Genomic DNA, 72089 nt, shown 5'->3' on the forward strand with positions numbered 1-72089 from the left:
CACAACTCATGTATTTAGGTGTTTTTTTTAATAAAATGGGAAGGTGGCACAACTTATTAAAGAGAAAGTTATTATCTAAACACCTTATAAACTAAAGTGTTCTATAATTCCATTTGCCTTTTTTTTTTTTTTGCCTTCTAGCTTAGAATCAATACTATGTATTAATTATAAGGTAGAAGACCCTAAAGACTAAGGGGCTAAGTGACTTGCTTAGGGTCACCCAACTAGGAAGTCTATGAGGCCAGATTTGAACTTAGGACCTCCCATCTCCAAGTCTGGCTCTCTATCCCCTGAGCCATCTTGCTGCTCTCCTTCTGGGTGTCTTTTTTAAGTATCTGCTCATATCACAAGATCATTGGTTCTTAGAGCTAGAACTAGAAAGGAGTCTAAACATCATCTGATATGTGGCAAGAATAAAATCTCCAAAGATCCATGCCATGTAGGCTAGGCTCGTTGTTTTCCTGAAAGACAAAGAAACCATCCTCAATATTTGATTGGTCCAGAGAAATTAGGTTCAAATCACTGACATAGCTTCCTCATCTCCTAAGTACAAAAGACCAGCACAGGAAGAGTTGGAGCATCTCAGACTAGACATACATTTCTCTCTAGGTGTGCCAACATGGCAAATGTGAAGGCAGAAGAGGAGAGACAAATTTAACCAAAGCTGTATCCTTGCTGCACATTCTTTGCTCACTGTTATGTAAAGTTCTTTCTGTTAAATATTTGCTAGTCTAATGTGAATCTCATTTCATACCAATCCTGATTCTGAAGCACCCACATCAATCTTGACCTAGAATATTTGGTATTAGTTGGAATTACCTTATGGTTGAAATGGAGGAATGTCAATGAGGAGAAAGCAGGGTCCTGAATGACCGGATTCTCTAATTAAAGAATCTTGCTCCCTCTGCTACTATGCTTCTGATATCCTGGCCTTATTCTTTAAGGGGACCAGCACTGACTAAGGAAACTGGAAGATTAATTATGGACATTCAGGAACTAAGAAAATGGTCTTTAAGAACTATGCCCCAGGGGCAATAATTGTTTGTTGAATTTTCATTTTCTTGTATTTGGTGTTGATAGTGATCTGTAGGCCAATATCCATCATGAAGATGGCATAAATGTAAAAATGATGGGACATAGGGCTCAACAATTGGGTGACCAGACTTCCTATATTAGATAGGATATTTCTGGATTTTGACTTCCTCCCTCTTGTAACTTCCTCATTAGAAAACAAGGTCCTTGACACTGGGGATGTTTTTATGTAAGCATTTAGAACATTTTCAAGCACACAATAAGCATTTAATGAATGCCTTTTAACTGGGCCCAACTCCTACCACTGGGGTCCCTCATGAATTCATTTTTGTTCTTCACTATCTAGGCTCCTACTTTTTCTTCCTCTTATCGTCTTTCCCCCCATTTACTTAATAATAGCAAAAATTTTAAGTTCCAAGTCATACCATTAACATTTTCCAAATTCTTCTTCCTAGAATTGTGCCCTATTTACCATTTTGAAACTAATTTTCTCCTTTCCTTTTCCCAGATTATTCTTTTTTTTTAAAACCCTTAACTTCTGTGTATTGGCTCCTAGGTGGAAGAGTGGTAAGGGTGGGCAATGGGGGGTCAAGTGACTTGCCCAGGGTCACACAGCTTGGAAGTGTCTGAGGCCGGATTTGAACCTAGGACCTCCCGTCTCTAGGCCTGGCTCTCAATCCACTGAGCTACCCAGCTGCCCCCTTCCCAGATTATTCTACCTTCCTGTCTCTTATCTCCCTTCCCTCAGTTCCAGTACCACAAATCTCAATGGCCTTATTTTCCACATTAACCATAGGAAATTAAGATTGTGACTTGAGGAAGCCTATGACCAACTCCTACTCAACCTGCATTGGGATGTGGCTCATTTTTTATTTTTTTATTTTTTTTTAAACTCAATTAAATGTCAGGGGTATAATAATGCATCAACTTTTCATAATATTAAGTGAAAAAAACTGACACACTGTACATGCTATGGAAGTAATTTTAGTAAGCTCATGAGTCATTCTTTTCATCAATAACCCAGATCAATCAAATAACCCACTTACCTGGGGTTTCTTTGAGGTTTGGTGATGTGGATTCCAACTGTATATCCTTAACCCCATTTTAGTATAATGGGGAAATTCTTGATCTCCCAGGAGTCCTCTGAAGTCATAGGTCCAGAAATCTAATCTGGGAAATCCTTGCTCCTATGCCTTTAACAAGGAATCCCAATAGACTACCGAGAGGTAAGGGAGTAGGATGGGGATTCCCTGACACTTCTGAAGGGCTTTTAAAAAGTCCTTTAGAAGCATCTAACCACATGATCAGCTTCATTGACTGCCTTGTCCCATTGAACCAGAGCAACCTTAAAGTGCTATACTTCCCCACAAGGAGCTTCCACTCATCTTGGACTGAGGAAATCATAAGTAGGGGTCCCTTCCTCAATTGAAAATGCTCTTAACATAGAATGAGAAGACAGACCTTACTAGCAGTCATCTCTCCTTAAAAACATTTCAATAAACCTCTAGACAAATATCAGGAGTAAAGGTTTTCCAGTTGTTGACAAAATTCCCAAATAAATTAGTGAAAGAAGAATCTCCTGTACAAACAGAACCAATGAATCCAAGATTAGAAGGGAAACAACAAACTGTGGAAATAATTTTTATAACAAGGTCTCATTTCTTAAATATGTAAAAAACTATATCAAATTTATAAGAATATAATTTATTCTCCAGTTGACAAATAGTCAAAGGATATGAATAAGTAGTTTTCAGATAAAAGGAATCAAAGCTATCAATAATCATATGAAAAATGTTCCAAATCTCTCTTGATTATAGAAATGCAAATTAAAACAATTCTGAGGTAATACCTCACACCTATCAAACTGGCCAATATGACAGTAAAAGAAAATGTTGAAGGGGATGTGGCAAAATTGAGACACTAGTGCATTACTGTGAACTGATCCGATCATTCTGAAGGGCAATTTGGAATTATGTCCAAAAAGTCATAAAACAATGCATGCCCTTTAATACAGTAATATTACTACTAGGTCTGTATTCCAAAAAGATTGAGAAAAGACCTATTTATACAAAAATATTTGTAGCTGCTTTTTTTTGTGGTGGCAAAGAATTGGAAATTGAAGGGATGTCCCTCAATTGGGGAATGGATGAACAAATTGTGGTATATGATGGTGATGGAATACTATTGTGCTGTAAAGAATGAACAGGATGATTTCAGAAAGAGCTGGAAAGACCTACGTGAATTGATGCAGAGTGAAATAAGCAGAACCAGGAAAATATTGCACACAGTAACAACAACATTGTGGAATGATCAAATGTGATAGACTTAGCTATTTTCAATAATATAATGATCCAGGACAATTCTGAGAGATTTATGACAAAGAATGCTATCCACCTCCAGCAAAACAATTGTTAGAGCCAGAATACAGATGAAAGCACATAATTTTTCCATTGTTTATTTGGGTTTTGGTTTTATAAGATTACCCACAAAAATGAACAATATGGAAAAATGTTTTACATGATAATACATGTATAACCCAGATCTAACTGCCTGCCAGACCTGGGAGAGGGAAGGGAAGGCAGGGAGGGAGATGAGTTGGATCATATAACAGGGAAATTTGTGTGGAAATTTGTTATTACATGTAATTAGCAAATATTAAAAAAAAAGTAAATATATAATATATATTTAATTTTTTAAAAAGGAAGAATCTCTTGTTACTTTCACAACTGAGTTCTAACACATCTTGCCACACTAATTTCCCATTACTTCTTCTCATTAACTGGATTTAAAAAAAAAATTGTATATACTTATCTATGTTACATTCAGAAGAATATACACTTTAATTTTTTGCATCCCTTGTACTTACCAAAATGTTGGGCATATAATAGGCACTCCAATGCCTGTTGAATTAAATGAAAGAAGGGTTATTCCGTGTTCAGAGCCAGTTCTGAATACATTATTTAAAAAAAAAAGTGTGATAATTTGGAATTACTGGGGATTGTTTTGTTCTAGCTAGCTAAACCTACAGTTTACTGACGCTAGCTAAAGCAGCTAGATGACTCAATGCATAAAGTGCTAGGATTAGAGTCAGGAAGAAGGCCTGAGTTCAAAAATCTATCCCTGGATACTTATTAATGTGTGGTCTTGGGCAAGTAATTTAACTCTGCCTAGGAGGCAGGTAGGTAGCTCAGTGGATAGAGCACTCAGCTGGGAGTCAGGAAGATATGTTCAAATCTAGCCTCAGACACTTACTAGCTATCTGACCCTCAACGAGTCACTTAACCCTGTTTGCATTAATTTTTTCTTCCATAAAATGAGCTAGAGAAGGAAATGGCAAACCACTCCAGTATCTTTTCTAAGAAAACCTCCAATAGAATGATGAAGAGCTGGACATGACTGAAATGGTTGAATAACAACAACAATTTATTTATTTATTTATTTATTTTTATAATTTTATTCAAAGATATTTTATTTTCTCAATTACATGTAATAACAATTTTTAACATATATTTTCTTTGAAAATTTTGATTTAATTAATTAATTTAGAATCTTTTCCCATGGTTACATGATTCATGTTCTTTCCCTACTCTCCAATCCCCTCACCCCCCGAGCCAACATGCAATTCCACTAAGTTTTACATTTAACATATATTTTCAAAAATTATAAGACCCAAATGATCTCCTTACATCCCTCCCTTCCCTTTCCCTTTTTGGAGATGGTAAGCAATTTGATCTGGGTAAATATGTATCATCATGAAAAACATATTTTCATATAACCATGACTATTTATTACTAAAGCCCAAGTGCTCCATTTGTACTCTCCAAATGTAGAAGAGACCCAGAAAAAGACTTTCAATATTTTGGGTGAATTCTCAGTGAAATAATGGAGATAAGAATGTAGGAAAGGATCTACAGAAGAAAAAAGACCCGAATTATACAAGAGAAGAAGGAATCAATTGATGAGTTTGATGATGTACTATCAGAAGGAATATCCACATTGATCCAATCACAAATCCATCGAAATAGGGGCTACTAATGTTGAAAAAATATGATAAAATACTTTAACATTGAAATAATGCCAAATAAAAATTTCTTCTTTCTTTGATGATTCAGAAAGCACTTGAGGATTTTTTCCAGTGTCTTAGGTCATTTTGAATATAAATTATCATTACAAAGTGTGGATGGAAAAATATAGTAACAATGGTTTCTGATTGTCTGGATCTGAGAATTTATTCTTTTTTTTTTTTTTTTTAATCTTCTGTGTATTGGCTCCTAGGTGAAAGAGTGGTAAGGGTGGGCAATGGGGGTTAAGTGACTTGCTCAGGATCACACAGCTGGGAAGTGTCTGAGGCTGGATTCGAACCTAGGACCTCCCATCTCTAGGCCTGACTCTCAATCCACTGAGCTACCCAGCTGCCCCCTGAGAATTGATTCTTAAACTGAACTGAGTTCTCTAATCTTACTAGGGTAGTTGACTTCTTTTTCAGGTTTATGTACATAGTACATACTCCATGGTGTTACACAAGATCCTCAGAGGGGTTCTTAATTTTTTTCATGTCATGGACCCCTTGGATAATCTCTCTCCTTCTCTCTCTCTGTCTCTGTCACTTTCTCCAAACATATATATATATATTTTAAAGTTATTATTTTTTTAAAACCCTTACCTTCCATCTTACCAGAAGAGTGGTAAGGGCTAGGCAATGGGGGTCAAGTGACCTGCCCAAGGTCACACAGCTAGGAACTATCTGAGGCCAGATTTGAACCTAGGACCTCCCATCTCTAGGTCTGGCTCTCAATCCACTGAGCCACCCAGTCTGCCCCCTAAAAGTTATTTTTTTTTAAGTGTTGTTGCTTTGACTTTTTCAATCTGACTCTCCATGACTCCATTTTGAGTATTCCTTGCAAGAGATTTGGTTTGCCATTTCCTTCCCCAGCTCATTTTATAGATGAGAAAACTGAGGCAAACAGCATAAAGGGACTTGCCCAGGTTCACACAGAGAGTAAGATGAGTCTTCTTGACTTCAGTCCTTGCATTCTATCTTTTCCTACTATAGTTGTTATGGACAGACCACCTTTTCTCATCTGAGGTCTATGAATATTTAAATATTTGATTTAATTGCCCTAAAATCTTCATGGGTAGCCATCTGTGGAAGGTGCCATGAAGAAGCATTCACTACTAGAATTTCATGGTGAATATATTAAAAAAGGGGGAAAGAGTTGTGAGGAGAGGGTTCTGCATTATTAGTTGCCTAGAAATGTCATATTATAAATAGCTTTGCCTTTTCTAATTCATTCAGTGCTTTGTCCCATACTTTCAATAAAAACACATATCTTTTAAGAAGTCAAGATGGCTTAGAATTGAAGAATTTCAAAGCTGACGGGATCATAGAGAACACTGAATCCAACTTCCTCATTTCCAAGATGATAAGTAAATACCAATCTATAGATAAAGGGCAGCTCAGTGGCTCAGTGGATGGAGTCGAAAGGTCCTGGACTCAAATCTGACCTCAAACATGTCCTACCCATGTGATCCTGGGCAGGTCACTTAGCCCCAGTTGCCTTACCCTTACCATTCTTCTGCCTCGGACAGATACTTAGGATCAATTCCAAGATAGAAAATAAGGGTTTAAAAAAAAAATAGACATGTGTGACTTGCCCAAAGTCACAGGACTAGTCTCCTGACTCCCAATGCATCCTTCCTTCTACTTTGCCACACTGAGACAATTGAAAAGGATGTACGCTAATAAGAGAAGGGAACAACCCCAAACACACTTGCATCAGTCACAAGCTGCGGGACGAGACATAGAAACACAATTCTACTGTGCAGTGTATGTTCTTACCAGTGAGAGCAGTGGAGAAGAGAGAATGGTTATGCTATTGTTAACTTTGACTCTGCTGTAAAGTGCTAGTGCACCATGGTCCAGTGCTTGGCACATGGCAGAAAATTAATAAATGCTTTTAGATTGACTGATTGCCATCGCATTTTTCCATGGCATACCAATGGGCAACCCCCAGGAGGCAGGCATGAAGTCCAACCAACGACAATCCAACTTCCCTCATCTGAAAAATGGCAAAGATGATAAAGTAAATCCCTTCTGACTATAATAATGTCTAGGTAACTATGGAAATAAATAAAGGGCAGCCAGGCAGGGCATTTAGAGAAATGGGCTCCCAAATTCAATGTAGCATCTTTACCAAACCACAGAAAAAGTTGTAATTAGAAAAGGGGTTTGAGTCTCTAATTATTTACAGTATTTCTATTTTTCACTGTAGATTGGGAGGGTGAATGGGGTGATGGGTAGTACTTAGGAGATGCAGATCCTCTTTAGCCTTTAGCTCCATCTACTGGCAAATATGGAATTTACAAATCCAATTTTAAAGTTTACATATACAGGTAGCCCTTCTATATTGTAACCTGCCCCATCATTATTTGGGTATATCATAGGTCTGCATAAGAAATGAAATGGGAATTTGGGGGAAGTTTTGAGTAGGCAGACAATACACAAAAAGTTTAGAAACTCAGAAATGCATCAAGTAAATGCATAGCATTCTATAATATCAATATATTTTATTTTTTAATAGATTATTATTTGTTATATTTATTTTTATATAAATTCATTTATATTAGATTTATTATATTATGATATATTATATCACATAAATATATTCTTTTGCTGTAATATTCCATAAAAGAAAAAGAAAAAATCTAGACATTGCTACGAAGAGAAGGCCAAAATACTTTTATGAGGACTTTCCATATTTGGGGGTGCCACACCATTAGCACCTGTGATACAGAAGGGATATCTGTAGATTCTGAGCAGTTCACTTGCAATTCATTACTCCAACTTTATAATCATGATTTGTTGATCAATTCTTGTCAATTTATGCTAATATAAGTTATTTATTTATAGTCTGAATTCACAAGAAACAAAATCTGAAGGAATTTAATGCAAATTATTAAAGTGTTCTTCACAAAGGTCTAAATATGTATATGTTTTATATATAATTACTCCCCACCAGCACCACACACACATGCATGGATACACTTCTCAAGTTTTACTTATATAAAACCTGAATGTGGCCTAAAGTTATTTTTTTTTTCCATATGTAACTATGAATGACTTTTTCTTTAAAAAAAAAAAACCCTCATCTTCAGGTTGTGACTTCTATTCAAAAACAGTAAAGTAGTGCAGTGGATAGTATTGACTTCAAGTTGGGAAGACCTGAGTTCAAATTCTGCCACAGATACCTACCAATTCTATAATTTAATAATTATTTTTAAAAATATATGAATAAACTTTTATTGAATTATAAACAATTAGAAAAAATTAAAAAAATACAAGAGAAGTTTCTCTCTACAGAATGTCCGATACAGCTTCCTAAACAGCTGACAGTGCCTCTTTTACCTTGTCAGAGAATATAACTTTTCTTAGCCCCAGTTTCCTCATCTATAAAATGGGAATAATAAAATCTATCTCAGAGAGCTATTGTTTTTATTTTTTTAAACAAAACCCTTACCCTCTGTCTTGGAGTCAATACTGTTTATTGGTTCCAAGGCAAAAGAGTGGTAAGGGTAGGCAATGGGGGTCAAATGACTTGCCCAGGGTCACACAGCTGGGAAGTGTCTTAGGTCAGATTCGAATGGAGGATTTACCATCTCTAGGTCTGGCTCTCAATCCACTGAGCTACCCAGCTGCCCCCCTCAGGGGGTTATTGTGATGGTAAAATGGTCTAAGTAAAACCCTCTACAAACATTAAAGTACTATGTAAATGTAAGTTATTTTTATTTTTTAATGGGAATTTTGATTCAGTTACTATCAAAATTATTTCCCTAGTGTAGCCCCAACTGGTGTCATTGTAGCAGAACCTTCCACCATGGATTCTATCTTCTGAGCAGGTGCTTCTAAGTCACCTCAAAGTGGTTCTTATGTAGCATTCTGTTTGGTTTGAGAGGATTCTCAGAGTGCTTCCAGCTTTGGCTGCTACTAAACTGCCATTTTGGTTCTGCCCCTTAGCTTTCTGTTTGGGATAAAGACAAATTAAATCCTGTATCTAGAGAATAATTCATTCATTTGAACTTTCTGTTTATTTAAATCTGGATACATTTTCTTCTGTATTACTGATTAAAAAAAACAAACAAACCTACAAACCTCTTGGATGTATTAGGACAGCTGAATTCTGTATAGAAACCCCTGCCTGGAGTTTAATAACCTTCCTAGCCGGACCCTTTGCTGCCATTCCAGTCTGCTTACACTTCACTTGACTATGTTCCAGCTGACTGTGCCAGATGACAATCTTTCTCCAGACTCTGTTCATTTTATTGGCTGTCCACCATTCCTGGACTGCTCTCACTTTTCATCTCTGATTCCTCCATTTCCTGTCTTCTTTCAACTCTTCTAAAATCCCAAGAAGCCTTCTGAATCCCCCTTAATGGTAAAATCTTCCCTCTGAAATTACCTCTAAGTTATTATGTAAATGATCTGTACTGTTTGCATGGGAATTCTCCCCAAAAAAATGTGGGATCCTTGAGGTCAGGAAGTGCTCTGGCCCAGGACCTAGTAGTTCTTTTATAAATAGATGTTGACTTCTTTCAGCTCCTCATTCTTTGTACATAATGAATCTTAACTCCTATCTCTAGTGACTCTGTATAGGATCAAAAGAACTTAAGGTCTTTAATCTAAGACCTAATTTTGCCTTTCTTTGTGTCTCTGGTGCTAAAAACAGTTCCTAAAACATATTAAGCATTTAATAAATTCTTAAGTGATTGACCACCTTCATGATTTATTTGACTTACTATCCTGTAGTATTTCTTTGATGACTCTCCTCCTATCCACTCTGTCACTATTGATTGGGTGAGATAAGGCTGTGGTCTCTTCCAGGTCTGATATTCTAAGCTTCTATTATTTGCTTTACTTTCTTGTCCTGCTGCCCAGTCATTTTTTCCCATATAGCACCTACCTTCTTCTCCAGATCATCTGTCCATTTTCATCCATTAACGAATATATCCTCTCACCTCCTACTCCTTCAAGTATTTATATTTCCAGGTGTATTTGTTTATGTCTGTATCTATGTATATATCTTTGTTTTACCTTGTGTGGGTTTGTATGTTTATCTATTTCTATGTATTTAGGTCTAAGAACTTGTGTGCATCTACGTGTATGAGGGTGGATAGGAAGAGATTATGTGTGGGAAGACAGTCCACATGTGGGAATGAATCTATTTTTAGATAGACTAGTGTACCTGCAAATGTATGTTGCAGAAAGATGAAGAAGAGCAGAGAGGATGTTCCATGTGGTTGGAACTACAAGAACAGTGAGACTCATCATGGCTTTTTCTGAAACAATGAAAAAACTGGGCTGTAGGGGTCCATGTTTGTGGTAAAATTGGGTGGGTAAGATGAAACCAGATCTTAGTTTCTTATATATCAGAAGAAAGAAACTGGACTTGATCCCATAGGAATTAAGGAGCATTGGCACAATTAGGCAATATTTTTAAATGATAGCCCTTTTGGATTATTTTATATATATATACATATATATATATGTATATATATATATGAAGCTTTGAGCCTTAACTATAACAGAGAGAACTGAATATACTGTAAAATCATTACCAATGGGCAATGGAGAACAGAATCTTCTGGAACATTTATTTTAAAAATATTTTTCCATGGTTATATGATTCATTTTCTTTCCCTCCCCTCCTCCCACACCTCTCCTGTAGCCAACGAGCAATTCCACTGGGTTTTACATGTGTCATTGATCAAGACCATATTATTAGTATTTGCACTAAGGTGATCATTTAGAGTCTACATCCCCGATCATATCCCCATGTGATCAAACCGTTGTTTTTCTTTTGCGTTTCTACTCCCACAGTTCTTCCTCTGGATGTGGATAGTGTTCTTTCTCATAAGTCTCTCAGTATTGTCCTGGATCATTGCATTGCTGCTAGTAGAGAAGTCTGTTATGTTCGATTGTGCCAGAGTATATCAGTCTCTGTGTACAATGTTCTCCTGGTTCTTCTCCTTTCACTCCGCATTGATTCCTGGAGGTTGTTCTGGTTCACATGGAATTTTCTGGAACATTTATAAAAAATTCTTTCAAATGTTTCTTCTTTTACTAATTAATCCATTCCGATGTACTTAAAGCAATTACCTTCTTTGCCTACCTCTCATCCTGACTTTGATCAGGCCCATGTCTGAGTATTCCTAAACAAAGAAGAGAATTGTGTAATTTGTGCACTAGATTTTTGGATCAATTTGCCCTACCTATATCTCCAAAAAAGAAAAAAAAATGACAGTAGTTGAATTATGATGGACAAGTCATTTTACCTTATTGTTCCTCAGTTTCTTCATTTGTAATTGGGGAGGAAGTATTGATTCTGTGTCCTTTGAGAATCAGTGTGACCTCATTAAGGACAAGAGGCAGCATGGTATAGGAAAAATAACACCCACTCTGAAGTTGGGGAACCTGGGCTTAAAATCCAACTATCCAACTCTAATGCTTAGTGGCTGTGGGGCTTTAGGTAGGTAACTTAAGCTACCTGGGCTGCTGTTTCCTCAACTATTTTTTTTAAACCCTTACCTTCCTTCTTGGAGTCAATACTGTGTATTGGCTCCAAGGCAGAAGAGTGGGTAAGGGCTAGGCAATGGGGGTCAAGTGACTTGCTCAGGGTCACACAGCTGGGAAGTGTCCAAAGCCAGATTTGAACCTAGGACTTCCCGTCTCTAGCCTTGGCTCTCAATCCACTGAGCCACCCAGCTGCCCCCTTCCTCAACTATTAAATGAGGGGACTGGTCTAAAGGCTTCTGAGCTCTGGGTCTATGAACTTATGCTGTGGAAGATGTTTCAAAGGAAGAATTGATAAGACTTGATGACATACTGGGAAAGAAAGATAAAGGGGAGAAGAAGCATTAAAGATAATGGCAGAATTTAGAGCTTCAGTAGCTAAAAACATGGTGACATAGATAAAAGTAAGTAAATTGTAAACAGGTTAAGAGGGAGAGATGCCAAGTTCAGTTTGAAGCAGTTGAGTTTGCATTGGTATTAGGGGATCTTGTGTCTTCCATTCTTGCTTTAAATAAGTATGGATCACTGCTGACTTAAAAGAGAAAATAAGCACTTACATAGATCTTTTAGCCTCCTAAAGCTACATCCTTTTCGCTTTTCCTTTTGTTGCCAAGCTTTTTGACCCCAAAGTATTGTTCATTACCAGTTAATTCCTCAGTAATCTGGCTTCTTTCCATCTATTCTCTTGAAAGTCATTAATGATGTCCTTATTGAGTCCAAAGGACTCAATAAATTCCTGAAGGTCTTTATTGTCTTTGGAGGCAAATACAAAATACAAAATTCTCTATTTGACATTCAACACCCTTCACAAAATAGCCTTCCACCTCTTACCTTGCCAGGTTTCTTAAGTCTTACTCCCTACCATTTTTTTTTTTTCATTCTATCAACATCAGCCTAATTGCTATTCCAGGAATGACATTCTCTCTCAGCTCAGGGTATTTTTTCTGTCTTCCATACCTGGAATGCTCTCCCTCCTTATCTCTGCCTTTTGATTTCCCTAGCTTCCTTAAAGAACCAACTAAAATCCCATCTTCTTCAGGAAGCCTCTCCTAATCCCTTTTCATTACAGTGCCTTTTCTCTTTTAATTAACTCTTATGTATCCTTTATATTGCCTGTTGATACATATTTGCTTGCTGCTTGTCTCCCCAAATAGATTATGAGCTCCTCGGAGACAAGGACAGTCTTTAGCCTTTTTTTGATAATCCCAGGGCTTATCAGAGTGACTGGCACAGGACAGGTACTTAATAAATATTTATGGATAGACTGACAACTATGATGGCTCATGTTGATGAGATCACAAATCCATCAAAATGTCAAGATAGAAGGCATCTAGGTGACTCCTTGGATAGGGAGCCAGGGCTGGAGATGGGAAGTGCTGGGTTCAAATTTGACCTCAGACACAGCAAGTTACTTAACTCCCATTGCCTAGCCCTTACTACTCTTTTGCCTTAAACCTAATATAAAGTGTTGATTCTAAGATGAAAGGTAAGGGTTTAAAAAAACCAACATAATATATCTTATATCGGTTTTACTCCTTATAATATAATCACAATATATGCCACTTAGTGGGAGAAATGTTATTTTTTGCCTTTATTTTATTTTTTGGTCATTGAAAATGACCAAAGATACCACAACTCACTTTGTAAGTTGCTTCACAACTTTCATTTCCCTCTTTATTTACATAAACTAGTATTGAATAGCTCCAATTCATCAAATTTTCACTTTCAAAATCTAACTTTGATTTTTTAAATGCACTGCCCTTTGTTTTAAGTGCCTCAAAATTTTCTCAGCACCATCAAACTACTATTCTGAACTCAGCAACATAACAGTTACAGTATATCAGAGTCATCAGAAGTATACACAGTATGCTAGAAATATAAGATCTTCAGCTAGAAGGGATCTTGAAAGTTACAGGAACAAAGATGGAGAGCCAAAAGGAACCTCAAAGGTCACCGAGTCAATACTTCCCCTTCAATTACAAAAGAAGAAAGTGAGGAACAATAAGGTAAAATGACTTGCCTATCACCATTCAACTACTAAGTGTCTTAATTGGGATTTGAATCCAGAGTCTTCTGACTCCAAGTTCAGTGCCCTATCCATGACACCATTGATACCTCTAGCCTACACCTTTAATTTATAGATAATAGAATTGTTATTTTAATACTTTAAGAACCATATTTTCTATAAAAATTGTCTTTCTGTAGTTACCTTGTTCATCTCAGCCTTTCTGTAGTTCCATCTGTAGGATGGGACAATGGGGTTATGAATCCAGAGAGAACTCGAGTTGAATTTGAATAACATACTTTGGTAGTGGACCTAGTCAGTTCAGTTGTATGATATCCCTTAGCTCTAGAGGAACCAAAAAAAAAAAAAAAAAGGCACATAATGTTCACTCAGGTTTTGGGGTTGATTACATTGGTAGGACACGGGTAAAAGGCAGTTGGGAGTATAGAACAGCATAGTGTTGAAGTGGGTAAGTATAGAACGAAGGCTGAGAAGGGGACAAGTAAAGTTAAAACAAGACTTATGGCCTGGGAGGGTACTGAGGGATGGAGGAAATAGAGGTTCTCATAAAGACAGAAAATAAGTTTATAAGAAGGATGGCGTAAGAGAGATTTGGAGGGACAGAAGATTAAGAAGTAGCAGATGAATTTTGGAGTGATTGATTGTGGAATTGAAACACGCACGAATGATCAGATCCAGGCACAACTGAGGTAAGGGAGGAAAGGCTTAAAGTCAGGGAAGTTGAGGAGATGAAGAAACTAGGAGGATAGGAGTAATATAAAGACAAGAGTTGAGGTGGAAGGGAAGACTTATGAGTCAGATACTGAACTCAGAAAGGAAGGAAAATGGCCTGGAGTAGAGGGTAGGGGCAGTTGATAAGTGACTAGGATCTGGATTAAATTATAAACTTGGTCTACCTTAAGGAGGAGTGAGGGTGGCAAAGGAGAAAAAAGCAGAAGGTGGGAAAGGATTTTTATTTTACAGAGGAAGAAATTGATATCCACAGAGGTTCAGCTCAGTATCACATAGGTGTTGATCAGTCATGTCTGACTCTTTGTGACCCCATCTGGGATTTTCTTGGCAAAGATACTGATGTGCTTTACCATTTCCTTCTCCAGTTCATTATACAGATGAGGAAACTGAAGTAAACAGGGTTAAATGACTTGCCCAGAGCACATAGCTAGTAAGTATCGGAGGTCAAATTTGAACTCAGGTCTTCCTGATTCCAAAGCCAGCACTCTATCTTCTATACCACCTAGCTGCTCATCACATAGGTAAGGAGTGGCAAACCCAGGTCCTTTGATTCCAAATCCAGTGTATATTCTATTGTAATCCTACCTGCAAATTACATAGTTGCCTTTCTTATGCTTTTGAAATATGGCATTTGAACTAGGTTCCAAAATTTTATTTTTAACCCAATAATACTTAAAGCTCACAAAAAATATAGTAAAAAAACAAGTAAAGAAACATAAAAAATGGCCACTGGTTATGTTACATTTTGTTGAGGCAAAGTATTTATTAGATAGGTAGATACCTCAAGGCCAGAAGTCAGGAAGACCTGAGTTCAAATTTGGCCTCAGACACTTAATAGATGTATAACTCTGGGAAAATCTCTTAACTCTGTTTGTCTCAGTTTCCTCATCTGTAAAATGAACAGAAGAAGGAAATAGTAAAACACTTCATTATCTTTGCCAAGAAAACTCCAGGAGACAGCTGGGTAGCTCAGTGGATTGAAAGCCAGGTCTAGAGATGAGAGGTCCTCGGTTCAAATTTGACCTCAGACACTTTCTAGCTGTGTGACCCTGGGCAAGTCACTTAACCCCCATTGCCTAGCCCTTACCACTCTTCTGCCTAGGAACCAAACACAGTATTGATTCTAAGACAGAAGGTAAGGGTTTAATTTTTTAAAAAAGAAGACTCCAGATGGGGTCACAAAGAATGACACACAACTGAAACTTCTGAATGACAAAAAATGTATATTATTGGGTGCATTTAAATAATTGGTTCTAAACCACAAAAGAAGACAACTTCTAGTCACAAGATGAATTTCTTTAGCTTTCCCTAGAGGTCTCCATCAAATGAACACACTCAATGCATGTAAGAGACAATGATAATTCAAATCTGACCTTAGGCACTTCCTAGCTGTGTGACCCTGGACAAATCACTTAATCCTGTTTGCCTAGCTCTTGCCTTCTATCTTAGAAATTTTTTACTAATTCAGAAGGTAAGGGTTTAGGAGAAACACACACACACACACACACACACACACACACACACAGAAAGACAGAGAGACAGAGAGACAAAGAGAGACATACAGAGAGAGACAGAGAGAGAGGGGAGAGAAAGAGAGAGAAAGTCAGAGAATCAGAGACAGAGAGAAAGACAGACAGAGACACAGACAGAGAGACAGATAGAAACAGAGGCAGAGAGAGAGAAATGGACAGAGTCCCAGAGACAGAGACAGAGACAGAGAGACAGAGGCAGAGAGAGAGATAGACAGAGGCAGAGAGATAGAGACAGACAAAGGGACACACAGAGAGAAAGTGACAGTAAAACACTTTTGCTGGGTATACTTGCTTGCCTGCCATCACAGATCCTTATATCAAGTATTCCTTCATGGAACCCCCAGGTTCCACAGAACATTGTTTGAAAAATGTTGATCTAGATCAATTTCCCTCAAGTTACAGATAAGGAAACTAAAAGCCAGGTAGGGTTAAGTACTATGGCCAAAGTTATACAACTAACAGGTCCTAAGATTTTGAACCCCTTACTCTCATTCCTGAGCTCTACTTTATGAACACCATGTCATCTAACCTGTTGATTTAAACCAGTGATTCCCAAAGTGGGCGCCCCCGCCCCCTGGTGGGCACTGCAGCAATCCGGGGGGGGGGGGGGGCAGTGATAGCCACAGGTGCATTTATTTTTCCTATTAATTATTATTAAATTTTTTTAAAAAATTAATTTCAAGGGGCACTAAGTAATATTTTTCTGGAAAGGGGGCTGTAGACCAAAAAAGTTTGGGAACCACTGATTTAAACAGTCTAAACGCCTTCCTTTGGTCTTGAGTTGTCTGTCTTTCTAGCTGTCCATAATACTTTTGATTAAGAAAGCTTAGTTTTATTTTTGTTTTGGGGTGTGAGTATGTGTTTGTGTGTGTGTGTGTGTGTGTGTGTGTGTGTGTCTGTGGGTGAGGACGTGGATGTGGGTGTATGTGTGTATTTCCCCCCAAAATGGCTTCAACAGTCTTGCTATTAGATATAGTCATCTGAGGGGAATACCTCAGGGTTCCCATTAGTATTCTAGAACTGAACTGGCAAAAGCATTTACGGGTAATCAGCTTACAGGATGAAGCCTTATTAAAACCAAAAACAAAGTTGCCCATGGGAAAACTTTTAGCCACTTTAGCACAACTCCTTATTTGTGTCAGCCAAAAGTTACACTGACATTTAACCAAAGACAAGAGTGTCGTGTCATAGTTACCAGTTTCACAATCTGTACCCTGAAAGGTTTTTCTTTTTTTCTTTTTTTTTTTTTTTTTTTTACTGAAAGGCTGAATTTAAGTAAAAAATTTAACCCCCAAAGGGAGCAGCTTTTCATGTAGCACAGTCAGCTGACCTATTTGTTTCATTTTTAATGAAACCAGTTCTTGCTCTGAATTCTTCCTCCCTTTTTTTTTTTCTCCCCCGCTATAACTCACCTCCAGCAAAATCTTACTTAAGGACATTTGATCAGTCAAAGGAAAAGTTGATACATAGTCTTCCTGTTTCAAATGGGATGACAGGAAGTTTGGTGATTTTAACCCCTTTCATTAAACTCTATTTCTACTTTGACAGGAAGTAATAGCCTCTACATCTCCAATGTAGCACAAACTCCCTAGGACTTCTGAATTGTTTTGTTGTCCTGGAATATTGTTGTAGTGAAAACATCACAGTTCAAGTGGAGATCTCAACCCCACTAAATACAAAAAAGAAGCTTTATTAAAAAGCGCTGAGTTTAATAAAAAATAGCACCTTAAAACAATATAGCATTTAAAATGTTTCAAAGTACTCAAAAAAAGATCAAAACCCTTACTTTCTGTCTTAGTATTGACACTAAGAATCAGTTTTAAGATAAAATAGTAGTAAAGGGTAAACAAATGGGGTTAAGTGACTTGCCTAGGGTCACAGAGCCAGGAAGTATCTGAGGACTAACCCAGGTCCTCTGGACTCCAGGCCTGGTTCTCTATTCACTAAGACACCTAGCTGTCCCTTAAAGTACTCTTTATAATTGTATCTTCTAGCTTGTTGGATTTTTGTGAAATGGGTAACATAGTTATTATTGCCCTTTGACATATAAGGAAACTGTGGCTCAGAAAAATTAACAATTCAGAATCCTTTCAAATATATGATAATAATAGCTAATATTTATATAGTACTTTAATGGTTTATAAAGTACTTTACGAATATAATCTCTTTTAATCTTCAGAAAAGCCTTGGGAGCTAGATGCTATTATTATCCCCATATTACAAGTGAGGAAACTGAGGTAGACGGAGGTTATGTGAATTTCTCTGATCAAACAGGTTGTAAATAAACATCTAAGGCCTACTTTGAGCTCAGGACTTGTAGGCTCCTAAAATACATTTATTGAACTGGAAATCAATGAATTCAAAGTTATGTTTATAATAAGTACATTTCTCTTAAACCAACCAAACTTTCAAATTCCTTTCATTCCTTTTATACTTACTATCCATTGAATAGGGGTGAATTTTCTAAAATAGCAATTGCTTTTGAACTCAGTTTTAAAATTCAATAAAAAGGTATTTTTTTAACATTTATTAATATACATTTTTAACATGGTTGCCTGATTCATACTCCTCTTATCCCCTTCACCCCACCCACCCCCGCACTCCCCCCACCCATGGCCGATGAGCATTTCCACTAGTTTTGTCATGTGTCCTTGATCAAGACCAATTTCCAAATTGTTGGTAGTTGCATTGGTGTGGTAGTTTCGAGTCCACACCCTCAATCACGTCCACCCCAACCCATGAGTTCAAGCAGTTGCTTTTCTTATATGTTTCCTCTCCTGCAGTCCTTCCTCTGAATGTGGGTAGCTTCTTTACCATAAATCCCTCGGAATTGTCCTGGGTCATTGTATTGCTGCTGGTACAGAGGTCCATTACATTCAATTTTACCACAGTATATCAGTCTCTGTGTACAGTGTTCTTCTGGCTCTGCTCCTTTCGCTCTGCATCAGTTATTTTAAAAGTAACTTGATTGAATTTCAAGCCCAGAATTCAGCTTCTATCTTCACTTAAACAAGTCCCATTTCTCAAGAGTCAGACTCATTTGCAACTGGGATAATAACAGATAACATATATTTTACTTTTAAAAAAACATTTATTATGAAAAATTAACTTAACAAGTATCAAAAATATCAAAAAACTTGAACAGTTCTGAATCCAAAGAAGAAAAGTAGTGTTATATATTAAATCAGTCACCTTTGTTACATACAGTTGTTTTTTTTTAAAAGAAGAAAGATTGACAAAGAAAAAAAAAGAAAGACAAAGAGAAAGAGAGGAGAGGAGAGGAGAGGAGAGGAGAGGAGAGGAGAGGAGAGGAGAGGAGAGGAGAGGAGAGAAGAAGAGAGGAGAGGAAAGACAGAAAAAGACAGACATAGAGACAGAGATAAGAGAGGAGAAAGAGAAGGGGAAAGAAAGAGATAGTGAAACCAAAGAGATTCATTCTATCCTAGAATCTACTCTCTAGCAGATCCTCTCATAGAAATGGGAATATATCCCTTTTCTGAAACAAAGCTTGCTGTCTCAAACATCCTCTGACCTTTTTGTTTTATTCCTCCTATCAGTAAGTCATAACCCAAGAGAGGTCAGCACATAAATTAAATTCACTAAGTTCTATCACTACCCTGCTTATCTATGTCTCTCCCTATGTCCTCTTTTTGCTCTCCTCTGCTGGAGTTTTCTCAGTGTTTCACTAAGGATGTTTATTTTCTTCACCCCCACCCCACCATTAATTCTTTCTACCCTCTCTCCTAACATATACAATATGCCTCATGACATTGCCTCAAGTACATGGTGAAAAGAATATATCTGCTGATGAAATCACAGATCCTTTTTGTATTTCTTTCACATTTCATATTTTAGATCAGTTTGCACTTTTGAACAATAATTGAAGAACTCAACTAGAAAGAACATTTATTTTATGACAGTCCCAGCTAGGCAAAATTATCAAGTAGGTCATAGATTTGGAGCTAAAAGACTTAGAGTCCATCTAAGTCTAACACAATCTTCTCATTTTATAGATGAAGAAAAAACATAGCTAGCGTCAATATGGAATATAGAAACTTCCCAAACATATAGCCTTATGAGGTCTGATAACCCCCCAGTTTAGTTAGCTTGAAGGTGAAGACCTCAAGTTTGACCTTGTCACATGAGTTTCCTCCAGAGGGAAAAGCCCAACTTCATAAATTCAGATTAACAATAGATTTTACAATCATTTAGGTGGAGTCAGCTAATCCCATCAGATGTTAAGTATCTTTTTTGTCCCAGAGGTTTCTCCCCTCGGACCAAAGTCCTTTACCTTCAAGGTAGCCCAGCCCTTGACTTGATTGGTCCATTGTAAAGCATCAGTCTCCCCCCCCCCCCATAATCCTGTCTAGGACTCTACATTTTCTTTGTTGCCGTTGTAAAGCCAATCAATTATACTCTCAACCTCAGTCCCCAGTTTCCCTAAAAAGGTATGTAAGCTTCCCAATTTTCATGGCTTTTCAGAGTTGTCATCTAGTGTGGTGGCACTCCCAGGGGTCCAGAGCAACCAGAGTCTCGGGGCTCTGTGTGAGTTTGTAGCATGCAGCTGTGTGGAGGCCTGAGAGGAACTTGCAAGGAAGATGTGTTCAAATTTTCCCTCAGCCACTTACTAGTGTTAAACTAGAAAAATCACAGAACTATTAAATAGTCAGAAAAATCACTTCTTTAATTAAGGAAAAGGGGTTCTTCCTTTGGAACATTTTTCATCATGAATCCTTTGGAGTTAACTTGGATCATTGTTTTGCTGATAATAACTAAGTTATTCACAATTGATCATTGAACAGTATTGCTGTTTTGCTGGGTATATGTTCACCTGGTTCTGCTCGTTTTACTTTACCTCAATTCATGTAAGACTTTCCAGATTTTTCTGAAATAAACCTGCTCATCATTTCTTATGGAATAATAATATTCCATTAAAATTATATGCCACAACTTGTTCAACCTTTCCCCAATTGATAGACATCCCTTCAATTTCCAGTTCTTTGCCACTACAAAGAGTTGCAATAAAGATTTTTATACAAATAGTTCCTTTCCCCTTTTGGGGGATCTCTTTGGGATGCAGACCTAGTAATGGTATTGCTGAGTCAAAAGGTATGAATAATTTTATAACCCTTTGGGTAAAGTTCCAAGTTCCTCTCTAGAATGGTTTAATCTGTTTACAACTCCACCAACAGTGCATTAGTGTCACAATTTTCCCTTATCACCTGCAACAAGCAGATTACCATTCTCCTTTTCTAGCATATTACCCTTATGACAGTTTATGTGATTTTCCTAGACTCAACTGAAGATCAACTCTACAAAGTCTTCAGGGTCATTCATTTCTAATGTCTCTCCTGACTTTAGCTAGGGTCCTTTTATTAGAATTTACTTTGGTCTTTGATGGCATAGCAAGTGCCTATACCTGACCCCAGTGGACAATAAGATGGCTTAATGGATCTGGAGAAATAAAGATGTGTTCAAATTTTGCCTTAGCCAATTACTAGCTATGTTATACATATTCTTTCTTCCTCATAAAATGAAGAGATTATGTTTGATGGACTCTAAGTTGTCTTCTAGCACCAAATCTATGACCTACTTGATGATTTTGCCTAGATGGGACTGTCATAATATTAGCCAATCTGCTAGGTGTGAGGTAGTACTTCAGAGTTGTTTTAATTTGCATTTCTCTAATCAAAGTGATTTAGGGCATTTTTTATATGACTAGAGATATCTTCGATTTCTTGTTCTTCTGAAAACTATCTATTCATATCCTTTGACCATTTATCAATTGGGGAATGACTTGTATTTTTATAAATTTGACTCAGCTCTCTATATTTAGAGAAATGATGCCATTATCAGCCCAGGTTTATTTCTGTTTATCATGAACCCAGTCTGATCCTGGATGTTACTGGGTCAGCCTCTATACTACCCACTCTTAGAGCCTATCTTTCCTATGTAAACAGCTTCTTCCACATAATAAATAGTGCCTTCATGCTTCCCTTTCCCAAGCCAGAGACCTCATGGCAAGTGTGGAGAAATTCAATGTCTTACCTGAAGTCATACTGATAGTATTGGCAGAGCGAGGACTAACTCTAAGCTTCTAATATAGCATTCTTTGCTACTTACAAGTGGTCCTCAATTTTTTTTTGTCCTAGGACTCCTTTATACTCAATGATTGAAGACTACAAAGAGCTTTTCTTAAAATGTTTTACATTGGGGAGGTGCTGGCAAGTGTTGAACAACCAGCTCTCAAAAAAATAAAAGTATGCACTATTGTTGAGTTGTGTCCAACTCTTTTTTGACTCCATTTGGAGTTTTCTTCTGAAAGACATTGGAGTGGCTTTGCCACTTCTTTCTCCAGTGGATTAAGACAAACAGGCTTAAGTGACTTGCAAGGAATAGACAGCTTTTTTCCAGGAGTTTGGAGGAGAGATAAAGGATGATTGCTTGAGGGAGCTGGTGGTATCAAGTAAAACTGTTAAGAATGGCAGAAGGCATTAAAATTATGATTGTACCCATTTTGAAGATTAGGAAACTGAAGCTCAGATTTTATTAAGTGACTTGCTCAAGGTCACACAGCCAGGAAGTACTTGAACCAAGATTTGAGAGTAGAGAGAACATAGAATGAGAGGTATTATAGAGGGAGAATTGACAACATTTGGCAAGTGGTTGGAAGTGTGAGGTGAGAAAAACGTCAAAGATGACTTGAAAATTGTAAACATAGAAAACTGTAAGAATGGTTGTACCCTCAATAGAATCAGAGGAATTAAGAAGAGGGAAGGAGGGAGGGGGGGAGGTATTCTCACCTTGGGTCTAATAAGTTCTGCTCTGGACATGAATTTGAAATAAGTATTTCAGGTCACTTAGAAATGTCTAACAGGCAGCTGTTGAGTGAGTAGGACTATATCTATAGATCAGAGAATCATAAGATGAATAATTTAACCCAGGGGAATACATGAGATCATCAAGAGAAAGAGTGAAAAGAGGGTCCAAGACAACACATTGATTAAGAGGTGGAACACTGATAATGTCCTTACCAAAGGAGTTTCAGAATGAAATGAGCAGTCAACTAAGTAGGAAGAGAACTTAGAACAGAGAAACAAAAATCCAGGCAAGAAAGAGTATCCAGGAGGAAAGAGTGGTCAATAGTGTCTGGTGAGAAGTAAAGAAGGATTAGAGCTGAGGAAAGTCCACAGGTTTTGGCAATCATTGGATTACTAGGAACCTTCAAGCAATTTCAGCTGAGTAGTGAGGGCTGAAACCAGTTTGAACGTGAGAGAGAAGGAATTGAGTGCAAGGAATAGACAGCTTTTTTCCAGGAGTTTGGAGGAGAGATAAAGGATGATTGCTTGAAGGAGCTGGTGGTATCAAGTAAAACTGTTAAGAATGAAAGAGAATTGAAATGTTCATAGTTAGTAAAGAAGGAAGCAGTTGAAAGGGAGTGATTGAAAATTAGATATAAACTATCCAAGGAGATAGCAAGGGACTAGGTGATAGATTCAAAAACTCAAGAAGAGGGGTTGGTCTTAGCAAGGAGAAAGACTACATCTTCATCAAAGACTGACAAAGAAAAAGAAGAGAATGGAAGGTAATGTGAAGGAGTTTAAATTCTAGAGAAGGGGAAAAGACAGAACACACAGCAAAGGTCTTACATTTTCTCACTGGATTTGAGGCAAAGTCTCCCGTTGAGTGGCTTGGCTGAGGAGTAGTTTGAGAGGCTTGAGATGAAAAGGGAGGGTTTGGAATAGATATGGTAGTGAATGGAATAGAAACTTTTCTAGGAAAGAATGAAAAGATTTCCTTGCTGCAGTGAGGACCCAGTTGATATTATATAACATACATTTTTATTGGACTCAATTAACATAGTTGTATGGTTTCCAATAAAATGTAAGCTCCTTGAGGGCAGGAACAATTTTGTTTTTTCTTGGTATCCACAATGCTGGGTATATAGGAGGCATTTAATTTTTTAATTTTTTTTTTTTCCCATCTGCTTCTCTAAAACAACCTCAGCAGCCAGGAGGCTGCCAGATGAGTCAGTGGTTCCTGCCCAGAGATGGAGAGATCATATTCAGCTCCTTGCTTCACTTGCTCTATTGATTCTTTTAAAACTAGGATACTGGAAAGAATGAACTTTTGTCAGAGAGAGAGGAGTGGCTTTCCAAAGCCCTACTCCAATCTGCAGAAGGCACTTAAAAAATGCTTGTTGATTCATTGATTCCCCTAGCACAATTTAACAGAACATAAATTAATGCATGTCCTTGTCCCAAGACAATGGGACAAAGTAACTTCCACTATTGTAGAGGACACTCAGGGGTACGCTGGACCTAGCTCAGACAGGCTCATAACCATAAAGTGTTATTATTTTCTTTTTCTTTCTTTTTTAAAAACCCTTACCTTCATCTTAGATTCAATACTCTATTAATTCCAAGGCAGAAGAGGGTGAGGACTACACAATGGGAATTAATTAACTTGCTCAGGGTCACACAGGTCAGATTTGAATTCAGGACCTCCCAGCTCTAGACTTGGCTCTTAATTCATTGAGCTATCTAGATTCCCCTGTTACTATTTTTAGAATGAGCATTTCTACCTTGGAAATTGGCAAAGATTACAAATCACAACATGATTGAATGTTTTATTTATTGTCTATATTTAAAAAATCAATTAAAGGGGTAGCTGGGTAGCTCAGTGGATTGAGAGCCAGGCCTAGAGATGGGAGGTCCTAGGTTCAAATCTGGCCTCAGACACTTCCCAGCTGTGTGACCCTGGGCAAGTCACTTGACCCCCATTGCCTACCCTTACCACTCTTCCACCTATAAGTCAATACACAGAAGTTAAGGGTTTAAAATAAAAAAAAAATCTATTAAGAAGAAAGGAAGGAAACAAACATTTATCAAGCACCAACTATATTCTAGGCGTTGTATTAAATGCTTTATAAATATTTTCTTATTTAATCCTCTCATCAATAGCTATTATTATCCTCATTTTAGGGTTACTAAATACGAGGTAGAAGTTATATGACTTGCTCAAGGTCACACATCTAGTGTCTAAGGCTAAATTCAAACTTGGGTCTTCCCAACTCCAGGCCCAGCTTTCTATCCACTGTACCACTAGCTGTTTCTAAAAAGTGTTGATAGGGAATAATAATGCAGATTAAACATGACTATTGTTATAAAGAAATGGGGGGCTACTCCTACTACTCCTAGGGGATAGAGATATTAGTGAGGAGGTTGGAGCCCTATATCTCTGTATTCTTCCTAGGAGCTGGTGATGGGAGAACACCCACCCCAATCATCCTTGCTGGATGTTGTAATTCCCCTTCTAAATAACAGTGCCTAGGAAGGACCCCAATGGTCAAGTGGATGGGTAACCCTTTCAGGTCCCACCTGGGTTGGATCAGTTATTAATATTGGGCTCTGATTAGCCTTGGATCCCTTCCTCCTGTTCACCACCCGGGGCCCAGAGACCTAAAGAGCTATGATGATTCAGATGCCTAAAGATCTAGGGAGATTCAGAGAGAACCAATGACCAATGGTCAAAGATCCAAAGATCAATGGTCCAGGACCAACCCCTACCAGATGGCTGTTAGGGGTATTTATACTCCCAGGCCAACTGACTTTTGTCCCTGGCTCACAGCATCTGGGAACTTTCCACTGTCTCCAACTGTCTCCCCTGTCAATCAAGGTGAGACCAACATTTCTCAGGGATTGAATATAACACTATGTGTCATGATTATTTTTTATGAGAGCTAGCTATTAAAAATGCATTAGCACATATAATTGAACTTGTTAAATATAAAGGTGATATTAGGAAGAGAGGAAATGGAAGTCAGATCAAGAATGTTGAGGGATAGATGGGCTGGAGGACATATTAAGAATAGAGTGTAAATTTAAAAGATATGAGAGATGGTGGAATAAGGTCTGAAGCTTTCTTGTTCTCCTAAAATCCCCCATAAAAAAAAAACAAAAAAACAAAAAAAACAAAAAAAAATATTCATAAAATCAACACTAAAGTGGTAAAAATAGAAAGGAGTCTGGAGTGAAGCTGAACAGCTAAGGAAAACTTAGGGAGGAAGGTTTCAGACTTTCCTAGCCCCAACACTTAAACATGGGGTCAGGAACAGAACAAACACAGGGAATCCACAAAGTAGCCCCATAGGACAAGATTAGCAATCTCAACCTTGTTTGCTGAGGGAGCCTGAGTCCCTGAGCACAGCAGTAGAAGCTGAATCCACCAGCAGAGAGAGGGGCTTTGGATCAGCTGTGTTTGCACCTGGAGGTTCAGGTTGGCCTACAGATGCAGACTGAAGGAGTGTAGTCCTTTCAGAGTCAGAGCTGAGCTCTAAGGGCAAGAACTCAAGCATCATTGCTAACAAGTAAGGGATTTTGGAGGCCCCCCCCAAACTTGGATCGGACACCTGCTCTATCACCTGGATGCAGCAGTTGGAGAGGAGTGAGGAAGGAGTATGCTGGTGAATGGCTTTGCCAAGGGCCTGAGGCCCAGTCAGCTTTGATTACTCTCAGGAGAGTGGAGTCCCTGGTTATTGTCACAGTGGAGGCAAGGCAGACTGGCTGCCTTCAGTTGCAATAGCAGAACTTCTCACAGGTTTTGATTGAAGCACCTGAGGTCAATCATGTATTGGAGCTTGACTTAGGGACTGGGAGTATATCTGACTCTGGACTGAAAAAAAACCACAAGGACTAAATAGGACCCAGGTAAAAACAAACACACACCCCCAAATCATGAAAACTGAGATAACATGTATCAACATAATAGGAGTACAAAAAAGCCAATAATTAAGTCTATTGGCCTGGTTGCTACAATGTAAAAAATAAATAAATAAAAATCAACAAACAAAGGAGAAAGACTCCAACTATTGATTGCTATTATGGGGGCAGAGAATATCATTGCTTAAATTCAGAAGACAGTGAAGTAAAAATATCTGCTTCGAAAAAAATCAAATATAATAAATGGCCACAAGATCAAAAAGGACTTTTAGAAGAAGAAAACTAAATGAGAGATTGAGGAAAAATTAGAAAAAAAAAGAATTGCAAGAAAATCAAGAAAATCATGGGGAAAAAAATCACTAAAATGAAAAAAGAGATCCAGAATATTAAAGAAAATATTGTATTAAGAACTAGAGTTGGATAAAGGGAAGCTAATTAGATTTCCTAAGACAAAAAAAACTAATAAAGCAAGAATAAAAAGAATGAAATAATAAAAGAGAATATGAAACATCACAAAAACAACAGATCTAGAAAATAGATCAAGGAGAGACAACATAAGATTAGTTGGACTCCCAAAAAGTTATGTTCAAAAAAGAATTTAGACACCATAATCCAATAAATCATCCAGGAAAAAATGCCCAGAAATTCTAGTAACAGAGGATAAATTGAAATTTAAATAATCTGCCAATCAGTTCAAAGAGACCAAAGAAGAAAATACAAAGGAACATTATTGCCAAGTTCCGTAGAACCCAGATTAAGGGGAAAATACTACAAGCATTAGGGGGGAAAAATAAACAACTTAAATACTGTGGAACTACAGTCAGAATAACACAACTTAGCAGCCATAATATTGAAAAAACATAGAACAAATGTAGCATTTCACAGAGCAAAAGAACTGAGCTTACAACCAAGAATAATATATCCAGCTATGATAGATATAATTATAAAAGGGAAAAAATGAATATTTAATGAAATAGAGGAATTTCAACTATTCCTGGAGAAAAACCCAGGATTCAGCAAAAAGTATGATTGATAAAAATATACAAAGGTAATGAAAGACTAAACAACCAAAAATGTCAAATTGTTTGATTCTGGTGTGGGAAAATGCATCTATGACCCCTGGAAATGGCACCATTGCACCATTGCCTGAGTATTTGAAGGTGTGGATATGGATAGAAGAAACAAGGTTGAGGTGCTGTATTGGAATGAGGCAAAATGATAGTGGAATAGATCAGGAGGAGGCAGGATGGAATGACTTTCTCATATGGAAGAGGAATGAGTGGAGGAACTGCTTCAGAGTAGGAGATGAGAGGGTGGAAGACTGGGAGTAACAGAACCCAACCCTTATCAGATCTGGGATAAGAAGAGAACATACAAAATTAAAAGGGTAAAAAATTTCTTAATTTTCAGAGAAACAAGAGGGAAGGGGAAAGGGAAAAAGGAGGGACTGAAAGTTCCCTTGGGGGCCTGAGGGAATTAAAAAAAAAGAAGGGTGGGTTAAGAGAAAGATGAGCAGATGGGTAAGGGGAAAAGAAAATGGAGGGAAGGGAGAGATATTTAGAGGGGTTACATATCAAAAGGTAGGGGATTAAGGTGAGGGAATAAGGGAATCTAGAAGGAAGAGGGCACAGTTGGGAGATTTTGGGAAGGGTGGACAAAATAAGAATTAAAAGATAAGGGAGAAGGGAGTGAACTTTGGAAAGGGGGCTAATTTGAAACTAGGAAGGAAAGGAGAGAGGATAAAGGAGGATTTAGGGGAAGGGATGTGAAGAGGAGAGGTATCAGTCAAAGAAAATTGGATATTCAAGTAGGGATATTACCAAAAGAAAAGAAGAGGGGAATAAACAGCAAGGCAGAATGGAGTAGATGGGAATGCACAACTAGTAACTATGACAGTGAGTATATTGGAATAAATTTACACATGGGAAAAAAATTGATAGCAGAAAAGATTAAAAAAAAAAAAAAAAAGACCTGACAACTGTGTTGTCCACAAGAAACAAAATGAAAATGAGAGACAAACAGAGTGAAAGTGAGAGGCTGGAGCAGAATATATTATGCCTCATTTGATCTAGAGAAGGCAGGAGTAGCAGTCATGGTCCCTGACAGAGTTGGGGCTGAAACAGATATAACTGAAAGGGATGAACAGGGTAACTATATTATGTTGGTGGGGGAGAGGGGAGGTCCTATGAATAATGAAGCATTATCATTATTGGACTTGTCAGCAGCAAATGTTATAGTGCCCAGATTTTTAAAGGAAAAACGAAATGAGATACAGATAGAAATAGATAGCAAAATAATAATAGCAGGAGACCTTAATTTCCCTCTTTCACAACTAGATATATCTAACCAAAAAAATAAATAAGAAAGAAGTTGAGGAAATGAATAGAACCTTAGATAAATTAAATAAGACAGATATCTGGAAAGTACCTACATACCTGCATAAGGTTAGTAGCAGATCTAAGCCTGAGCATATACATAATCCAAACATAGTTTCTGCTGGGACAACAATGACTTAGAAAGCATAAATATTCTGCAAAAGTCTTACCTCAAAACTCATACTATGGAAATAATCTTATATCCCTGAGGTGTTGTGGCAGTGGAACAAAAGTTCTACTGGGTATGACCAAGCTGGAAAGACTTGTATTGGAAATAGATTTTCTGCTGCCTATGTGCTAGCATCGTACATGCATAAAGAAGCAAATCATAGCTCTGACATCATGGATCTATGAACATCCTCTGCTGATGTCCTCATGGTATTCTCTCTTGTTCTTTTCTAGTCATTATGTCTCTGCCATATGTTAGATATGTTGCCTCTGTTAGATTTTAGCTCTTCTGGATCATTGGTTCCCTCTGCTAAAATGAAGTAACTGAAAAAGTTTTCCCTAATAAGGTTATACTAATATCTCTTTAGTCCATAGACTAAAGACTTACAGTCTTTTGACTGTAAGTCACCACACCAATCAAAGGGCAGATGAGGGAAATGAGGGAAATGATGCATCAACACTATAAACAAATAAATATGTAAAGGAAAAACTGGAGATAATCAACAAAGGAAAGTACTAGTATTGTTAAGGGAGATATGGAAAGGCTTCTCATAAAAAATATAATAGTAGTAAAGAAAGTTAGGAAGCCAAGAGATAGAGATTGTATGGGGTAATTATTTACAGGACTTGGATACTGCACGCACTAGTGGCAAGACATAGGAGTCACAGAGTCACCTGGCATGTTTAACAGTCTGATACGTGGGTCTCCTGGTGCCCCAGCATCAATGTGCCAGATTCAGTGAAATATCACCACATAGGGAGGAGCTAGAGGTTTTTAAAAATTAACATGGGAAGCTGAAAGGGGTCTCTTTGCTTCTATACCTTCTCTGGGCTGGAGTTTTTTTTTTTTTCTGAGCTCTTACCTTATCTCAAGAATTCTGGCAAGCTCTGAATGGGCTGCAATGGAGTATTGATTCTTTCCCTAAAATTAGAAAGGCTGAAAACCCTCTTTCTATCTCTTTATTTACTAATAAATGCTTATAAATCTGGTAATAAGCCTCCAGATTAATTTTTATTTATAACAAGATTAAAAGAAAAAATAATCTAGAAATGAGAAAGTCAGTGAAAATGTCCAGCATCTGGAGATAGAGTCTCTTGTTGAGCAATAGCAAGGGAGCTAGTGCCACTGCATCATAGAGTATGGTGGTAGGTAGGTGACTCAGTCAATGGAGAGATAGGTTTAGAGACAGACAGTCCTGGGTTCAAATCTGGCTTCAGATACTTCCTAGCTATTGTTATAATCATTAATCTGGGATAAGATGGATACCAGCTTGACTGACAGGGATGGCAGTTGAGAGATTCAGAATGTTCCCAGGTGCTGTGAGCCAGGGGCAAACACTGGTTAGTCCCACCCTATATATACCCGCTGACAGCTACAGTGGAGAAGTCTCTGGCTTGAGAGGCTCGGAACTGGAGATCTCAGATCCCTGAGTTGAGATTTGAGCAAACCTCTGTGGATCAAACTGGGCAAAAGGTGGTTAAAAGGTGGTTGAAGGGTAGTTAAAAAAGAAGATGGTAGGCCAAAGCCTGAGCCTATTTCCTTGTTTGACTGTGAGAGCTAGTGAAACATTAATACTATTGGTAGAAGAGCTGAGAGAATACACAGACCATCAATATCTATCTATATCAATAGCCTTCCCTATTCTCTGGCTTGGCTGTGGCCAGGACTGGTCAGAGATAGAGAGAGGGTGAAGACCTCAAGCCTCTACCAGCCTAGCAGCCTCCAGTCCTAATTATCAATTAGTTTAATAATCAAATAGAGCAATAGGGTTTCCAATCCCCAATCCTGTACCTTGTTATACTTTCCATATCAATAGATAAACAGTGTTTAATAGCAAGTACCTTCCTGAGTGGTCATTCCATCACAGCCCTTAGGAAAGGAGATCAATTACACATTCAGATCCTAAGCATTATCCAAAGCTAATCAATAGCCCATTGCCAATCAATCCAACCCCAGGTTGGGCCTAGAGAGGTTAACCATCCACCCAACCTCTCAAAGGGTCCTCACTTGGGCAGCTGTTAAACGAATAACTGACAGGTTAATCAACCAAACCTATCAGGGAGAAGAGGGATAATTTACAGTAGCAGCCAGAGTGAGAGGAGTAGGTGTTCCTCCCCACCAACTTCAGTTGAGGAGATATAGAAAGAGAGAAACAAAAATCTGATCACAAAGCAAGGGATCAGATCATACATATACATTAATTCATTATCATTATACACATATATCTCTCTACCTCCAATCTTTTAACACTATGTGACCCTGGGCAAGTCACTTAACCCCCATTGCCTAGCCCTTACCACTCTTCTCTCTTGGAACCAATACACAGTGATTGATTCTAAGACAGAAGGTAAGGATTGTTTTTGGTTTTTTTTAAGGAATAAGTTATGAGAGGACAGAAAATGGAAGGCAAGTTTGATGTGGGCAAGGTTGATTGGAGTCTCATCCAAAGAATTGATTGATGGTTCAGATTAACTCTATCGCAAGGGAACAATCTTTATTATAAGATAACATAGTCATAGTGTGGTTAATAGTTAACTAGCTAATTTAATAAGTAAGGTAAGTAAAGGTAAAAGTGGTTAGGGATTTTCAGGAAAGCTTTTTATCTTGATTAGTTACTAAGAAAGGGGTCATTTGTTTGGGAAGCTGTTGGCTTTTGTTCCCAAGAAACTGATGACACTTTCCCCATGTTCTACCCTGCTTGCCTACTTGGGGAAGGAAGGAGAGCAAACTGCAATGTAAATGGAATGCTAATGATACATTAAATTCTCCAGGGCAACTTTCAGTCAAATTTAGCTCTTTTCTGCAGACTCTAAAAAAGGCAGTGATGGTAGAAATTGAACATTGTTTGTACTTAGTCTTGTGAAACTGGGAAACTGAACCACCTGTACTTGCTGTCCAGAGACCTCCAACCAAGGACTTAGGTTATGTCTAAAGACTGATGGGAGAAGTTTTCTCATAATTGTAAATCTAAGCAATTCCTATGTCTGATAACTATTAGTTATTGTTTGTGTTCTTTTGATTGTCTACAACTACTTGGCAGGGCTTGTGGGATATTTAAGCCCACATCAGGTTGTAAAGAACTTTGAATGCCAAAAAGAGGATTTTTAAATGACCCGGAAGATAACAAAGAACCTCTGGAGTTTATTGAATAAGGAGGTGACATGGATAGATGTACAATTTATGAAGATTAATTCGAAAGTTGAGTGGAAGATGAACCAGAGTAGGTAGAAACTTGTGGCAAACATATCAACCATTAGGCTATTGCATTAGCCCAGGTATGAGATGATGAGGGACTGTACCAGGTAGTGGCATAGTTAGAGGAGACAAGGTGGTCTATGTGAGAGATGTTGTGAAGATCTAATGGATAGAACTTGGCAATAGATGGAATGTGGGGAGTGTTTGAGAAAGTCAGGAGTGGAGGATGACAACTAGGCTGTGAGCTTAGGTGACTAAAAGGATGGTGTAACTGTCAATAGTAATAGGGAATTTTGAAAGTGGGGAAAGTTTGGAGTTAGAGGAAAATAATGTCTGTGCTTTTGACTATCTGTGTAGCTGATTTAGGCTTAGACCCTTACTTGTAATACTTAGTTAAACCATTATGGGAATCATGTCTCCAAAACCTATTTTAGGTATTCTAGAAGAAAAAAAAGATTTATATGTATTGTGTAAAGTTCACTTTTCTTCCCCAAATCTTCTTTGTCAAGTAAACATAGCAGGAATAAAAGCTAAGTAAAGAAGATAAAGTAATTTCCCTCTTCCTTCATGGCCCACATACAAATGATCAAAGAGTACATCTAGATTGGACCTCATGGGGCCAATAAGTCCATTTTTTTCAATTTCAAAATAAGACAACTGAGGCACAGAGAGAAGTTAAGTGACTTTCCCAGGGTCCTAAAACTAGTAAGTGTCTGCTGCAAGACAAATTCAGGTCTTTCTGATTCCTACCTTTATCATATCTATCAATAACAATAATAAGAAGATCAAGGAAGGTCTGAGCTCCTGCACTAAATTCTAAAATCACAAAATTTCAATGTCTAACTTTAACAGTGATATTATTGTCACATTTCTTACAGTTTTATTTTTATTTTTCCCCTTAAAATATTAAATATTCATTTATTTCAGGGTTTTTAGTTTTCTTGTAAAGAAAAAAAATTAATTCAGCCATAACTCAACATTATATTTTGTCAACCTGTTACTTTTATAACATAATCTTGGATAGTGAAATCTAGTGCATGTTGTCTTAATTTCTTTTGCATGGGAAGGGAGAGATCATCAAGAAAATCTTCAACCATTCTGTGGAAAGCCTTGAGAACCCATGCTTTCCCCTCAAGGTTCAATCTTTTATCCACTCCTCAATCCATTTCATTATCTGATCTAAATCACTCTCTAGTTCTTCTGGTACATTGCTGGGCCCCTGGTGTACTATTTCAGGCTTGTAGGAGGCCATGGCTTCTTCATAAAGCATTTGGAAAATTTCACACTGAACATTGTTCTGTAGTTTCTTTACACTCTATCCCCTCTTTTCAAGTGTTGCACATAATACAGAATTATCTGTTTGAAGCACAAAAATGATATGAGACCATCGTTTAGGGAAGAAGTCACAGCTGCAGTAATCAACGATAACTCCACCTTCTTTCATTTTATTTTCTAACTCATCAACTACTCTGTCTTCATCCAAAATGGAACATTCATATTTTTCATCAAAGAATAACTGTCCTTCTTGTGCTAAATCACCCATGTTAATGTATATCTGTTCTTGATGCAAGTTCTTTACCGAATGTCTTTCCAACCCCTGGTGTACCCATGAGCAGGATGTTGGGCAGCCTCACGGTCATGGTGGTGCCAACACCACCCTGGCCACCCGCTCCTTCCAGTTTTTCTTCCTTTTAGACTCTTACCATCTGTCATAGAATCAATACTGCGCATTGTTTCCAAGGTAGAAAAGCAGTAAGGGCTAGACAATGGGGGTAAAGTGACTTGTCCAGATAGGTAGTATCTGAGGTCAAATTTGAATCCAGGACCTCCTGTCTCTAGGTCTGGCTATCATTCCACTGAGCCATCTAATTCTTCCCCATACTGCTCTTCTTGAAGTCCAAGATAAAGAAGGAAGTACATCTGAAATGAATAAGAAAGATTTTCACGATGATGTTAGTACCCTAACTCATCATTTCAGAGCTTCCTAATCTTTTGTCCTAGGATCTTTGCCTGTGACCATCGTATTAATAGATCCTATGGCTACAGGACCGCATGAAGTTTAAATGATAAAAATGTAGAGTTATTCATGGAACAAAGCAAGAACTCAGATGAAATCTGAGGAAGAGTTGGATATGACCAGCTACAATTTCTTTTCTTTTTCAACTAATCAAAATAGAGCATGAAATATGCTGTGGAGGCGTAATTTTAGTACAACTTGTAGGAACTGAAGGGAAACCCTCAGTCAAAAAATCCAAAAACTGGGAGCAGCTGAGTGACTCAGTGGTTTGAGAGCCAGACCCAGAGATGAGAAGTCCTCAGTTCAAATCTGACTTCAGACACTTCTGAGTTGTGGGACCCTGAGCTTGTTACTTCACCCTGATTGCATGTGATTAGACACAAACTGTTTAACCTTAGTACCTCAATTAAATCTAAGTCTTATAAAACTCTAGGATTTATAAAACTCTAACTAGAAGTTATAAAACTCCCTATCTTACCTGTGATAGTCAAAGTCCAAATGTCTTGCCTATGTTGATATAATCAACCAAAAGGCTATGTAGTAACGTGGTCAAAGCCTCATTCAGCTCAATCTGAAATGTCTCATCTTCTGATTTATAAGTTAGTTAGGTTTTTTTCCATTAAATTCAATCTAGCTAAAAGCACGTGAAAGGATGTGGTTTTCAAGAATTAGAGCAAAACCAAAGAAATTAAAAAAAATAAATGTGTTCTGGTCTCAACTCATCTATTAAACTACGGCTGTCTTGGCCTTTTTTACTTCTCTCAGTTCTTAGCATGTAATAGGTACTCAATAAATAGATAATGAATGAAGGTTCATGATGAATTTAAAAGAGCCCTAGATTTGGAATCAGGAATATCTAGGCAGGCTCAAATCCCCCCGTAGATACTAATTATCTTTTACATTGGGAAAATAATTTAAACTCTCTAGGTCAGTGATGGGCAAACTTTTTAAAGAGGGGGCCAAAGGAAAGGAAATGCTCATCTGTCAGTCAAAAAAGTTGGCGCTTTGAACTTGGTGTTGAAGGATCTCTGGTGAGATCTCAGACTGCTTCCCTTTGAATTATCACGTGGGTAAGTCAGGCTGACTCTCTTTCTCTTCCCTTGGAGTTTCTGGAGGATCTAGCCTTAAGGAGGCCTCTGTTTTTGGAGGAGGCCTTGTGGCTAGAAGCCTTGTTTAATTAACCTCTGTGCCCCTCTGCTGGGGCCTCTAAATTCTTACCTGGTTCGGGCCAGAGTTTCTCTCTCTCAATTTCCCTACCTTCAACCTTTCTAATTGTAAATAAATCACCATAAAGTCATCCTGACTTGGGTCTATTTTATTTTGAAATTGAGTTAATTGATTTCTGGTGACCATACCTTAAATATCTAGTTTTTCCCCCTCTTAACAGTTTAGCAACTCTTTCCAAGTTGCATTGTATTGTATCCTACTCATTGTATTCGTCAGATTAAGAATAATGTCCCACAGCTTGATAGAACATTTCAGGGGACCGCAGTTTGCCCATCACTGCTTTAGGTAATAGTTTCCTCATCTATAAATTGAAAGGATTGGACTCTGTGATTTTTATCTGTTTCTTCCATGTCTAAATTCCTAACCTATGAAATGAATAAACGAATGAATGCCATTTACCAGCTATATGTCTTTGGCTAAGTTATTTCATCTCCTGGTGCCTCAGTTCCACCAACTACAAAATAAGTAGGCTGTGATGAGTGATCTTTAAGATCCTTTCCTGAGCTAGCAATCTATGACACTTATAGGACTACGGTTCCTTTGAAGAGCATATTTAAAGGCATTCTACTGCCTTTTGTGATAAAATACTGCCATCTTGTGGCAAGTTAAACATTAATCAAACTAACGAAAAATTGCTAAAGGGTTGGAAAAACAACAGACCCTGGGACCAGAGGTTCCATGCCATCTGAAGGAGGGGCCTTATTTTTCATGTAGACTTTCCTGCTAAAGTCCCAGATCCTGCAGTCAAGAGCATATTAAGAGTTAATCCTCAGAGCTTCTAAAGAAAATATAGCCTTCCCACATATAGTTCATATATTCTACTTGTGACAACAGAACAAAAGTAATATTGGATTCGAATTACCTTAAGCCCTTGATGTAAGGTAGGTAAATGTGTTTTGGCTCAATACTGAAGGAGTCATGTTTTAGGATGACAACAATTCTTTATTGGTCCTCACGTACTTCCATTTGAGGATGCAGAAGGCCATCCCAGGGAATGCATGCAGAGAAGAACCCATAGTCTTGTCATTTGGTAAAGGTCTTGTGCAGCAAAGAGTTCCTACTTGGTCTCTTGAGTCTCCAGTTGGGGCAGGGGGTGGTGTGGAAATGTGCGTTGTGTCAAAGAAGATTGATGATTGAGTTGTTTTTCAAAAGGAGAACAAACTTTCGGTTTTGCACCTTCTTTTGAGTGTGTGGGTCAGAACTATGACAGCCTTCCTTTGGATTTCCCAATGAGGCAAGAAGAAGGTTCTTTTCTGGCTTTCCCCTTTCTAGTAGCAACTATAACAGTTACACATAGCAATGAGTACATACACTTGAGTAGGCAAATCTGAGACTGAGATCTTAATTTCCTAATGACATTTTCTATAATAAGTGGGGCTGGGCTGCACTATAGGAGTAGTGTAGAGAATGGAATTAGGCCAGCCCCCAAGGTTCTAGGCTGGTGTAGAAAGTGGAATATGTAACAGGGGTCCTGCACCCAAGCTGGCTGTGAGATAGTTGAAACTCTCTTACTACCAACCTAAGCCCCTTTAAGCTCAGGGTTCTATGACCCTGCCCAGAGAAATGGTATTAGTCCTATTGGTCAATAGGAGGGGTCAAGCAGGAAGAAGGTTGGCACTTCCTGACCCTAACTGCTTATGGAGTTTGTTAGCTGTAGCCTATAGAATGTTCAAGCTGGTGATCTTGGATGGCCTTTGGTCAAGGTAAGGCAAATGACTTCAAGATCTTAGCTCAGGGTCAAAGGGGTTTATTGGTAATAAGTTGATATAAGGTAAAGGGGTTTGGTAAGTGGGTAAGGTAAGCTAAAACTTGAGATAACTAATTTCAATAAACTGTTCTAAGTAATGCTGAAGATCTTCTTAAGGTGCAGAAGGAAGGATGTCTAGTGGGTAAACTTAATTCTGATTGGCTTGGTTGCTGACCCAGGGCTGTCAAGCCCTGGGCCAGATGGTAATGTCTTGAGGATAGAAATAAACTCATGTTTCCTATAAGGGTTGTTGGGTTTGCTAAAGAGTTGTTGGTATTTGGCTAGCAATGGTAGTTATGCCTACCTGCCTAAGGAAATCTAAACCCAAACCATCCTGGGGCCCAGTCTCACATTCCACCTCCCTATCCTGGAAGAAGAAGTAGAAGTCCACTCAGGGGCCTGGGACCCTTCTTTTATACCCTAACTCCAAACTGTCACACTGGCACCTGGCTGGGTCTCACGCCAGGTTCTGAATTCTAAATGGGCAACTGCCAGCATGCACCCATGAAAGCATAGTTGCAAGATTTTATACACTACACTGCTTTATGTTTCATTTTCTGAGCATAGATGCTCAAGCAAAAATCCTGAGAGAAATGCTTCTAGTTTTGGTGATTCGAGTGGCTAGGAGTTCCTGGGTGCTGACTGGCAGCAACAAATATTTTCTGCATTTATATCTTTCTTGTTGGAGAAGGTAACCACTGAATGCAAGATGACCCAACACATGCCAGGCCAGCTAGAAGACCTGAACCTTGAGATGCTATTAGGACAGCACAGAAAAAAGTAAAAATCTTTTTAGCAGTCCCACAATTCCCAGGGTACATTTAATTAATGTGGTATTATATATATATATATATATGCATATATATATATATATATATATGACAGAGGCAAGGGCCCTTCAATGAGCTCTCTTGCTATTGTAATAGGACAATAGAGAAGTGATGAGAGCTAGAACAAAGGTCTGAATCTGTTTTATGTATCTGTTTAATGGGATCTTATGAGTTCATCATTATGGAAAATATTTCATATTTTAATATTTGTCAATGTCAACTTACTAATTTTTAGTGTTCGTGTAGGAAATAAACTACTTTCCAATGCCTGATCTCTACTACTTTGTAGACTGGGCAACTATTTAGGAGGAATTAACTCCCCTTTGGGGGATAACCTGGATATGAATCAAATGTAAGCTTTGTTTGAAGAAACTTTTCTAGTTTAGAATAATTCAAAGATGGGACCTAATGATCCAGAGAGTAGAAGAAAAGCCTGATCCCCTCTCTCTCTAGAGATCAGACTCCTCTAAAACTCAGTCTGGTCGGGAAGAGTCCAAAGCAGAAACCTCTTTATTGGAGACAACCCACCCTACCCTCAGGGCAGGGGTCTTCATTTGGTGTGTCTCCTGGCTAAGATTCCAAATTCTACTATATTAATAAAGATCCAATTCCCTCCAAATGAATTCCAAAAAACAAAACACAAATTCATTGTTCTGAACCATCAACTAGAGCTTAGAAATCTTTCCATCACACAATTTTTTTTCTTTTAGTAAGAATTTCTGTTCTCTCAAGTCCCTCAATTACTCTCCATCACTCTATGTAGTCAATCAAGGCCAAGTCTTATTGATTCTACCATAGCATCTCTAGCATGTGACCCTTTCTCTTTCCTCAAGTAGCCTTAGCTAGAATCTCTTCCTTCATCAATCTGTTCACAACACAGTTGCCAATGTGATCTTCCTAATGCAGAGATATGAAAACATCACTGCTCTGTTTAATAAGCTCATCTGATTTCCTATTTCCTTGAAAATCAAAAACAAAGTCTTCTTTTGGGGCATTTAAAGCCTTTTACAACCTGCCTACAACTACCCTTTTCAACCCTTTGTTGTTGTTTAGTCATTTTCAGCCACATTCAGTTCTTCATCATGCCAGATGGGATTTTCATGGTAAAGATACTGGGAATGGTTTGCCATTTCCTTCTCTAGCACTTTTATGCTTGAGGAAACAGAGGCAAGTAGGGTTACTTGGCTTGTTCAAGTTACTCAGCCAATAAATGCCTGAGGCCAGATTTGAATTCATGAAGATAAGTCTTCCTGACTCCATCACTGTGATACCAAGCTGTGTGTTCCCATGGGTACGCTCAAATACTGTAAGAGGATGGTGTAGGGCAGTGATGGGCAAACTACAGCCTGCCGGCCAGATGGGGCCCCCCTAAAATGTTCTATCTGATCACCGGACATTATTCCTAATCTGATGAATACAATGAGTAGGATACAATACAATGAAACTTCAAAAGAGTTGCCTTAGAAACAGACTGACAGATGAGCATTTCCTTTCCTTTGGCCCCCTCTTTAAAAAGTTTGCCCACCACTGGTGTAGGGGATGGGACCAGATGGTTAAGATAGGGCCAATATCAGAAGATTAATTGTGGTTTGGGAAAGCCAACAGAAACCCAGCCAGGCAGAGCCTGGTCTGTGACTACACACACAGACCACTCAGTAACAGGGATTTTTGTGAGGAGGATTATTTAGTTATTACTTAGGAGACTTAACAGGAAGGGCTGGAGAATTCCAAATGGAATGGGGAAACAGGAAGAGGCTTGCTTTCTGAGACAGACTCCATGGTGGTTGGGACAAACTGTAACTGACCCTGGGAGACCTCAGAGCTACTGGAGTTGTACCCTGATTCCCTGGGATCTTGGAGAGTGTTGAAGGTTGACAGCAGAAGACATCAATCCTGTAAGGCAACACTGAGTAGGGAAGTGGCCTGTGATCTGGTGGACAGCTTGCAGACTCCTCTCCCTATCTGGCTACTTTGGATCATCAGTTCTGAAGGTGTTGGCTCCTGGCATCCTGAAAACATCCCTGGAATAGTTGTGAGACCCCAAGTACAAGCCCTCTCCCTCAGGTCCTCAGCCAAGCTGTCAAGACCTGGCAAAAGCCAGGTTGGCTAAGGAACTTACCTCTTTTGCTTCCAGTCCTGGGTTGTTAGTCATTAACCTAACCCCGTTTCCAACCCCCTCATATTATAATTAAACTGATTCCCTGTGTGTTTTCTAATAATTTAAGGTCCTCATTGTGTGTATGTAATAAATCTGAATTTATTCCAGGCTGGGTGGGGTCAAGTGACAGTTGGTCAGCCTTAACTACCATTTCAGTCAATGGCCATTCCCTTATAGTTAAGCCTGGTTCCCTGACTTGTAAAGTCTTTCCCATTGTCCCTTCCTGTCTCCTATCCACCCCACTGAGCCCACATTTAATATTTAAGTCACCTTCCCTGATTTTCCCCATAATAGGATGGATGTTGTGTTTATTATAACAGGGAAAGGTTAGATGGGAATTGGGATGGCACTATCACTAAATTCAATTACCTAAACCCTCCAGATCTAGATGTCCCATCACCAGGATTCTTCATAGATTTTGAACTACACTAGTCCTCCCTCACGGACCTAGAGATCCCAGTCCCTAATCTAAATAAGTCCACATTAAACCAACCCCCCTTAGATGGTGTTTGAGGTAGTAGTCTGTGGCAAACTTAACAGGGCCCAGGGAGAGGTCCTGGATCCAAAAGAACCCAGACCTAATCTTATAGACAGATGCCAGATGATTCAGGATCACCAGGAAACACAGTAGATAATAGCAGGGCAGCAGGTAGGATGGGGAATCAGGGAAGAATTAGGCACTAAGGAAAAGCAGCCAGGCTCTCCAGGTCAAAGAGAAAGACCCACTCAAACCTCAGTTAACTGTCTGACCCTTACTTCAAAATTCCAGAGTCTTTATCCTCCTGCCACTCTCCTGTGCAGACCAACCGGACATGCTAAAATCCTCTCTTACTTATAACAATACTCAAACTGATCTGTGATCTCATCGATTTGAAAATTCTCTACATAGATCCCAACCAATCCATGGCTGCTCATCCTCTGTGACTCTTCTCCATGTCCTTCCATAAATTTATCATAGATGATGTGCTAAAGCTTTTTCTCACTTTCTCCTGATATCATGAGAAAGTACCATGGAACACTGTGACTGTCTGCCTCACCAGCCCACCTTCTCTTCTTCTCATACATTTCCTTGATAGCATTTTTATTTCTTTTCTGCTTCAAAGCCCCTCATTGGTTATAGGATGTAGTTTATTTGCACCTACTATGTTCTTCATCATTGGATTCTACATTGTGTTTATGACAGCTAGTAAGCATCTGAGGCCACATTTGAACTCAGGTCTTCTGATTCCAGGCTTGGGACTCTATCCACTGAGAAACCTAGCTGGCCTATCATATAGTATACTAAACCCTTTCAGGTGTCCTACAGTCCAGACAAACTGAATTTCTTACAGTTTAGCAAAAAAAAAAAAAAAGAAAAGAAAAGAAAAGAAAAAAGAAAAAAAACAAACCACTCTCTCATACCTACATCTTTGTGCTTTGTACCGGCTATCTTCCATGCCTGGGAGTCTCTCCTTCCTCATCTCTGCCCCTTAGAATGCCTACTTTTATTGAGTTTACTTTACTTTTACTTAAATTACACTTAGTAATTCACAGGTTAACATATTAAGAGTAATTTGAATGAGGGAGTGGCAGTTAGACAACTTAGTGGATTGAGAGTCAGGTCTTAGATTCAAATCTGGCCTCAGACACTTCCTAGCTATGTGACCCTGGGCAAGTCATTTAACCCCCATTGCCTAGCCCTTACCACTCTTCTGCCTCGGAACCAATACACATTATTGATTCTAAGGAGGAAGGTAAGGGCTTTAAAAAATAATAATCATCAATTTGGACAAAATAAAGAAATATCAGGCTGAGTTTAATCCAGAGAGGGGAAAAATTTTGCTTGTTATGAATGTTGTTATGTAGAAATTTCATTATGTAGAAACTGTTATCTTGTAGCATCTGCTGATTTCGTCAACATCTCATTTCAACAACATCTCGAAATTTGGAAATAATTTAATTTCCTTACAACACATTGGAAGTCAGTGTTCCAGTAATGAAACAGATCAGCAGAACTAGTCTCTAGGCAAAACTGTGATGTGGGAAAATTGGGTCTCCAGAGTCTTCCCACCTCCTTTTTAAGACTCTTCCTGTAGGAAAAAAGGGAGGGTATTAAAGAAAAATGTTTCTTAATATGAGAATGTTCTTAACACAACCACCCCTACCACCACCAAAACCAAGGTCCTTTATGAAGGCTGCAGTCACTGTATTTCCCTTACTACCACTACCCCCTGGGGGGAAAACCCTGCAGTAATAGTTCACATTCATATTACACTTTAAAATTTGCTAACTTTTTATATGTATCATATCTCATACAAACTTCAACAGCAACCTTGTAAGGAAGTGCTGTAATTATCCCCATTTTTAGATGAGAAAACAGAGTCCGAGAGAATTTAATGACTTGCTCATAGTCACACAGTTAGTGAGTATGGATAGAGTGCTGTACCTAAAGTCAGGTAGATCTAAGTTCAAATCTAGTCTCAGACACATTATATATTATATCATATATTATTATGATTTGTCATATATTATTATTATTATGTGAGCTGGAGCAAGTCCTCTAACCTGTGTGCCTTAGTTCTCAACTGTATAATGGGAATAATGATTAGTACCTACCTCCCAGAGTTGTTATGAGGGTCAAATTAGAAAATATTTGTAAATAGATTAACACAGCTTGCAGTATATAGTAGATGCCACTTAAATGGTGGCTCTGATGACAGTCGGGCAGTTAAGTGTCAGTAGAGAAGTGGGACTAGAATCAGGGAGACCTGAGTTCAATCTGTCCTTAGACACTTACTGGTTATGTGACCTTGGATAAGTAATTTAATCATGTTTGCCTCAGTTTCCTCACATGTAAAATGATATGCAGAGGGAGATGGCAAGACACTATCGGTACCTTTGCCAAGAAAGTCCCAAATGGAAGTTCAAAAAGTCAGGAACAAGTCACCTACAATTACAACAAAAATGATGATGATGATGATGATGTATTGGAGTTAGGACCTGACCGTATGTCTTTCTAATTCCAAATCAAAGACTCTTTTTCTCATGATGCTTCTTCAGATTCCCAGTGTTTTGCCTATTGTCCACCTCTAAAGGCTGACTGGACCTTGCAGATGACTAGGTTAAAAAAAAAAAAACTGTGGTGAGGTAGTCTCTGATGCTTGATTTGTTGAGGGAAAATGCCCAGAACCTCGTACCTTCACTGAAAAGTTTCTCATTTTAAACATCTGGACAATAGCTGCAATATTGGCAGCAATCTCAATAATAATTACACATTTGTATCAGGCATTATGGTTTACAAAGTTCTCTCTTCCCAACCCTGTGAGGAAGGGAGAAGAAATAAGAAAGTGCCTTCCGTGCAGCTGAGAGCACGTAGAGGCAACAGGAATGATCTATTTTTTGACACTGGCCTCCTTACTGTTCCTCTAACAACATTCTCTCTCCCTCCATCTCCTTAAGCATTTTCCCTGCCTGTCTCAAGCCTGGATTGCTCTCTCTCCTTTTTCCCATCTCCTGGCTTCCTTCAAGGCTTCCTTCAAGTCCTAGCTAAAATCTCAGTTTCTACAGGGAGCCCTTCCCAATCCCCTTTAATTCTAGTGTCTTTCCTATGTTGATTAACACCCATTTATCCTGTCTATAGATTCTTTGTACATAGTTATTTTCATGTTTTCCTATTAAATGGTGAGCTGTTTGAGAATAGGAACTGTCTTTTGCCTTTCTTTGTAGCACTTAGCCCAGGGCTGGCACATAATGGGCACTTAACAAAGCCTAGTAAATGCTTGTTGACTGACTAATAAAAGATGTCATTAAAGAAATATTTAATGGGATAAAAAGATCATTTTTAAAAATACCACTTAAAGGGAAGGATAAAAAAGATTGGAATAAATAAAAATGTTGTTGTTCAACTCAGGAACTACAGGAAAACAACTACAAAACATTTTGGGGCAACTAGGTGGCACAGTGGATAGAGTGCCAGGCCTGGAATCTGTAGGTCCTGGGTTAAAGTCTGGTCTCAGACACTTCCTATCTGTGTGACCCTGGGCAAGTCACTTAATTCCCATTGCCTAGCCCTTGTCACCCTTCTGTCTTAGAATTGATATATGACAGAAGGTAAGAATAAGGGGGCAACTAGATGGCTCAGTGGATTGAGAGCCAGGCCTAGAGATGGGAGGTCCTAGGTTAAAATCTGGCCTCAGATACTTCCTAGCTGTGTGACCCTGGGCAAGTCACTTGACCCCCATTGCCCACCCTTACCACTCTTCCACCTAGGAGCCAATACTCAGTATTAACTCCAAGGTGGAAGGTAAGGGTTTAAAAAAAAAAAGAAGGTAAGAATAAATTTAAAAATAATAATAATGCTGTTAGAAGAGTATGAGATTATCCAATATTCAATTTCTTAAAACCCTTACCGTCTGTCTTAGCATCAATACTGTGTATTGGTTCCAAGGCAGAAGAGTGGTAAGGGCTAAGGCAATGGGTGTCAAGTGACTTGCTCAGGGTCACACAACTAGGAAGTGTCTGAGGCCATATTTGAACCCAGAACTTCCCATCTCTAGGCCTGGCTGTCAATTCATTGAGCCACCCGGCTCCTCCTCACAATAAGACAGTTTAAATATCACCTTGGTACCAAAGGCACATTGGAGCCAACCCAAATTTGCTTTAGAGAGCCAATTATTCAATTTTCAGTGTAAACATTTATACTGTAGAAATCAGCAAGTGCTTCAAATGAGGGCTCGACTTATTGTTTTGTTGATTGTCTAAACCAGAAGTGTTAAATACCTCCTACAACACTCCTGAGTCTACTGAACAAGACTAAAATGTAACACGAAAATATTTATTATATATATATATTTATTATATATATAATATTTATTTTATATTTATCATATATATAATATTTATTATATATTTATCATATATATAAAATATTTATTATATATATTTATTATATTTTATATAAATAAAAATACAATAAAATGCTTATATGACCAATCTGGAGAGCAATATGGAAGTAGACTCTAAGGGCCATAAAATTATCACCCTACAGGGACTGTATCCCAAAGAGATCAGAGATAAGGGGAAAGGGTCTACCTGTACAGAACCATTTTTAGTAGCTATTTTTATAGTGGTAAAGAATTGGACATTGAGGAGTTATCCAACACTCAGGAGATGGCTACATAAATTGTGGTATATGGCTGTAAGGAAGTACTGTTGGGCCATAAGAAAACACAAATAGGATGAGTTCAGAAAAACCTCGAAAGACATATGAACTGATACAAAATGAAGTGAACAGAACCAGGAGAACAATGTGTATAGTATACTATATATGTGTATAGAAATAGAACCGTTATATGATGATCAACTGTGATGGACTAAACTATTATCAACAAAGCAAGTTCCCAAGATATCCAAAAGTGATTTATGATGAAAAAATGCTATCTACAGCCAAAAAAGGAACTGTTGGAGTCTGATTGCATATCAAAGCATGCCATCTTCCACTTTATTTCCTTCATATGTGTTTTCTTGTATGCATGATATTTGTCTTCTGTCATAGCATGATGCTGTAGCTAGCTGCCTACACTGATCTAGACTTTAAAAAGTAATGGAGAAAAAGTTTAAAATGAAAATGAAAATTGAGTTTAAAAGTGTGTTATGAGAGAGAGCTAGGCAGCTCAGTGAATAGAAAGCCAGTCCTAGAGAGGGGAAGTCCTAGGTTCAAATCTAGCCTCAGACACTTCCTAGCTGAGGGGTCCTGGGTAAATCACTTACCACCCATTGCCTAACCCTTACTATCCTGCCGCCTTGGAACCAATATTTGGTATTGATTCTAAGACAGAAGATCAATATTTTTAAGTGTGTCATGAATACGCTTTCTCCCCTGAAAAGCCTATTGTTAAACTCAGAAATCCCTAGATAGTACCCACTTGATGTCCAAAAATCTTGAGGAAGGCTTCTCAGCATCTATGACAAAAATATATCAGTACAATGTCAAATTTCACATAAGATAGTCAGATATGGAAAGATTGTTGTATGTACTATGACAGAGAGTTCCAGGAATAACAAAATTATAGATTCCCAGAAGATTCAAAGTATTAATAGGGTACTGTAAGATTTACAGTTACCTTTATTATAGCAACCCTTTGAGTTACTGAGTCATTTCAGCCTGGTCTGACTTCATAATCCTATTTTAGATTTTCTTGGCAAAGATATTGGTGTGATTTGTGATTTCCTTCTCTAGCTCATTTTACATATGAGGAAATTGAAGCAAGCAGGGTTAAATGACTTATCCAGGGTCACACAGCTAGTACATGTCTGAGGCCAGATTTGATCTCAGGTCTTCCTGATTCCAGGTCCAGCATTCTATCTGCTGAATCACCTAGCTATCCTAACTCTTTGAAACAAATAGTATTAAGTATAATTATTCCCATTTCGCTGATGGGGAAATGGAAGTTCAGGAACATTTCATAGTTGGAACTTGAACTTCAGTCTTCTGACTGCAATAAATTTTTCAGATTCCAAATCTGAAATCATTCTTTCAGCTGCACCACTGCTAAATGCCCAAAGCAGATATAATAGGTAATCCTTTGTTGGAAGGCTTTGTCAAAGAAATTAATTCTGAGGAGTAGAGAAAAACATCTATCTATAATTATAGAGAAAAAATTTCTTAACTCATAAAAATCACGATGATGGATTGGACTTTTGGGCAATGTAGTATAGCTCAGGAAATATATTGAGAATGAAGAAAACAGGTGACTACCAAAATTAACCCTCCCTAAAAAGAGTTTATATGATGAGTGAAAGGATCAACCAGCACATGGAGTTGCTCCATCTAAGATCCATTTTAGAGGCTTCTCCTCTTGTATTTTTTCTACCTATGTTCTGCCTAACATTGCCTCAAGGTGGCAGAGGAGTCCAAACTATTTTTGCACATGAGTGATGGTAGCCTCACCCAGATTCTTTAGCTGGAATAATGAGAATAGATTTTCCACCCATAAATCAACCACTACCTGAAATTAAATGACTGAATCATGGCTTGTTCACAAATTCAATGAAACCAATGACATATCTACATATACAGTATTTGGGCAAAGCTGAACTGAAAGTCTTCAAGCATCTCTGCCCAAATCATCATCATACTTTTGTTTTACATGACATTCAGCAAGCAAGTATTTGCCTGGTATTGAATTATTTTAGCCTCTTTTACCAAGTTTTAGAAGGGAGAAATGTCAATAGATAAGACTATCTTCCTCATGTTTCTCAGACTAGATGGAAAATGTTTAAAGACAGGTGCTGATTTATGTCATTATAGTTCATATCAGTCCCTAGTATTGTGTCTTTAAAAAAAAACACCTCTTACTTTCCATCTTAGAATCAATACTATCAACTTGTTCTGAGGCAGAAGAATGGCAAGGCCTAGTGTAGTGAGTGACTGAATAAGTCACTACTAAAGTGGGGGAAAAGGGTGCCACAATATTCATTGGTAAAACGGGATTGAGTTGTCAGTTAGGTGAATAAACTGACTGAAGGGAACTAGAAAGGGTAACTGAATAACCACAGGTAATAACACTTAGCTGGGGATAACATATAACAGAATAATAACCAGGGAAAGTAACTTCAATACACAGTGGGCTCAATGTGTCAACCTAGTATCTGGGAAAGAACATACACAGGCAGGATTGTAAAAACTAAACTGTTTAATGAATAAGTGGTATGGGGAATAAAGGGGATTGGGAAAACTGCTACTAAGATCTATAAATCTCCACCCAGAGGTAAAAGGATGGATTTAACTACACCACAGGCTAAAGTCTATCAGCAGACTGCAACAATAAGGTCTTTCTGGAAACAGGAGATCTCACAAAAGTGTCTAGGATGATGTCTTCAAAAGCTGGTATCGGAGACTGGGACCACAGCCAGATAATCTAGTTTGTGAAGAGAGGGAGATGGGATGGTCTTTGTGTCCACCACAAAACAAATCCACTTCTCTACCTTTCTGCTTCACGGGGAAGCTTGCTAGAAGATCCAGGGAAACAGCTTGAGATGATATGTCTGATCTGATAAAAACCACCATTAGACCAGGTTCCAACAACCAGCTTCAAAACTGTCAGTGTCCCTGTGAGTCCACTCCCAAGGTTCTAAATTCTACCGCCAGTCAAGTTTGCTCTGCTAACTCAAATCTATATCTCTACAACATTAGGCAATAGGGATTAAGTGACTTATTCAAGGTCATATAACTAGGAAGTATCTGAGGCTAGATTTGAACCCAGGACTTCCCATCCCCATGCCTAGCTCTTTATCCATTGAACCATCTACCTTCCCCCTAGTATCATGTCTTGGGGTGAAGTGCTTGGGAAACTATAACGAGTTGATTACCTGAGTTTGAAATTATGCAAAAATTTAAAAAGCGTTAACATAGTTTAATAAAGAAATCCAGGAGCTTACAGAACAAAGTGGAGAGATGATGGATAATCAGAGATCTAGAAATGTGTAGATGATGACTTACCAAACCCCAAATATTTTTAAGTGTGCATGTCATTGAGTATGGAATACTATAATCTCCAAGGAATTCAAGTTGATAGGTATCAGAAGGACAATGGAAAGATGCATGGTGGGCATGAGAAGACTGCAACATATTATTAACAAAGAACTGCATAGAAATAGGGTTGGAAATCTGGTCTCAGACATTTTCTAACTTTGTGAGCCTGGGCAAGTGGCTTAATCCCATTGCTTAGTCCTTACCACTCTTCTGCCTTGGAAACAATACTTAGTATTGATTCTAAGTCAGAAATGTGAAACTTGAAGAAGAGATAGCCTGGTCATATCGCAAGAGTAGGGTTAACTGATAGACAGCTTGTGTTCCACTGGTATTTTTTTCTGTATTAAATCATTTACAGGAATTCATCCCAGTATTTTGGGTGTATCCCCATCTCCACCACAATGGAAGATTTACAAGACATGAGTTGTACCAAATGGACTCTTTGCAGTCTGCATAACTGGGGGAAGTACCCAGATTTGTGAAATCACAGATCCATCGAAGTGGCAAGATTTATTTTATTAACATTTAAAAATTCTAGCTTCTTTCTAGAGCACCAATGAGGAACAAATTTAGTCAACTAGCCTGATTGGAAATTCCTCGAGGGCATGGACCACTTCTTATATTATTTTGTTTCCCAGTAGGTGCCTAATACAATGTCTTATACAGTATGAATAATTATTAAATGATCAAATAACAATAATTCATATTTACAGAGCCTTAAAAGGAAGGCAAAGCATATTATTACATTATTTCATTTGATCTTCACAACTTTTCTGTGAAGTAAATGTTATTATTCTCATTTTACAGTTAAGGAAACTGAGGCAAACAAAGTGAAGTAACTTGCCCAGTGCCAGAAAGCAAGCAGTTTGAGGCAGAATTGAAAATTCTGAACTGCAATGAACTCCATCCCACAATGCTAGGCTTTTTTCTCAATAACAAAAGAAGGTTCCAAACATTATTTTAATTAAGATGGTTTGAACTTTAGGTTAACCTAACCTTACAACCTTTGGCAGTTTTGTTTTGAAGTTTTGGTTTTGTATGAGTGTGCTCTGACAACAATGACCAATATGGAAGTGTGTTTTACGTGATAATACATGTATGGCCCAAATCAAATTGTTTTTTATTATCTAAGTGGGAGGAAGGAAGGGAGATGGTTTGGATCTTAAAATTTCAGAAAAATGTGTTAAAATTTATTAAATGTAATTGGGAAAATAAAATATTTCTTAATTAAAAAATAAATAAATAAAATCAAAAGTGCCTGTGGACTAGCTACTTGGATGAGCTGAACTCTCCAAAACCTTACTTCAAATATTAAAAAAAAAGTCCTTGTTTACTAATGAATTATTGGCTTAATAACTAACCTTTCCAAAACTTTTGTAGGTGGTCAGTACGAATCACTATGACCAAAATAATTAATTACCTAGTGACCCACCTTTTTATAATGGGTTTCTCCGAACTAATCTGGGCTGGTATTCAAACTGAACTGATTTATGCTGATTTAGACAGCCAACATCTGGTCTGCTACTGGTCTTGTACAGGGCCCTAATACTTCATGGACTTATTCATTCCTATTCCTTATTCATCCAGTTCTTAAACCAGACATTCCTGTATTATCAAGTTTGTCTGTCTTTATATTGAATTTACTACTATTGAATTTAGCCACTTATGTCAGCTGGAAAGGCTGTCATAAGGAATGTCACCCTAGAAGAATTCCTAAGGCAAACTTCTGTAGTTTCTTTATGATTAATGTTACTTGGCTCATTTAAAAGGATCTCAAAAGACTTTGCCATCTGCCCCAGCAGCAGGTGAGATCTAAAACTACATTTGAATGTGTCTATTCAGATAGAGTACTAAATGTTTTTATTTCTCAGAGGAAAAATGTTCTTTTAATTCCCAGGCACTTCTCTAACTCTTAAATGCCTACTGGATAGTTTACACCAGCTGACAAGGGTGGGGAGGGGTGTGGTGGCATGAAAACCATGAATCAGACACAATAGTTTGCATTGGTAGAGCCGTCCTCCTCTCTCTGGGAAACGCAGAATTATGCTGTGCTAAGGAAAAATGAATATAGAATTTTAAGAAGTAAAAATCTAGTTATACCTTAAGCATCAGACTGAGCAAAGAGAACGAAGAGGAACTGGTAATTAAATGTGGATCATAGATATGGAGTCTAAATGATTGACACCTTCTCTACAACTTGCAGATTTCAAGAGTTCCTTTTCTTTTCTTTTTTTTTTTTTAAACTCTTACCTTCCGTCTTAGAATCAATACTGTGTATTGGTTCCAAGGCAGAAGAGCAGTAAGGACTTGGCAATGGGGGTTAAGTGACTCAGGGTCACCCAACAAGGAAGTGTCTGAAGCCAATTTGAACCCAGAACCTCCCATCCTCTAGACCTGGCTCTTAATCCACTGGGGCATCTAGATTCCCACTGATTTTAAAGGTTTCTTAGAACACTGAGATATTAAGTGACTTGCTTAGAGTCAAATAGCCAGTAGATGTCAAAGGAAGGATTTGAATCCAAGTCATTCTGGTTGTGAGACCAAATATCAATCTACTCTTGAGCATACTATTATACTCATTGTAGACATATTTGTGGAATGAATATCAAATATTATTAAATGTATCATATAGCCTTTCTTCTCACTCTCTTCTTAACCATCTTCAATCTGGCTCCCAACCTCATTGTTTACTTGAAATTGCTCCCTGCAAAGTTACCAAATGAGCTCATAATTGCCAAATCTAACAGCTTTTTATCACTCCTCATCCTTCTTGATTTCAGTATAGATTTGGACACTGTCAATGACTCATTTCTTCTGGATATTTTCTTTTCTCTTTCTAAGTTTTCATACCATTGCTCTCTTCTGATAATCCTTCTACCTTTCTAAAAATTCCTCACTCTCTTCCACTGGATCTTGATTCAGGTCACACCTGCTAACTACAGGTATCCCCCAAGAATCTATCCTTATAGATTTAGAGAGTTTCTTTCTTTTTTTTTAAAACCTTTACCTTCTGTCTTAGAATCAACAGTGTGTATTGGTTTTAAGGCAAGAAGAGTGGAAAGGGCTAGATAATGGGAGTTAAAAGGCTTCTCCTCTATACTATTTCATTTGGTGATCAATTGGTTCCCATGGATTCATTATCATCTCTATGATGATATTCTATCTTTATTCTCAGATTTATTTATCCAGCTCTAACTTCTCATGACTTCCAGTCTCACATCTTCAAGTGCCTTTTGAACATCTCCGATTGTATATACCATAGTTGTTTTTTTTTTTTAAACTTCACATGTCCAAAATGCAATTTATCTTTTACCTAAAACACTCCCCTCTTCCTAATTTCTGTGTGGATGGTCATGACCATCCTTCTAGCCACCCAGGCTAACAATCTAGGTTTCATCTTCGACTCACTCTTTCACCATTCCCAAATCCAAATTGTAGCCAAGTCCTGTCAATTTTACCTTGCTAATATCTTTCTTATGTACCCCCTTGCACCACCTTGGCACAGACCTCCATCACCTCACACACGAACTATTATGGTGTCTTACATTTGACCTCCCAGCCTCAAGAGTCTCTCCACTCTTCAATCTATCCTCTACTCAGCTAAAGCACAGGTCTGAGTATGTTACTCCATTCAGCAAAGTCCAGTGGCTCCCTCTCACCTTCAAGATCAAGTTTAAAAGATTCTGTTTAGCTTTTGAAGTTTTTCATTGTCTGGTCTCATTCTACCTGTTCAATATTTTTTCCCTTCACTCCCTCCTATGTATTCTCTGGTTCAGTGACTTGATCCTTCTTTCTGTTTCTTGCACAAGACATTCATCTTCTAGCTCTATGTATTGTCAATGATTTTCCTCCTTGTCTAGAATTGTCTCCCTTCTCACTTCTACTTCCTGGGCTCCTTGGGTTCCTGTGAGTCTAGTTAAAATGCTACCTCATACAAGAAGAATTCTTTGTACTCCTTAGTTTTACTACCTCCCCTCCAATATATCCCATATCTATCTTGGTTGTACATAGATGTTGAACACTTTCTCCATCCATTCAACTGTGAGTTCCTTGTGGGCAAGGACTACTTTTGTCTTTCTTTGTATACCCTATATTTAGCTTAGTGCCAGTGGGAGCCAGGGCTGGCTTAACTTAAAGGCAAAGTTTCCTCTAAAGAAGAGAAAGGCTGTGGCTTTCTCATCAACCTTTTCATTCTCTGTGATTTAAAAAATGGGAAGAAAAAATGATTTTATTTTTAATTTATTTTTTAATTGATTGTTAAGATCTATATCAATTTTTGACCTGTGTTTTAGGAATGATAGTTTTATTTTTTTTTCACTTTTAAAATTTGTACTTAATTAATTGATTTAGAATATTTTTCCATGGTTACATGATTCATGTTCTCTCTCCCCTCCTTCCCCGCCTCCCCCCAAAGTCAACAAGTAATTCCACTGGGTTTTACTTATGTCATTGATCAAGACCTATTTCCATATTATTAATATTTGCATTAGGGTGATCATTTAGAGTAGTGATGGGCAACCTTTTGAGCTTGGTGTGTCAAAATTCACCAAAAAACTGAGCATAATTTGGGTTGTGTGTCACTTCAAGGAAAAAAAAACATAATTTCATGATATTTATAGTTTAAATAACAAAAATGTATAATTGTAATATATAACTATATTTAATAAACCAAAAACGAATTATTTAACTTACCTGCTTAATGACAGTTGTTTTGGCCTACAGACCTCCAGCACAGAGTGTCTACACTACACTATAGCAAATGTTTCATCCTTGGCATGCAGTCCCATTCTTCTCGGTATGTGACCGCATGAAGCTGCATGTCATTAAAAATGGCTACACATGTTAGTGCTGACACGTGTCATAGGTTTGCCATCAGGGATTTAGAGTCTACATCCTCAATCATGTCCCCATTGACCCATGCGATCAAGCAATTGTTTTTCTTCTGCATTTCTACTTCCAGAATTCCTTCTCTGGGTGTGAATAGGGTTCTTTCTCAGAAGTCCCTCAGAATTTTCAAGGATTCTTGCATTGCTGCTAGTAGAGAAGTCTATTATGTTCGATTATACCACAGTGTATCAGTCTCTGTGTACAATGTTCTTCTGGTTCTGCTCCTTTCACTTTGCATCAATTCCTGGAGGTCTTTCCAGTTCACATGGAATTCTTCCAGTTTATCATTCCTTTGAGCACAAGAGTATTCCATCACCAACAGATACCACAATTTGTTCAGCCATTCCCCAATCAAAGGACATACCCTCATTTTCCAATTCTTTGCCCCTGCAAAGAATGTGATTATAAATATTTTTGTACAAGTTTTTTTTTTCCCTATTATCTCTTTAGGGCATAAAACCCAGCACTGGTATGGCTGGATCAAAAGGCAGACAGTCTATTAAAGCTCAGAAGTGATAGTTTTAAAATCTGTGCTTCGTACATTGTTTTCTCTTTCTATATTTTCTACCTGTTCTTGTAGATACATTTCACAATAATACCAATTTTTTAAGCTAAAAAAAAAAAGCTGGGCATTTACCAAACTCATTGTTTTGCCTTTATTAATCACGTTTCTATAAACTTGTAACTATATTGAGTGAATCTGAGTTTGCTGATCTTCTGTTTGCAAAACAACAGATCACATTTTTACTATGAAAGCTTAGCAGACATGCCAGGAAAGGAGAACAATCTCATAGGCTTTCTCACAAATTACAACCACTAGAAATTGGCTTCTTTTTAATTTGTGGAAAGGAAACAAGGTATTACAAAGAAGTAATGGCTAGGTAGAAAGTTTCATGGTAGCATAGATCTGGAAACAAAGCCAAAATAGGCATTCATTGATTAGGAAAGACTAAATACATTTGAGTATATAAATGCATTGAGATATTCATGTGCTGTAAAAAACAACTTATATGAAGAAAAAAGAGATGCAGAAGAAGATATATGAATCAGACAAACAATATACACAATGACTAAAAGTGGGAAGAAGAATATATAGAAACTGGATGCTATATAATTATAAAGACCACGCTTGAATGAGAAGAGTTGTGAAAATGTACCTCCCTTCTTTCATTACAAAAGAAGATGAGTGTGGGAGAAGAATATTGTACATACTCTTAGACAGAGTTGATATATAGGTAGGTTTTGTTGAATTGCTTTTTTTCTCCTTATTTTTAAAATCTTTGATATAATGGATGGCTCAATGGATAGGGATATATTGCAAATGAAGGTTGATGTAAAAGCAAAAGGTATCAATTTTTTAAATAAAGAAATAATGGAGGCTGCTAGGTTGCATGGTGGTTGGAGCACCAGACTTGAAATTGGGAGGACCAGGGTTCAAATTTGGCCCCAGGGACTTGCTAGTTGTGTGACCCTGAACAAGTCACTTAACTCTGATTACCTAGCCTTTGCCACTTCTGTCTTAGAATTGATATTAAGACAGAATATAGGGAGGGAAGAGGGAAGGGAAAGAAAATAAATCATGGAAACATGGAAAAATATTTAAAAATAAAAATTATAAATAAAAAAGACAGAAGGTAATTTTAAAAAGAAAAGAATGGCTAGAGAAAGTATGTAAAGTAATTATTTAGGGAGTTTAGACCATGCCTAGTAGTAGAACAGAGAAGTCACAAGCCAGAAGGCCAGACTCCTGGGTTCCCCATCAGGGTGGGTGTCTGGGTGGAAGAGCCAGCAACATGGCCAAAGGGAATGGAACTGAGAGGGTTTTTAAACCTGGGTGGGAAGCCCAGTCACTCTCTTAGCTTTCCTATCTACCACAGGGCTGACATTTTTCTCTCATGGTTTCAGCCATCCAAGAAAATGAAGTATTTGGTTCTAGTAAGGCTGAAATCTCTCTCTCTCTCTCTCTCTCTCTCTCTCTCTCTCTCTCTCTCTCTCTCTCCTTCCTCCCTGTTCCTCTCCCTCTCTCTTTTCTTTTCTCTCTCTTTACTAATAAAAGCTTATGAATCTGGTGACTGAGGCTCCAGATCATTTTTATTTGTAAAACATGTCACATGCTAGTGAAAACTAGAGGCAAGAAGAGCAGTCAGAAGCTATTATAAAAATACTGGTTAGAAGAGACAAACAAATAAATTAGGGGGTTACAGTGGGATAGAAAAGGAGAGACCAAATCCAAGTGCTAGTGTAGAAGCCAAAATAACCAGACTTTCCATTCACTGGATGTGTGGCCTCAGGAAAAGGAAAGAGTCAAAGATGGTTCCAAGGTTACAAACCTGGGGAATTGGGAGAATGGTGATGCAATTAAGAGAAATAGTGAACCCAGGGGAGACCTTGAGCCTCAATTCCATAATCTGATTGGACATTTCAAATGAGATATATTAGAGACATCTTGAACTCAACATATTCTAAGAAAAACCTATGACTTTTTATCCCAAACCCATCTATCTTCCTGACATTCCCATTTCTTTTTTTTTTAATTTTTATTTAGAATATTTTTCCATGGTTACATGATTGATGATGCCCCCTTCTCTCCTCCCTCCTCCCAAAGCTGATAAGCAGTTCCACTGGGTTATACATGTATCATTGTTCAAAACCCATTTCCATGTTATTCATATTTGCAGTAGAGCAATTCTTTAACATCAAAACCCTAATCAAATCCCAATTGTACTATATAGTCAATCATATATTTTTCTAATGCGTTTCTGCTCCCACAGTTCTTTCTCTGGATGTGGATAGCATTCTTTCTCACAAGTTCCTCTGGATTGTCGTGGATGACTGCATTGCTACTAGTAGAGAAGTCCATTGCACTCGAGTGTGCCATAATGTATCAGTCTCTAACATTCCTATTTCTGTCAAAGGTACCAGTATTTTTTTCAGTCTCCCAGGTTCATAGCCTTAGTATAGTTCTTCTTCTCCCTCACCCTATATTTCTAATCATTCACCAAAATCTTGCCATTTCTATTTTCACCATATCTCTTACCTCCCTCTGCCTACTTTTGAAAAAAGTGGTGGGAATGGAGGCCAGAAGTCATTGAGAAATAAGTAGGTATCATGGAATTGGAGATAGTGACATTATTATTTTTTTTAAACCCTTACCTTCCATCTTAGAGACAATACTGTGTATTGCTTCCAAGGCAGAAGATGGTAAGGGCTAGGCAATGGGGGTTAAGTGACTTACCCAGGGTCACACAGCTAGGAAGTATCTGAGGCCAGATTTAAACCTAGGACCTCCCATCTCTAGGTCTGGCTCTCAATCCACTGAGCCACCCAGCTGCCCCCTTGATAGTAACATCATTTATTTGTTTGTTTGTTTGTTTGTTTGTTTGTTTGTTTAAACCCTTAACTTCTGTGTATTGGCTCATAGGTGGAAGAGTGGTAAGGGTGGGTAATGGGGGTCAAGTGACTTCTCATGGTCACACTGCTTGGAAGTATCTGAGGTCGGATTTGAACCTGGGACCTCCCATCTCTTGGCCTGACTTTCAATCCACTGAGCTACCCAGCAGCCCCCAATAGTAACATTATTAATTGTACAGATTTCCAATCAAGGAAAAGAGAAATTTAGGAAAAGTGAGAGTGATAAAGCCAAAGGAAAAAAAATTTAAAGGAAAGGGGAGAGTGGAGATTGGAAGGACCAAGTTGAGAAAGGAGAGACTAGAGATGCTTGAAAGGGAAGTTATTACTAGAATAAGGTCATGGAGGACATAGATGGGGCAAGGTTAACTTTAGCAAGAAGGTGGCTCACCTTTTCCTCTGAGACTAAAATAGTAAAAATAAGTGAGGATAAAGAGGATGAAGAAAGACAAGCTGAAGGAATTTATGTTGGACAGACTCAGTTTCCTTAGAAAAGAAGGAGATGGAGACTTCTCATGTGAAGATACACTTATTTCACTGAAACTTATACCTTAATCTTACACATTTAATGAGCTACATAATTATCTGGGGCTGGCATGTAGTAATTAGGCATAAACAGCAAGTTGTTTACTTAAATGGCTGTAATTAGAATTGCTTTTACATAGCCAAACTAATTTTTAAAGGTTTCTTCCTTATTTTGTAAGTTCTCTGATATCTACAAATAATATTAAACTTGACAATTTTCTACTATGATATGCATCATAATTGTCATCACCATTTACCCCTATAAGCACCAAACAGACACACGAGAGCCAGTCACACATTAAAAGACAGAAGTCTAAGATCTTTCTACTGTACACTTGGGGACCTCTTGCCCCCAGTTCATGCTCCGTAGTTGGAGTTCCATGTGATCTTTGTACGGGATTTCCTGCCACATCCCCATATGCTCTGGGAGGAGGATGAGGGCTGGGAAATAGCACTCTCTAGAGTGAGCCAAGAAGCAGGTCAGAGATAAAAAAAAAAAAAAAAGAATTATTGTAGGAGTTTTGAGTAGAGCAATAATAATGGGAAGGATAGAAACACATAAAGGACTTGTGTTCCATTCACCTCAGTTCTTTCTTTTATCATCTCTGATCTGCAGCTCTTCCAGCACCTCTCCTTCCTCTTGGACCCACACCAGAGGTAGAAGCTTTTTTGGGGGGTGAGGGAGGGTAGTCTAATTATAAGCACAGTAATCCTCTTTTCTTCTGACAACAGAGGAATATTTCTGTCTTCATGCTTCCCTGTCTCACTCTATGTATCTCTTTTTCTATGCCTTCTTCACTTCTTTCTGTCTTTCTCTGTCTCTCATTCTCTGTCTCTATCTCTGTCTTTCTCTGTCTCTGTCTCAAATTTGTGCAACTCTAGGAACCCAAGAAAAAACGGCAAGTAACATTCACAAGTAACTCACTTCAATTATTTACTTAGTACCCAAGAAGTGGTACTTCAAGGCCACAATTCAATTAAAGCCAGGGGATTGAGGAAACCAAGAATTTACTGCACCACAGAATTACTGATTAGTGATGAAATTGGTAGAATGCCAATGTCACTTCAGGAAATGAAGTCAAATTAGGTGTTGGCCTGGCTTTAGGCTAGAATAATCAGGGCTAGATCAGTTAACTAAAGGCTCTTCCTAAGCAAGCTACCCCCTCCAGTGGAAATCAATATACTATACACTTTTTAGTCCTCTGGTTATGGATGACTGTTCTTTATACCAGAGCAGCTTCTGGAACTTATCTCGGATTTTCTTATGGCGGATTTAACCAAAGGATGTCTGATTACAACAACAACAGAAAAAAAGAGCACTCGTTGATATAGCATATTTTTTAAAACCCTTACCTTCTGTCTTAGAATCAATACAGTGGATTGGTTCCAAGGCAGAAGAGTGGTAAGGGCTAGGCAATGGGGGTTAAATGACTCCCCCAGGATCACACAGCTAGGAAGTGTCTGAGGCCAGATCTGAACCTAGGACCTCCTGTATCCAAGCTGGCTCTCAATTCACTGAGCCATGCAGCTCCCCCTGATATAGCATTTTAAAGTTTATAAAGTTTACTGCTACTCCAGAAGGTAAGAAGAACATAGATGTTAATTATGTCCCCCCTTTCTCATTTTGTTAGAATGCAACCTTCTTGGGAATAGGTATTGTCTCAATCTTTATATTTATATCCTTAATGTCTGGCACAAAGTAGATGCTTAATAAATACTTGTTGATTCATTGATTGATGGAGAAATCAAGACTTTGTGAGATAAAGTGTCTTGCATGAGGACTATAACTAGTAACCAGAAGAGCTAGAACTCAAACATAAATCTCCCAGTTCCCAAGGCAGCACTCTATCCACTAAGAAATGGTCACACAGTTCCTGAATCACCATTTGCCCCCAGACAGGTAAAACTTGATGAATGGTAATAGAAGTGTTTTCAAAGTATAATGTCAGTACGACCCAGCTCTATCTGGGAAAGTTCCAGCTTTAGAGGGAGGATTCAGTTCGTGCCAGTTGTCTCTCGGCACTCCTTGTTCATCCCATTGAATCAACCCTGGTTAAAGTAATATTTCATGATTTATTTGATATGCGACTAGAAATTTGTTTCAATATTTTGGCAAAATCTCACTTGATTAGCCCTGGTTGAAAACTCTGTCTAGACAATATGCAGTGGGTTATTTATTATTTACAAGAAACAAAAGACAATAAAAAGCTCCAAATAATTTTGAGGGGTGGAGAAGGATTCAGAGATGACTCATGCTTTTAAAAACATCTGTAGGGTAGAGAGCAGCATGCAAGCCATTTGTCATGGAATACCATAAGCAGAGTCAGCTAAGAAAAGTATATATTTTCTAACCTAGCAGTTGGGTCAACAACTATTAAAAATTCATTATTTGCCAAGCACTGGTGATACAAAGACAAGAGAAAAAATAAAACAAAACAAAACACCATAATCTTTGTCCTTACAGAGCTCTAGTGCAAACAGGTATGTACAAACAAGTATGTACAAACAAAATACTTGGGAAATACATTTCTGTGAAGCATTGTCAGCCATCACAAAGAAAGAATTATATTTTCATAAGATATTTGATGATGATAAAACATATTTTAATGGCTTCTAAAAGGTCTATTGCAGTGAATGCAAGCCTATGGCACATGTGCCAAAGATGACAGAGAGCTCTCTGTGGGCACATGTGCCACCCACTTCCTCACCCTACCCCCTAGAGTTTGTTACTAGAGAGGCAGAGGGACTCAAGTGGAGCTGCTCTCTTCCCCCTCTCCACTGAACCTGATAACATTTTTTCACATCACCCACCTCTCTGCCTAGTAGCCCAGTGGGAGTGCATAGAGGGTAAGATGGGCAGCTCACAGATGGTAAAACTGGAGTGGGGCAGAGCACTCTGGTCACTCCCTTCTCCCCCTCTACATTCGTGGAGGACATTCCTCACTTTACCCACCCCTCTGCCCAGCACCCCAATGGGAGTGCCTTCTCCCTCCCCTATGTGGGGTAAGGAGGGCCAGGGGGCACACCCAGGACTCAGTGGGTGAGGCATGGCAAGGCATGAGGTCTCTTGGGAGTGGGGTACAGTATGTGGTCTCTAAAAGGTTCGCCATCACTTGTCTATTGTATATAAAGACAACCAAAAAGAGAACATCAGTTTATTCTATTTGGACTTTCTTAGACACAAGCTGGTAACTAGATATAAGAAAAATCTAAAACAAGAAAGAAAACAAAGAGAGCTACTATATATATTTTAGAACATACAGTTTCTTTTCTGTTTTTCTTAGGAAATAAACCTATTAGTGGTATTTCTGGGTCAAAATGTATACATAGCTTTTTATAAACTCTTTGAGTGTAATTCCAGATTACTCTCCAAAATGGTTGGATCAGTACATAGTTCCACCAACAATATATTAGTGTCCCAATTTTCCATATCCTCTCCAGCATCTGTCTTTTTGCCTTTTTATCATTTTAGTCAATCTGATAGGCATGAGATGATCTCTTGAGTTGTTTTGATTTGCCTTTCTCTAAACAATTATGTTTTAGAACATTTTTATGAAGTTATCTCTCTCTCTCATTTTCTCTTGCTCTCTCTCTATATATGATATTTTTATCCCAAAACTGTCTAGTCATATCTTTTGACCATTTATCAATTGGAGAATGGCTCATATTCTTATATATTTGAAAAAGTTCTCCATGTAGATATCCCTTCCACATCATGACTTTTTCTGTTGTGATTTTGATATATTGTGGGTTGGCATAAGAAATCAAATGTGAATTTTGGGGCAGTTTTGCAGAATCTGCAGGTGGCACACAAAAGCTAGCAGATGATACAGAAAAAAATTTTAGAAACTCAGAAATGAATAAACTTAAAACTTACAATAATGTACTGTAAATACCTTATAAAAGAAAAAGAAAAATTGAGACAGCTTCTCTGGTATGAAGGGAGTGCCAAAAAATTCTACTCAGATTTTGCAAATTGCGGAGGCACCATGCCCTAACTCTTGTGATGTGGAAGGGATAACTGTATATTTTAGATATGAAACCTTTATTCAAGAAATTATCCATAAAATTTCCTCCCAAATAATTGTTTTCCTTCTAATCTTGGTTACATTCATTTTATTTGTACAAAGACTTTTCAATTTAATGTATTTAATATTATCCATATTGCATTTTACAATGCTTTCTATCTTTTGTTTATTCATAAATTCTTCACCTATCCATACATCTGATGGATGTTATCTATTCTTCTAATTTACTTATAATATCTCCCTTTATACCTACACATTACCTTATCCATCTATATTTAATTAAATATTTAAATAAATGTGGTGATCTCATCAGTCTGGATCTCCCTTCACCAGTACAGATTTCAACTTTTTCAAAGCTTCTCACTCTATCAAACATCATATTCTACATGAGAGAAATAATTCTGGTCACTCATCCATATACATATAACTTCTTCATTCTTTCTCCTTGACCTCCTCATTATTCTCTCCTTGATCCAGATTTTCCCTTTTTATTATAGAACCCAGAACTAGAGAAGCATTAAGTTATGGATGTTGTAATCATATGCATTATTGTAATAAATGCCATAAAAATTATAAACTTTTTTAAATAAGAAAAAGCGATTAAAGGTCTAATCCAACTTTCTACCTATTACAACATTCAGAAAGACAACATGTCATAAGATATAAAATGTTGGACCTACATTCAAGGAAAGCTGAGTTCAAATTCTGACTTAATTACTTATTAATTGTGTGATCATGGGCAAGTCATTTAATTTCTCTGGTCTTTAGTTTCTTCATATGTAAAAGAGAAATAATACTACTTGTCACATTCTTCTCACAAGATTGCCATGAGACTCAAATAAGATTTTACATATATAATATATAAAGTACTTTATAAGCCTTAAAATTGCTATGTAAAAATCAATTATCATTAATGCAAGAATCCCTTCTACTGAATTCCTGAAAGATGGTCATCCAGCCCCTAATGCCATGTTGTTATATTGATTATATCATTAGGAAATTACTCTAGCTGCAAATACATGGGATTTTAATCCTTTTAGTTCTTTATTTCATACAAACTGAGTAGCAGGAGCACTAAGGCAGCATCTATAAAAGGGGTCCTTGTGAAGGAACAAGTACTATGGAGAATGTATAAATACCATTGCCAAGCCCTCATGAGTTTATTTGGAAGCCCTAGAATTGGCCAGAGACTCTAGAACTTAAGTAGGGAGGAAGGCAGAGACAAAACATGCTCAGAGCCAAGGAGAAGGGTTGGTAACCACAGTGTAGATCCAAGCTCTAAAATGTCTGCAAAGGACAAAAGCTGTCTAAATGTATACATCTACTACTTTTAGCTTTTCCTTCTTTCTCTAGGAGATAACTAGGGTATAGTTCCTCCTCTTCTGGGATTGTGTCTATGGAATCATGTCCATCACTTCTACCAAGTGAAGCATCAAAGAAGCCACCAATGTCAAAAATGGTCATTTTGTCGAAATCATGAGAAGACACTGAACCTTCACTGGGAATGTCATAGCAATCCCAACATTTGTTTAAGATAGTTCTGTGGGAAGAAAAGGAGAAACTGGATCACTGCCCAGCAGGCCACACTCTTGTAAGATTCCCAGTAAAAGCAAGACCTGTCTAAATGAGTGAGGCTTAATTTTGGGGCTATAGAGTACATTATTTTATAGAGATCTATAGATGTAGTTGGGTGCAGTATGCCTCATCAAAATTCTGCAGCAGCCTAATCAGACACATTTGCTTCCTTTGCATATCAAAAGTCTGTTGGGAACATCTTAGCATATCTGGACCAGTACTTTAGGGTTGGCTCATTTGCATAATGGTACAAAATGTTGAGTGCAGGGTTCCTTCATTAGAATATCTAGTTGGGTATTGTCTGGAATGGGTTCAACTGGGCTGCCAGGAATTCTGGAATGGAAGCCATGGACCACGGCTGCTAGACTTGGCAAGGATGTGGGTATTCCTGACAACCACATTCTACATAATCACAATTTAAATATCCACATTTATTCCATTTTATATTTTAAATATCCATAGTGAACATACCCTTTGGCCCAGAGATCTCACTATTACTTATATATGAATAAATGAAAGAATGAATGAGTAAATAAAAAAAGCACTTACTACATGTCAGGCACTGTGTTAAGTTCTAAGGTAAACATAAAAGATTGAAATAATTTCCTGCCCTCAGAAAGCTTATATTCTAATAGGAGGTGATAACTGGAGAGTTATCTGGAGATAACTGGAGAGAACTGACCAGGAAGTTTTGGTCTAAGGTTATGTTGGCGAACCTATGGTTTGCGTGCCAGAACATGCTGGAGGGGGCTGCTCCCTTCCCATTCTCCATGTGCACCTGAGGACATTTCTCACATCACTTGCTCCTCTGTCCAGCAACCCAATGAGAACACTCCTTCTCTCCCATGTCTAGGATAAGGGGGTGGCTCACATGCATCGTGGGCATGTAGTTTTGGCACTCAATCTCTAAAAGGTTCACCATCACTGAAACGTTTAGGGAATCGCAGAGTTAGAGAGATGATCTATAAGACAGTTAATTGACACATACTTTGTAGAAACTTTACCAAAAGAAAGAAATAGGAAGTGGAGTGGGAGGAGAGAGTGTATACCTGTCAAGGGACAAATGGCAAGTTGCAAAGATTTACCCCAAGAAAATAAAAACAAGAGCATCCAGCATAAACCAAGTGCATTTATAAGAGCACTTTTGTGTGTGTGTGTGTGTGTGTGTGTGTGTGTGTGTGTGTGTGTGTGTGTGTGTGTGTGAGAAAAAGATTAGAAACAAAGTAGATTCCAGAAAATTAAAGAAAAAGCTAAATAAATTGTGGCATGTGAAAGTAATGGATATTATTGAGTAGTAAGAGCCAACATATAAGTATATTTTGATGACTGTTAAAATTGGAGACTTAGAAAGGGCAAGAACAGAAATTGAAATATAAAGGGGAAGCTCTCTCAGATATAGAAAAAAACCTTCTGTACCTTAGAAGGAGCCTGAGGCTTGAGTAGTTCAATTGCAAGTGAAGAGGCCAATGAGACAATAATCTACATTTAGGGTGCAGACTGAACTGTGACCTCTCTCCTTAGCCAGTCATCAGTATGAGATTCCTACAATAGTCTCAGAAATATAACCTAGTATTGATTCTAAGGTGGAAGGTAAAGTAAAAAAAAAAGAAGGAAGAAGAAGGAGAAGGAGAAGGAGAAGGAGAAGGAGAAGGAGAAGGAGAAGGAGAAGGAGAAGGAGAAGGAGAAGGAGAAGAAGGAGAAGAAGGAGAAGAAGGAGAAGAAGGAGGAGAAGGAGAAGAAGGAGAAGAAGGAGAAGGAGAAGGAGAAGGAGAAGAAGGAGATGAAGGAGAAGAAGGAAGAAAAAGGACATAGGAGGAAGGAAGCAAGCCTTGATATCCAAATGTGTATTTTGTGTATAATTGATAACCAAATGTGCTACTTTGAAAAGGCTCCTGGCTATCAGGGCAAGGTATGTACTAGCCCAGTGAGTCACAACGTTCTTAAATTATGAAAACTGAGTAGCTATAATAGCAGTATCCACTGAATAAAAAAATATATGATGATGAAAAAATAATGTGATTTGGAAAAAATTTTAAAACTATTTTTATTTTATAAACAGTATCATTTGCATAAAACTTTGTATTATAATAATAATTTTTTCAGATTACATGTATTCACATAAAAATTTAAAAATAGCAATATATCTATGTGGTAGACATATCATATATTCAGCATAATAATAGCTTACATTTATATCATGCTTTAAAGTTTATGGCATGCCTTCCAAACACTGTCTCATTAAATCCTCATAACAACCTACACCATAAGTGCTATCTTTAGCCCTATTTTATGGAAGTGGAACTGAGGGTCAGAGAGTTTGTGACTTGTTTACAGTAACACAGCTGCCACTTACTTGAAGCAGGATTTGAACCTAAATTTTTGACACAAAATCACACTGTATATAGAATTAGAATGACATACAAATCAAAATGATAATATGGTCACACATGTTGAGAACCACCAAACTAGCCTGCAGGTTCCCCGGTTTTGCTGCAAAATAACTTGTACTTCATCTTCATCCGATTCAACCATAGACATTTATGGAGGGGCAGCTCAGCACAATGCCAAGAGCCCTGGATGGAGAGCTGAGGATCTAGATATGAATCAGAGCTCTACTGCTCACTATTGATGTGACTTAGGCCAACTTGCTTCCTCTCTCTAGGCCTCGGTTTCTTTATTTGTAAAATAAGGGAGTCGGACTTGATTTCCAAAGATCCCCCCAAGTGTATAAATTCACGTTAAATGCAAAACAATGATGAACATGAAGAAGATACAGAAATAAATTAGAAAAGATCTCTGCCCTCAAGGAGCTTCTAACCTGGTAACCATACTTCACCTTTAAAACCTGGAGCTGGCAGAGATTTCCCTGGGTGGAGCAGTCAATTTGTTGGCACCTTTTCAGACCTGACTACTTTCCAAGTGTTTCTTCCTACACATACATAATATGATGTTATCATCAAATGAAGAATATTTTAAAAATGGTCTTTGCTATGACTCTTTTCACACAAATGAAACAGAACAAGAGTGCAGAAGATTCCCTAAAATCTGATTTTATCTGAGGACAATTCTCTTCAGTCTGTGAAATAATGAGGCTACAAGCTTTGTTTCTTGTTGAATTCCTAAAGGTTATGGTAAATACTAATGGGTAGTGTGAAAAACACTGTAATCAAAGCAAGGCAAGTTTATTAAAGGTATGAGTAATGAACAAGTTAGAACAGAAATTTCACAGAGAAGTAAAGGAACTGTTGTCAAAGTAGGACTTCAAACAGAACCCTGGGAGAAGAAGGGGAAAAGGATCTGAACTCCTTAGTGTTTCCCTACAAACTGGGACTAAGCTTTGCAAATAGTTGGGTTCAAAGATGGATTTTTATTGTATAAAAGAACATTCAATGAAAGGGTAAAACTATACACTCTAGTCACATCTCAGCAAAGGGTTCTGAAAGGGGGAGAAAGGATATTTTCAAGTTTATGTGGCCAAAGCAAAGATTTGATTTCAAATGATACTTAGGTACTTACTTGAAGGATATATATATTTGAACCCCTACCTTCTGTCTTGGGGTCAATACTATGTATTGGCTCCAAGGCAGAAGAATGGTAAGGGCTAGGCAATGGGGGTTAATTGACTTACCCAGGGTCACATAGCTGGGAAGTGTCTGAGGCCATATTTGAACCTAGGACCTCCCATCTCTAGGCCTGGCTCTCAATCCACTGAGCTACCCAGCTGCCCCCAAGATATATTTTTTTAAAAAAACAAAACTAAGTGCTAAGTAGACAGCTAGGTGGTGCAGTGTATAAAGTATTGGACCTCAAATAAGGAAGATCCGAGTTCAAATCCAGTCTCAGATTCTTACTAGCTATGGGACTCTGATTAAGTTATTTAACCTCTGTCTATCTCCGTTTACTCAAATTTAAAATGGGGATAATAATAGCACCTAATTCCCAGGGATGTTGTGAGAATATTATGAGAAAATATTCAAAAAACATTTTGTAATAAAGATGGTGGTCACTAATCTATTCTTTTCTTATAAGGCACCTGAAAAGACAGATTCATATATCACTTTGGACTACAGAATTTTATGTTATAGATTATAGAATCACAGGATGATAGATTGAGAACTGGAAGGAATCCTAGAGGCTATCAGGTCCAAATTCTTCAGGTTAAAGTTGAGGAAACTGAGGGTCAAAGAGGGGTCAGATGGGTAGTAACCATGTATCAGAGATGGGACCTAAGTCAAGAATGTGCTGAAGCCAGCTCAAACTGACTTTCAAGAGATTGTTAAATTTTCAGTGTGAGCATCTATATCAGGAAATCAGCAAATGCTAAAAAATAGGGTTTGACTTGTTTTTTGTTGATTGTTTAGACCTAAAATGAAAACAAAAATGTTAATAATACTGATTAAACTTATAGGAGAGCCCAATACTAAACCTTTACCAGCATTGATTTATCCAGGCACTTGGACCCAGAGCCTCTATCTTCTGTCACTATCCTATTTACCATTCTTTCAGAGTCTTATAATTTCAAAACTCTCCATAAATATTCTTTCTTTTCTTTTTTTTTTTTTTTTTTTTTTTTTTTGCTATACCTATGGACAGAGTATTATAGATTTAGATCTGAAAGGTACCAAAGTTCTTTTAATATGATCTTCCATTTTGTAGATGAAGAAATTTGGAAGTCTTAAAACATTTATAATATTCAATCTTTTTGTAGTAATGACACTTAAGTCTCCATATTTAATAAGTGAATATTAGCATGGAATTCATCCGTCTTCAGCCCTACCCAAAGTGAGATAATTGCCAGAAGCACCAAAAGAAACTAACTGTGACGGCTTTATGATGCAGATCTGAAGATGAGCAAATAGGGTCTTGCTTTTTGAAAATGGAAAAAAAATATTTTGAACTATAGACTAGTATGCTTGATGTTTATTTGTAGTTAAAAAAAATGTATAAGATATGTTTAGAGACCCACCCTTACCATTCTTCCACCTATGGGACAATACACCGAAGTACAAGGGTTTAAAAAAAAAAAAAGATATATTTAGAGAGACAACTTATGAGCATTTAGAAAAGAATATGATTTCCAAGAGCCAGCATGGGGTTCATTATTAACAAGTCATGCCAGAATCACTTTATTTCCTTTTTATATACTATTGTTATATTTTTAAACTGGAAAATACCAAAGAAAAAGATATCAAAGCATCTGATCAGTCTCTCATAATATTCTTGTGGACAGGATGAGGGAGATTTGGACTAAATGACAATATAGGTAAGAAGATTCCTGACGGTACCCAAAGAATTTTGGTTAATGGATTACTACCAAGTTAGAGGTGGATTCATCATTTATATCATAGGTGGATCATTTAGAGCAGTGGTTCCCAAACTTTTTTGGCCTACCGCCCCCTTTCCAGAAAAAAAATATCACTTATCCCCCTGGAAATTAATTTTTTTAAATTTTAATAGCAATTAATAGGAAAGATAAATGCACTTGTGACCATCACCACCTCCCCTGGATTGCTGCAGCACCCACCAGGGGGTGGTAGCACCCACTTTGGGAATCACTGATTTAGAGTAAGGGACTAGACCTGTGATTTTATTAATATAGAGAACTCTCAGATTAAGAAAGTCTTTGTACTTATTCATGCTGGCACCTTTTCTGCAAATTATAATCTTAAAGTTGTTTAGAGCAGTAAGAGGAGATATGATTTGCTCAGGATCACAAAGCAACTGTGTGCCAAAAGTAGAATTTGATATATAAGGAACTAAGCCACGTTTACAAAAAAATCAAGCCATTCCCAATCGACAAATGGTCAAGGGACGTGAATAGGCAGTTTTCATATGATGAAATCAAAATTATCAATAAGCACATGAAAAAGTGTTATAAGTCTCTCCTGATTAGAGAAATGCAAATTAAAACAACTTTGAGGTACCATCTCACACCTAGCAGACTGGCCAATATGGCAGCAAAGGAAAGTGATAAATGCTGGAGGTGACATAGCAAAATTGCAATGCTAATACACTTCTGGTAGAGTTGTGAATTGGTCCAACCATTCTAGAGGGCAATTTGGAACTATGCCCAAAGGGCTTTAAAAGACTGTCTACCCTTTGACCAAGCCATACTACTGTTGGGTTTATACCCCAAAGAGATAATAAGGAAAAAGACTTGTATAAAAATATTTATAGCCACGCTCTTTGTGGTGGCAAAAAATTGGAAAATGAAGGGCTGTCCCTCAATTGGGAAATGGCTGAATAAATTGTGGTATCTTATGGTGATAAAATATTATTGTGCTGAAAGGAATAATAAACTGGAGAAATTCCATGTGAACTGGAAAGACCTCCAGGAATAGACACAGAATGAAAGGAGCAGAACCAGGAGAACATGGTACACACAGAGACAGATACATTATGGCACAATAGAATGTAATGGACTTTTCTACTAGCAGCAATGCAATGATCCAGGACAATCCAGAGGAATTTAGGAGAATGGATGCTATCTACATCCAGAGAAAGAACTGTGGGAATAGAAACTCAGAAGAAAAGCATATGATCAATCATGTAGTTCAATATGGATATGATTAGGGTTTTGATGTTAAAAGATCACTCTACTGCAAATATGAATAACATGGAAATTGCTTTTGAATAATGATACATGTATAACCCAGTGGAATTGCTTGTAAGCTTCAGGAGTGGAGAGGAAAGAGTGGGAAGTGGGGGAATCATGAATCATGTTACCATGGAAAAATATCCTAAATCAGTGATTCCAAAAGTGGGCACTACCGCCCCCTGGTGGGTGCTGCAGCGATCCAGGAGGGTGATGATGGCCACAGGTACATTTATCATTCCTATTAATTGCTATTAAAATAAAAAAAATTAATTTCCAGTGGGCTAAGTAATATTTTTTTTCAGGAAAGGGGGCAATAGACCAAAAAAGTTTGGGAACCACTGTTCTAAATTATTGGGGATGTAGACACTAAGCGATAACTCTAGTCCAACTATCAATAATATGGAATTAGGTCTTGATCAATGATACACGTAAAACCCAGTGGATTTGTGTGTCGGCTAAGGGGGGTTAGGGAGGTTTTGGAGAGAGGGAAAGAACATGAAATATGTAACTATGGAAAAATATCCAAAATAAAAATTGAAAAAATAAAAATATTATAAATTAAAAAAAAATTAAGTAGAATTTGAACCCAGGACTTCCAGACTTCGGGGACAAAGTCCTATCTATTATACCAGCATGCCCATCTTCTATTAATTATTTGAGTATAGTGAAATTCCCTGCAGTAAACATTTATTACACCTATCCTGATGTTCACTGTATAGATAGTATACAAATTAAATTGTCAAATGACAGAACTAGAAACAATAGTTAATCCATTAGATAGCAGAATTGAGACCCAAAAATATTTTGAAAGGATGGAAGAGTGGGTTGCAGTCAAGAAGATAAAACTTAATACGATTAATATAAAGTCATAATTTCAAAACTTAAGCTGTACAATGACAAGATGATGGGGGTTGTGACTAGAAAGCGGTTTGTGTAAAAAAAAATCTAGGTATCCTGGTGGACTGCAAACAAGTTCAACATGGATCATCTATGTGGTCCACTTTTGAGGAGATCATTTATTTATTTGTTTGTTTGTTTTTATCCCTTACCTTCCATCTTGGAATTAATACTATGTATTGGTTCCAAGGCAGAAGTGTGGTAAGGGCTAGGCAATGGGGGTTAAGTGACTTGCACAGGGTCACACAGCTGGGAAGTGTCTGAGGGCAGATTTGAACCTAGGACCTCCCATCTTTAGGTCTGGCTCTCAATCCACTAAGCTACCCAGCTTCCCCTCAGGAGATCATTTAAAAAGGAAAAATGACAAGCAAGAGTATTAATAAGATTAGAGTGAAGGGGATAGTAAGAGGAATCGAGACTATACTATAAGAGGGCAAGCTAAAGGAAAGGGAATATTTGACCCAGAGAAGAGAATACTTTTGAGAGGGAGATGAAGGGAAGCAGACTTTTCCTGATTGGCCCTGGAGAGCAGAAGTAAGGCCAATGATTTGAAGTTAGAATGAGAAAGATGTCTGGTTTTGGGGGGTGGAGGTCATTTCATATACTTAAATATACAATCACATCTGTAAACTTATTGTTGTAGATATTCCTTCTAATAATAGAAACCTATCTAGCCCTGCCAATCCTGTGTGACTCTGACTCATGTCTTCCCATGAGTTTCCAAAGGGATTCTACCCAATTTTTTAGGGACCTTCTTTGCTTTTTTCTTAGCATTATGAAAAAAAAAACAGTGAAGCATATGAATTGTCCATGTTCAATAATTATCCCTCTCTATACCCATCATCTTATCTTTATTTTTTAGATTTCTTTGAAAAAATCCTTTATTTTGGTTCTTCTTCATAGTTCCATATTTCTTATGTGTTTTAGCCTGGTCACACGTATCTTTTGCTTCTCCATTTCTCTCTAAGTGTAACTCAATTTCAATTCTTTGGAAACTGTTATTCCATAACTGACAATGATATGGCAGAACATTGGTATTTAAAAGTTATCTTGGGGGACAAATCTAAAATATTTGTAAAGGTTTTCCCCCAGAGCTACAATACAAAAAGATCTGTCTTCATTGTAATTGAAGTACTTTTTTCACATAAGCAATTCAGTCCAATTCAACAAGCTTCTATTAAAAATCCCTACTATTTGTGCTAGATGTTGGGTAAAATATGACAGATCCTCAAGGAACTTGGGGTCTAATACATATGAAGAAATAACATGAACATACAAAGTATGATACAAATTCACTTTGGTCAAGGGCATGGAAAAGATTCCAATGAAGT

The 72089-nt window shown here is 37.8% G+C and overlaps 1 pseudogene; it reads right to left on the minus strand.

Moving 5' to 3' along the window:
• Positions 1 to 33487: 33487 nt before the first annotated feature.
• Positions 33488 to 33989, minus strand: LOC123246612 (annotated as a pseudogene).
• Positions 33990 to 72089: the final 38100 nt, after the last annotated feature.

This window comes from Gracilinanus agilis, chromosome 4 (assembly GCF_016433145.1).
Source record: "Gracilinanus agilis isolate LMUSP501 chromosome 4, AgileGrace, whole genome shotgun sequence".
Classification (NCBI taxonomy): domain Eukaryota; kingdom Metazoa; phylum Chordata; class Mammalia; order Didelphimorphia; family Didelphidae; genus Gracilinanus; species Gracilinanus agilis.